At 42.8% G+C, this 66172-nt stretch overlaps 2 long non-coding RNA genes and 1 pseudogene across 3 annotated transcripts; all 3 read right to left on the bottom strand.

Annotated features, from left to right (window-relative positions):
* Window positions 1-10484: 10484 nt before the first annotated feature.
* LOC143925353 (uncharacterized) lies at window positions 10485-19319 on the bottom strand. Its single transcript, XR_013261952.1, has 3 exons — window positions 19209-19319; window positions 12141-12387; window positions 10485-11180 (listed from the first exon to the last, which is right to left on the bottom strand). It is a non-coding gene; the product is annotated as an uncharacterized LOC143925353 (long non-coding RNA).
* A 10393-nt stretch (window positions 19320-29712) lies between these two features.
* Window positions 29713-39029, bottom strand: LOC143925352 (uncharacterized). The gene is made up of 3 exons (XR_013261950.1): window positions 38813-39029; window positions 34419-34447; window positions 29713-29762 (listed from the first exon to the last, which is right to left on the bottom strand). It is a non-coding gene; the product is annotated as an uncharacterized LOC143925352 (long non-coding RNA).
* Window positions 39030-44307: 5278 nt separating this feature from the next.
* Window positions 44308-56958, bottom strand: LOC143925606 (kinesin-like protein KIF13A pseudogene; annotated as a pseudogene). The gene is made up of 3 exons (XR_013262042.1): window positions 56509-56958; window positions 50667-52755; window positions 44308-44632 (listed from the first exon to the last, which is right to left on the bottom strand). The product of XR_013262042.1 is annotated as a kinesin-like protein KIF13A pseudogene (transcript).
* Window positions 56959-66172: the final 9214 nt, after the last annotated feature.

Below are 66172 nucleotides of genomic sequence, written 5' to 3'. Positions count from 1 at the left end.
AGTGACACACCGCACCACTGATCGCCGCGATGTGTGCCCCCACTGGTGTGAGTCAGCTGTCTTCCTGCTGGATGTCATATGACGCCCAGTCAGGATAACTGAACCACCGCCTGGCCGTCAGTCTGCTATAGGCCGGGCGAGAAGTTGTTAAAAAAACATAATCTGGCCTTTTTCACTTAAGTTAACGGAGTTTTTAAAGGCAGTTTTTTTTTAATCTTAAGTCATTCTATGCATTAAGATAAAAAACCTATTGTGTGCAGTAGCCCCCCTCAGCCCCCCCAATTACTTACCTGGGCCCCATCTCTCTCCAGCGATGTCCACAAATGTCTTAGCCATCTGAGACTCTACTTCTGATTGGCTGAGACACAGCAGCAGAGCCATTGGCTCCCGCAGATGTCAATAAAAGTCAGTTAGCCAATCAGGGGAGAGAGAGAGCTGGGTGGGGTCGAGGGTCTCTGTGTCTGAATGAACACACTGACCTTTGACTCGGCTTGGGTGCCGCCATAGCACGCTCAACAGGAGGGAGGAGCCAGGAGTACATAAGAGGTACCTTAGAAGAGGAGGATCAGGTCTGCTCCGTGCAAAACCAGTACACAGAGGAGGTAAGTATGACATGTTTGCTATTTAAAAAAAGATTTTACAATCACTTTAACTGAACATTCTCTGCTTCTTTAGTAAACCTGCTTCAATCAGAACAGGCAATAGTGTCCCCTTACTTGTAATCAGAAGCTTTCCCATCATGTGAATGCTGTGACAGCCAAACACAGTGGTCACATGATCGGAATACCCGCCTCTGCCTCCTGGCATTGAGATCCTCACAAAGGGAAGGGATGTGGTGGTGGGAAGGGTTTTACAAAAATAAAAAGGTTAAAAACATTTTGTGCTGCGGCTCTCTGTGGGGGCACGCAAGAAGAGGAGGAGCGAGGAGTGCCACGTGGGGGCCCCAGAAGAGGAGGATTGGGGCCAATCTGAGCAAAACCCTTGCACAGAGGAGGTAAGTATAACATGTTTATTATTAAAAAAAGAAGCTTTACAATTACTTTAAAGCGGAGTTCCATCCTAAAGTGGAACTTCCACTCATCGGACCCCCCCCCCCCCCCCGGTGCCACAATTGGCACCTTTCAGTTGGGAGGGGGGTGCAGATCCCTGTATAATCGGCACCCACTTCCTGGAATAGCTATCCCCAAATGCCTGCCCCCCCCATTGTTACATAGTTAGTAAGGTTGAATACAGACACCAGTCCATCCAGTTCAACCTGAGTGAGTGTCTACAATTGTCCCTATCCCTGTACATTGCACACTCGCATCGGTCCCTACCCTCAAGGAGCCCACAACTAAGGTCCCCATTCATATACTAGGGCCAATTTTGGACAGCAGCCAATTAACCTACCTGCATGTCTTTGGAGCGTGGGAGGAAACCAGAGTACCCGGAGGAAACCCACGCAGGCACAGGGAGAACATGCAAACTCCAGGCAGGTAGTGTCGTGGTAGGGATTCGAACTAGCGACCCTTTTTACTGCTAGGTGAGAGTGCTAACCACTACACCACTGTGCTGCCCTTGTGTTCTGGGAAGCACACAGTTCCCACAACACAACGGGGTCCAGTGAAGACGCACAGCACGACTCGCACATGCGCCATCGGGAACCGGGTGCTCCGTAATGCTTCACTTCCTGATTCCCTCACAGAGGATGGCGGCGGGGGCAGCCGAGAGACGAGTGATTGCTCGTCATCTGCTGCCGACATCGCGGGCACCCTGGACAGGTGAGTGTCCATTTATTAAATGTCAGCAGCTGCAGTATTTATAGCTGCTGACTTTTAATATTTTTTTTTTAAGGTGGCACTCCTCTTTAAGTGAGTGGCAACTAACCAATGTATCACAGACTTGGGCTGCAGAAACCAGCCCCCACTAAACCTGTTAAAGGACTTTGGTTCAGATTGTTTTTAAATTACATTACAAAGTATAGAAACTATAGAATATGGTGTGTTTACAAAGTGTTTGTTCAGACACACATTTGCAAAAGAATGAAATGCAGCTTATTTGCTTTTTTTTTAACAGACACATAATGAAATAATTTGCCTTTCAGATATTGTATTGGAGCACGAGAGCTCAAGAGGCTTCCATTTCCATTCATTTGTATAGCCAATGTTAACTGAAACCCTTGAACTTTTGCATATCCCTAAATAAATCATTAGGACACTAACATGTAGGATTGTGAGGTTGATTATGTGTGCGAGTGCACAGTGTAAACGTTGTACAGTACTGTGAAAAAGTCTTAAACATTTGAGAGAAAAAAAAGGAAAAGTTTGTGTTAATCCTTTAATGACCAGGAGTAATCAGATAATAATAATAATAATAATAATACGAAGAAGAAGAAGAATTTGCATAATTACAACTCATAATTTATTCGTTTTTTTATTAATGTAATTGTATCTGAAAATTACAGTTGTAGCACTAACCCCCGAAGGAGCTGTTGATTATTTTTGGGCTTACCGTTACCCTCCGTTCTCCTTGTTGCACGTCTAGGGGATGTCCCGTGGTAGATGGCTCAGTAACTTGAGACTGACAATAGATCCACTTGAAAACTCAGACAATTGAACAGTCTTTCAACTTGGGATCAGAGGGTTGGAAAAGGAAGTTCAGGTACTCTTAATGTCAAAGTCCAAAAACGTTAAAGAACTTGCTTACTTTGACTGCATCCAGAGAATAGCCATTCGCAGCTGGATGATCACTCAGGTTCGACAGTCCCTCTCTCACAAGGCCTAGCAGCCAACAAGGTGCTTACTCAGGAACAAAGTCTTTATCACAGACGTTGTTGCAGAACACGTAGGGTAACTAAGCTTTAGAATACTTGTAGGATACCTGGATCTTTCAGCCAGCTTGGCAATATCCACAAGACCGGATTCTCTCGGTTACTTCAGCCCTTCCAGGCTCTTGTTAAGAAAACCAACCCGTACATGGTGTTCTTCTAAAGAGTCCTCCCCTGGAATGCTTGAAGTACACTGGGTCTCTCCCCAACCACCTCAGAATCCTCCTTTAGTTTCCTTGCCTTGGGCTAGCCAGCTCCAAGACATTAAAGTTGGGTGGATCCGCACCCCAGGCCATAGCCTTCCTGGGGGCTGGTCAGGAGGACCAGGACCATGTAATCAGCACATCATACTGGACCGGAACCCTGAACCAAGTGACATCTGCATCTTAAATACCCTCTCCCAGAAGGCACATCAAGAGGCCACTCCCATTGACCTGGCTCAGAAAGAGAGTAACTTAAGCACCTAACCATAGTTCCACGCCTACCACAAGAGACAGTGCCCCCTGTGGCCAGACTGAACATCTCACAGTCCAGTCAGACTGATGCAGAGGTCCAATTTAGACAAATCTACCCAAACCAAACTGCAGTTTAGGCAAAGTTTAACTTTAGAAAAATGCATAGTGCATGCTCTTCAGGAGCTGCCGCTACGCAGTATTGAACAGATGCATACAATCACCCTCAGCCTGAAGTGCCATCTGCAGATGGAAGGGTTATTTTGTTAATAAAGCCTATAGACTGCATGTAGCCACTCTGACTGGTTCTGCCAACCCCTGGTATTGTTAAAATATCTCTATTTAGCATAATATGTTGCTCTGTTTTAAAAAGAATACTTTCATTAGTTTTTTCTTCCGATTTTTACAGAAATTGTACAGAAATTTTGGAAGAGCATTTGGGAGTGCTCATCATCACCATAGAGTGACTATATACCATATTTATCGGCGTATTTCACACACTTTTTCCCCCCTAAAATCAGGGGAAAATCATAGGTGCGTGCTATACGCTGATCCCCTGCCAATTGCGAGCTCTTCTGCCTTTTATGCCGGTCTCGGCAGCTTTCGGCTATTTTCGGGCGTTCTCTGCGGCTTTTCGGAAGCCGCTGAGAACGGCCGGAAGCTGCAGAGAACAGTCGGAAATAGCCGAGAATGACCGAGTGCGGGCGAAAATAGCCGAGAACGGCCGAGAGCTACCGAGCGCCGCCGAGATACACAGGACATCCGCTCTGTATCTTGGCGGTGCCAATAAACTGAAGCCGATACACTTACAGATGCCGTGCTGGTAACAGTCAGGCTCACTCCTCCTCACAGCCTCTCCATGTGATCGTACACATCACCTGGGGCTGATGTCACTGACGCCTCCTCCCAACGCGTTGTATCGCAGGTCACGTGACTTTTTAAAGGGAACTCTTCTTCCCTACGTTGTGCTTTGATATACCCTGGGCTGATCCCAGGCTCCACCCTTGGTACTCATGTAAAGATGGTATGACCTCCTACAAATTTGTGGGTTAAAAAAAATAACCGTAAAGACCAGCCGCCGCAGTTGTACTGCGGCAGGTTGGCTCTACTGGGTTAATCGCTGTCATGGTACACCAGTCACTTTAAGACCATAAGAGAATGCTCACACACGGCGCAATGCCAGAGCTGATGCATGTGGCCAGCGGCCCTGATGTCCGCCGTCCACCTTAGATCGCTCCTGAGAGAGACAGAATGGGGATCTGGCAATGTAAACAGACAGATCCCCATTCTGTCAGGGGAGGATAGACAGATCGTCTGTTCCTAGTGATTAGGAAGAATGATCTGTCTCCTCCCCCAGTCACTATACTGCCCCATCCCACCAGTCAAAAACACCTCCCTAGGGAACACTTAACCCGTTGATCACCCCGAGGTGTGAACCCCTTCCCTGCCAGGGACATTTATACAGTAATCAGTGGCTATTTTTATCACTGGTCGATATATGAATGTCGCTGGTCCCAAAAAAAGTCTCAAAAGTGTCCAATCTGTCCGCCACCATGTTGCAGTCCCACTAAAAATTCCTGATGGCTGCCATTATTAGTAAAAAAAAAAAAACAAATAATAAAATGCCATAAATCTATCCCCTATTTTGTAGGCGCTATAACTTTTGCGCAAACCAATCAATATACATTTATTTAGAAGAATACATATCAGCCTAAACTGAGGAAAATTTTTTTTTTGGGGGGGGGGGGGGGGGGGGGTGGATATTTATTATAGCAAAACATAAAAATATTGTTTTGTTTTTTTCCAAATTAGCAGTCTATTTTTGTTTATAGCGAAAAAAAAATGTAGAGGTGATCAAATACCACCAAAAGAAGCTCTATTTGTGAGGAAAAAAGGACACAAACTTTGTTTGGGTACAGTCCTGCGCGACCGCGCAGTTGTCAGTTAAAGCGACGCAGTGCCGTATTGCAAAAAATGGTCTGGTTGTTAAGGGGGCAAATCCTTCCGGTCCTTAAGTGAGTAGGTGATTAAAGTAGCCTTAAACTGATTACCTCTGGGATTATCTGAGTTAATGCAAGTTACTTTTTAATGAATAGCAGAGAGACTTATAAGCAAATCACATCTGGTTCACATCTGAGGAATGAGCCCACCCATCACCTTACATCACCTTACAATTAATGTTCTATCTTTGGCAGACAGATGGATTCCCTCAGCTTACAAGGTAAGTCAGGAATGATCAGACTATGAAACTGTACACTATATATAATAGTTCTGAATATATTACATTCTTTAGATCTTTTCAATTACTTATAATATTTCCGACATGAATAACAGACGTGTTTTTTTTTTTATTTTTTTTATTTTTTTACACAACAGGTTTCTGTGTGTTTTATAGGTTTCATTTATTTTCCATCAATTTATTTGGAAAAACAATATTGTGTTTTATTAGAGGAATCTACCATAGTGACACAAGAAAGGAGTAACCTGGCCAGCTGTATGTATATTTATAAATTGCATGCTGATGTCTAAAGCTGGACATACGTCAGTAGAATTTTGTTTAAAAAAAATTGCTTTCAAAATGTTTATTTGATTTTCGAACAGTTACCGGGGGGGGTCAAATCAATGATTAGTTTCACCATATTGATAGTGGAAAATCAAAATAGAAGGATGGGATTTTTTTTTACTTAGAGAATGATTTTCGTTTTGGAAAAATCCCACTTATTATAATATGTACTTGTATCCCAAAATGGAAGTTGGAATTTGAAAATATGAAGCATGGCAATTGAACTTTTTTTTTTTTTTTTTTAGAACTGTGACAATGTACTACTAGGGGGGTGATCAGTGATTTTTTTTACACTGTAATTGCCTATTACAGTGATGATAAAAGCAGACAGCCATCTGTATTTAGTAAGAGGCATGGTACTTTTTTGAAGTTGTAATGTTGTCACTTTTTTGGAAACTGAATAAACAAAATAAAAATAATCCCTTTTAACAAGTTACTGTATTTATCAGCGTATAACACACACCTTTTTCCCCTTAAAATCAGGTGAAAATTGCGGGTGCGTATTATATGTCGATCCCCCGCCGTTGTGAGCCTATGGGCGGCTTTCAGCCGCCTTCGGCTTTTCTCTGTGGCTTTCGGCTGCCTTCGGCTCTTCTCTGTGGCTTTCGGCCGCCTTTGGCTGTTCTCGGCAGCTTTTGCCCGCCTTCGGCTGTTCTCGATGGGTGAAAGCTGACGAGAATTGCCCAAGGCGGCCGAAAGCTGCCGAGAATGGCCGAAGGCGGCTGAAAGCTGCCAAGAACTACCAAGCGCCACCGAGATACACAGGACATCCGGCTCTGTATCTCGGCAGCACCATTTTCAAAAAGGAAAAGCTGCAAAAAAAAACTGACAAGGCTGCAATGATGGACAAGGCTGCATGACAAGGCTGAAAATGACACTGACAAGGGTGCAATGATGGAAAAGGCTGCAGATGGACACTGATAAGGCTGCATTGATGGGCATTTAAATGTAAGTTTTTTTTTCCTTAAGCTTCCCTCCTAAAAGTTTTTTTCCTTAAAATTCCCTCCTAAACTTGGGGTGCGTGTTATACGCCGATAAATACGGTATTTCTCACACATAGCACAGGCATACTTACAATTACAAGGATCATGTTTGGGCTTTTAAGGAATATAAATTATGAACTTTTTTGCCTGACCTTTTATTATTTTTCTTGAGTCCCTGAAGTGGCAGGATGAGAAAAACACCCACAACATCATATTATTTTTAAAAACAAACACCCCAAGGTAATTTCAGAAAAGAATAATACTTTTTTTGACTTTTGACTTTTTTTTGTATTATTATTATTATTATTATTATTATTATTAGTACATATTCCCCAGGGCAGTGTCCACTCCCATGCTATTTTGATACACCCTTGCCTAGACAATCAGCATTTTTAATTTGATATATTTCGCTCCCATTGATTTCAGTGAAGTTCAGGTTCGGCATCCAAACGTCTTTGAAGTCTGTCGAACCCCTGTCAAGCTGAACCCAGGGCAGTTCAGCTCATTACTAATCACCATATGTATACCATAGAAGTGAATTAAGTTGCCAAAGTGGTAGCACTCACCAGAGTCTGTGAGGCCGCAAAGGATCAAACAGCCAACATTTACACTGATAGCAAGTATGCTCTCGAAGTAGTCCATGATTATGGACCTATAAGGAAGAACAGAAGATTCACAACGTCTGCAAGAGAACCAATTCAAAACTGGAAATATGTTCAAGAAATTTTTGAAGCAGTCACCCTCTCAAAGGAAGTAGCAACCCTGAAGGTCAAGGCGCATACTGGAGGACAATCCATGGAAGAAAAAAAAAAGAAACCAGTTGGCTGATCCTACTGCCAGGAAGACTGCTGAAACACCAATGGAAGCAATCATGACCCTAATCACTGATTTTGAAAAGGAATAAGAAGCCCATAACAGATTGAAGAAAAAGAAGAGAACAAATACACAAAGTAAAATAACTGATTAAGAAATTGCAAGAATCTGCACCTGATGATTGCAATAAAATCATGTAAAGGAACGGAGCAAAGAAGGATCAAGATGGACTTTTGTGCTGGGAAAATGGAATATGTGTCCAGCTTTAAACGGAGAAGATGATCCTGCAACTAGCCCATGGCCCGAGTCATGTAGGCCCTAAGGCAATGGAGAGGAACATACGCAAGGCTGGATGGTTTATTCGATACTCCAGAACAGCCTTTCTCAACCTTTTCAACACAGAGGAACCCTGGAAATAGTTCTCCGGTCTCGAGGAACCCCGGCTAAAAATTAGTAATCTACAACTCATGATACATTAGTGTGATGGTCAGTGGGAAGAACGGTCCTTAAACTTGTGGTCATTGGGAAGAATTACCCCCTTACAGATAGCTAAAAAGATCAATGGTGTGAGTGGGAACTTATCTGAGAGGCAGAAATTGCCCAGTGCTGAAGGAACCCCTACAACCTCTGGAGGAACCCTGGTTGAGAATCACTGCTCCAGAAATTCATTTCAAGACTCTGTTGAGGGATGCATAATCTGTACTAAACATACTAAACATCCAATTGCCAATATCAGGCCAATATCAATATGTTTTGTTGTGCGTAGACATATTTTCAAGCTGAATAGAAGCCTGACCGGTGGTTAAAGCAAATGCCAGGACAACAGCAAAGAAGCTCCTTTCTGAAGTAATATGCTCCTTTGGAGTCCTTGAAACCAAAGAGAGTGGCAGAGAAACACATTTCACTGGACAGATAATACAAATGATATGCAAGGATTTGGAAATTGAGCAGACCTTCCATGCCCCTATCATCCTCAGAGTTCAGGGAAGGTAGACACATATAGCGGAATCATTAAAGGCAGGCTAGCTAAATGAATGCAGGAAAAGAGAAGATAGGTCAGTGAAGAAACAATGGCCAGAACCTGTTGCCTCTGGTTCATTACGGCATCAGGACTAGCCCTACTTATAGGTCAGAGAACTTGAGCCCTTATGAGATTTTGTTTGGGGGCCCCCCTAAGACAGAGTTGAATTTTCCACATCAGACTGCTGTAATGTATAATGATTTTGTTTTGTTATCTGTCTAATACAAGCAACTAACTGTGATGCACAAGTTTGTTTTTGATTCAATTCCAGATCCAGATCAGGTAACCGGAACACATGATTTACAGCCAGGTGATTGGGTCCTAGTAAAAGAACATGTGAAAGTATCTTTGGGACCAAAGTTTGAAGGACCCTACCAAGTGTTCCTGACAACTGCTACAGCTGTAAAATGATGTGGATATATGTCAGCCATTGCAAGAAAGTACAGCTAATTTCAAAAGATTAATAAACTACTGTTATGTCTTTGCTTGATCTTAGCAGTCAATGCTATAGAGGAAAAATCACCTGTACAAATCACACATGCTAACAGACATGAGGAATAATTTGAGTAATTGCTAAATTACAATTCACATAGGCCAGACAGTTAAAAAAAAGGCATATACCTAGTACCTATTTACTTTCATTTTGAGTTTAAAGGATCACTAAAGGCAAACATGTTTTAAAAAAAAACAACAAACATGTTATACTTACCTCCACTGTGCAGCTCGTTTTGCACAGAGTGACCCCGAACCTGCTCTTCTGGGGTCTCGGCTCTCTCCCGCAAGGACTCCACAACTCCATGCGAGCTCCCTCGCATAGTGTGGAGTGCTTGCGGGCTCGCTCCCATGATACAGCAAGGGGCCGTAGCCACTCGCTGTATCACTCGGCCCTGCCCCCATGGCGCGCAGCGTCATTGGATGTGATTGACATCAGCACGAGCCAATGGCTGCGCTGCTTTCAATCCATCCACTCTAGCCAATCAACGGCCAGGGTGAGTGGCAAAGAGGACATCAGGGGCGAGAGTGGGACCTTTGAGGAGTCAGGTAAGTAAAACAGGGGGCTGGGGGTGCCGCCATTGTCAGATGTTTCTTCACCTTAGTGCATAGAATGCATTCAGGTGAAAAAATGTTTACCTTTACAACCCCTTTAAGTCATACAAAGCTGCCCAAAATACCAGTATGTCTAGAAATACCACAAATGTTCTATTATTGTGAAAATACATTTTATGTTAAATATAACTTAAGGCCTTTGGGAATATCCCCTTGTTTAGTAAGGGAAAGAGGTACACACTGTGACATTGCGATAGGAAATATGACAAACCCAGATTACACTTTGTTTAGAAATGGTAAATTTTCATGTTTTTTTTTGTCCTCATAGGAATCATCGTTATAGGATTGCTTGTTTGTTTTTTTGATTTTTTTCAGGTGTGCTAAATGTGAACTACAAGGCTTACTACAATGACAGTAAGAACTGAGGAAGATGACCCCAAGGAAGAGATAGAGTGTTATCTAATAGTCAGATTAGTAGATTCCTATGATGCCAAGATGGGTGATGTGAATGAGTAAAGATATGTATCACATACACCCTAAGAAGAACTTTACTCCACATAGATGTGAAGTAGTACTGTGGACCCTCTGGTATCATACTAGGTAGGGAAGATATGGTAGTGACCCCTCCATAGTGGTCAAGAGGAGGGAAATGTGTAGAATTATAGGGGCCTGATAATGTTGAGTTTATATAATATATATATATATATATATATATATATATATATATATATATATATATATATATATATATATATATATATATATATATATATATATATATATATATGAGACTATCACTTTAAGAATCTGTAATACACTTTCTTGCTTCTTCTTGGACAGAGTTTTCAGTCTATGATGACCTTCACCGTCAGATAAGAAGCAACAGTTTACTCCCTTTTTGCTCCGAGAAATGGACAGTCTTATCTAGCTGGTCTGATCCAGTACCGTCATGGTGGCGCCCATGTTTTCTTTCGCTTTCTATCAGTCACATGATGTAACCTCCCATTTAACTGTTCCTTTGCTACTAAGAAGATATGAATGCTGATTGGACTAAACTATACAATCACACCTATAACATGCCTAGAACTTATGCATATCCATACGTATATAATGTTAAACTTGATGTTTTTAAGTCAGAGAAACTTCCTTCTTCATTCGGCCCGGTAGTGCTGAATATCAGTGTGTATTGTGTCTCTCCACTTCAGTGTATACAATTAAGCACCTACTTATCTTATCTTAAGATCTGGATCTACTATCAAATCTGAATGTCTTGTTTGTAGACCTCTAAATCGGATTTAACATTGGCGAGGTTCATTTATGTTCAGCAGAGATGACAATAAGGTTCTATACTCTGATGACTTTTCCTGGTGACTGAATAAAAAGAGATTGTGGTACAAAAAATCTTTTATGTCAGGATGACTTTCCAATATCCGGATCTTCTCCTGATCACTGCTGTCCTCCACATCATCCATTACTATGATCACATTATCCTTCCCTGTAGACACACAAAGTATTAATAATAAGAGTTACATTCTTTCTTCTGTATGTACAGATCGTCATCATCATCATCATCATTTATTACAGTCACAGTCTTCTTGAAGATAAAATTGCCAATAATTTACTTCCATTGGTGGCAGTGCTAATGGGGAATCTATTGTATCCCAAGTGTCTATAATCACTGGAGCTCACAATAAAGAGTCATAGGAAGACATAATGAGGTAGTATTGGAATTAATTTGCATACTTATTTCTTTCCTAATTTTCCAGTGATATGGATCTAGTATGTTTCCACTCATTTGCTAGTCCAGGATAACATCAGCTACATATCTATTGTTTTAATATAACATTGTTTATTTTGATAACATAAAATGTTTAGATGTGTGCCCATGCAGGGCATTGGATTTTATATATTGCTGGCGGGATTTACGATCGTGCGTACGGGGCTTTAGACTGGGATGCCATTAAAGTTATTGTGTGTGTAAAGGCGGGCTTCCCAATACTTTTGGCAATATAGTTTATGTTTTTATTTCAATATTTAGTTTAGTTATTGGATCGTGATAAGTGCATTGGATTTTGTATATGAGACATTGCTTTTTAGCTACTGGATATTTCTGGATTACTCATTGGTTAATATCACTTATCACAATCCAATAACTAAACTAAATATTGAAATAAAAACATAAACTATATTGGCAAAAGTATTGGGTAGATAGGTAGCAGATGTTAGCCAGTAGTAGCAAATGAGTGGTTATATCAATAACAATAACAATAGCAATTAAAGGTAACAGGGCCCGTGTTTTTTAGATATTTAGTTAGGGTTAAAATGTTAATGTTGGGGGTGAGGCTTTCTTACCTGATTAGTGGTTGAAATGACATTAGCATGTTAAATCTTATTTGAAATTTCACTGATTGGGTGTACATATATTTAATAAATATATATATTATACAATCTTTACCAAGACGACTTCTGTACTGTTGTATCAGTTGAACATCTTTGGTATCTATTTCATTGATTTGTCCTCTCTTCTTGTTGAAGTACAAAATACCAAAAGTGCACGTCCCGGTGTTGATTGCGTCATTGCTAATATCAGAATGTCTGACATCTGAAACATGAGCCCCGAATTGATCCCAATGGAGCAGTTCTGTTATCCAGGAATAATCACTAATTGCTGATCTGGAGAAGATCCCAAGGGTGTACTTTGACTAAAATAAAGAAATGAACATACAAATATTTCTATGTATGGAAAACATTGTGTAGTCTTGTAATCCATACAAATATTTTCATACAAGAATTTTTTTTTGTTTTAATTTAAAGCGCCCCCTCCCTCGGTGCTTGCATGCAGAAGCAAACGCACACGCAAGTTGCCCCTGAAAACGTAAACAGTGTTTAAACCACACATATGAGGTATCGCAGCAATTGTTATAGTGAGAGGAATAATTCTAGCACAGGACCGTCTCTGTAACTCTAAACTGGTAACTGTTACATTTTTTTAAAGCACCTATGGAGATTTCTAAGTGCTGTAGCTTGTCGCCATTCCACGAGGGTGCCCAATTTTAAAGCGTGACATGTTAGGTATCTATTTACTCAACGTAACATCATCTTTCACATTATACAAAAAATTGTGCTAACTTTACTTTTTTTTTTTTTTTTTTAAATCGTGAATGTGTATTTTTTCCAAAACAATTTCATTTGAATGACCGCTGAGCAAATACAGTGTGACATAAAATATTGCAACAGCCACCATTGTATTTTCAGTAGTTTCAGTTTTGTAGTGTGTCTCTGCTAAAAAAATATATATAATGTTTGGGGGTTCTAATACTAATTTTAACTTGTAAGCGACAAGTTTTACGAAAAAGGCTCATGCTGCGTACACATGATCGGATTTTACGACAACAAATGTTGTATGTGAGCTTGTTGGCAGAAAGTCCAACCTTGTGCATGCTCCATAGAACATTTGTTGTCGGACTTTCCACCAACAAATGTAGGCTAGCAGGTTTTCAAATTTTCCGCCAACAAATTTTTGTTGTCGGACTTTCCCATCCTGTGTACATGATCGGAAACAAAAGTCCATGCATGCTCGGAATCAATGCTTACAAACACAACATTAGCAGAAGGAGCCCAAAGGGTGGGGCTTGACTATTGAACTTCCCTCTTATAGGCTCGCTGTACGTCTAGTACTGTCAGTACGTTCGTAATTGTTGGCCAACATTTGTGTGATCGCGTGCATGCAAGGCATCCTTCATTGACATTTGTTGCTGGAAAGTTTGAGAGCAAGCACAGCGAACATTTGTCCATTGAATAAACAAAAACAATTGTCCCTTTGGAGCATACACACGGTCGGATTGTCCAATAGAACAGGTCTGTTGGACCATTGTTGTCAAAAAGCCAAATTGTGCGTATGGGCCTTAAGTCTCACTATGAGAAAGTATTTAGCACCAATTTACATTTCAAAAGTTTCAGTGTAGCGCTTAAATAAGTTGAACAATAAATAAATACAAAGTTCATAAATGTTATTGTATAGTATAGTCTTCAAAGGAATAAAATTCATCTGTGTCAGTCCAAAGAATGAGAAAAGCAGAACATCACCAGCACCCAACAACACTGACTCTTACCATCAGTGCATTTTTATTATGCACATGGGGCACATTCCTGGACAATCAAAATTCCCCGATTTTCTCCTTATCCTGACTCAGCAATCCAATCCACAATATATTGTCAAATGGAACGTATATAGATCTTAGCTCCCCACATTCCAATAGATATATTCCCAAGTAAAAGTGTAATTGCCATCTGTTAAACTTTATTCAAATATTCTGGAAAATTCAGCAGTGGTCAGGTGACTTGAAGAACCAGTCCCCGTAACACTAATTTGGTTGCCCCTCCGAATAGGAGTCAACTCGCTTAGGTTGCTTAGGGTGACTCTGGCAGGCAGCACGGCAAAGACATCATCCCAAGAGTGGCTCAGTCTCTCCACGATCTGGTCCCAGAACTGCTTACCCACACTGTAACTTCCAATGGCACCTCGTCCTCTCTCCACACTGGCCTCAATAACTCACTGCAGACTTAGGAGATTCCCCAAATGGCTGTGTATTTCTGCCAACTCAGGCTCTGTCTTTCTCTGGCTGACAATCTTGGGCACAGTTGTTATCTCCTCACTGTCTCCCCACTGTAATGCCAGAGCCTTTTTTTTTTCCATGACTATACTGGCAGACAACAAGGTCCGCCTAATCAGATCCTCCCCTCAGACTCTTCTGCAGCAGAAAACCAGGCTCCAGTCTTTGCAATAGCTACACCAACAACAGCTTGACATAACCACCTGATTCCTCTGAATAGGATCTAATGTTAAGGCTCTATCACACCGAATAATCCAATACACATTCAGTTAGATTTAAAAGTGTGAGCCAAATTTTGGAAAGTAATTACTAAATTATACTTTACTAATAAAGATATTCATGCTGGGTTATGGAACCACGCCGGGCATTCACAAAACTGCTTATCTGATCACCTGTAGCAGGGTGAGGACGGGTTAAAGGAGATTGATTGTCAGAACCTTAGATCCTGATAGTGTGATGTCCAAGAAAGAGCATGTCTTGTTGGAAGATTAATGCCGCATACATACGACTGGACTTTCCATCAGAATAAACTCTGACGGTCTTTCCGACGGAGTTCAGATGGAGTTCCGCTGAAATGGACTTGCCTACACACGATCACACCAAAGTCCGTTCGTTTAGAACGTGATGACGTATGACAGGACTAGAAAAGGAAGTTCAATAGCCAGTAGCAAATAGCTGCCCTTGAGTCGTTTTGACCATCGGAATAGCATAGAGACAAACGGTTTTCCCAATAGGAATTGATTCAGTCGGAAAGATTTAAAACATGTTCTATTTCTAGGTCCGTCAGACTTTTTGAAAAAAAAAAGTCCACTGAAGCCCCACACACTATCGGAATATCTGATTAAATGATTCCGCCTGACCTTTTTTGCCGGAAAGTCCGACCGTGTGTATGCGGCATTAGTGATCACGATGGTGATGAGAAAGTGATGATAATTGATGGAGTGTGTGAGTGATGATCTGTGGAATGTGTTTATTCCTCTCTGAACTTTATATTTTTATTTCCAAAAGTCCTTTATTTAAGGACTAGCCTAGAAGTACATAGAGTGATATAGATTCAATGGTTGTTTGGATATGTGGAGAGGTTGAGTCGTGTTCAGAGGTCTCTCAGAGAATCACTCTTGCTTTGTTGGGCCTCACCAAAGTGAATGTCATATCTTTTTTAATCTTTATATAATCATGTTTGTTCTGGATATTACAATATATTCATTCTCATAATACCTTCTTACATGATTATTAGATACGCAAGCTCCTGAAGAAGCGCACTCATGCGCATAATATGTGGAGTCCTTCTCTGAGAGACCTCTGAAAATGACTCAACCTCTCCACTAATCCAAACAAACATTGGATCTATATCACTCTACGTATTGTTACATGTGGTGTGTATATATATATATATATATATATATATATATATATATATATATATTAGAGGTGGTATGAGTGTCCTTGAGGTCACTCAATTATATGTTTCTTAATGTGTTTGTATACAATGGTTTTAACTTTATCCTAATAAAAATTTTCAATTTTTTACCTAATATACACATGTGCCTATAAAGTCCATGTTTCTTCACTAATGCTGCATACACAGGACCAGACTTTTCGACGGACTAAGTCTGACGGTTTTCCCGACAGACTTTCGGCGGAGTTCCGACGGACTTTCCGAATGAACGGACTTGGTCACACACAATCACACCAAAGTTCCGACGGATTCGAACGTGATGACGTACGACCGGACTAGAATAAGGAAGTTCATAGCCAGTAGCCAATAGCTGCCCTAGCGTCAGTTTTTGTCCATCGGACTAGCATACACACAAACTGATTTTTTGACCGGACTCGAGTCCGTCGGAAAGATTTGAAACATGTTTTAAATCTAAAATCCATCAGATTTTTGGACAGCAAAGGTTCGATGGAGCCCACACATGATTGAATTGTCTGCCGGATTCGTTCCGTCGGACCTAGTCAGTCGAAAAGTCCGGTCGTGTGTACGTGGCATCATTCTTTCTATACTTCTATATGTTAACCTAATGTTTGTTTACGTGTTGACTGTAGCTCCCCACCAGATGGCACTGTAAGACTAGGAATTCCTATTTTAGGTATTCTGGTGAATTGGATTTATGCAATTATCTGGGACCATAATATTGTTTTTATCCCTGGGTTAAATCTATATACAGTTTATCAGTCCATAATAGAAAGTGTTCCTGGTATGGATCATTATGTTAACCACTTGACCTCCTGTCTAGATTTTACACCCATCATCGCTAGGGCATTTTTTTTTTTGCTTCTTGGCACATCACTAATTTAACTGCCAATCACTCACTGTACCCAAATAATATTTATATTATTATTTTTTTTCACACAAATAGAGCCTTCTTTTGGTGGCATTTGATCACTACTGAGTTTTTTACTTTTTTTATATAAACAAAAAAAAACAAACAATATTTTTTACTTTCTGTAATAAAACAAACAGTATCCATATAAGAAAAAAGCGAAAAAATCGAATAAATTTAGGTCAAAATGTCTTCATGTCTTTTGCATGTGGTAGTTTATCTAGCCTATGTTGTTAGGAATTTTAAAATGCATTTTGTCTGTTCATTTTATATTGTTGTATCAATAAACAATTATATTTAAAGATTGTGTATATTGTTTTGCCTAAAAAGTCCATTTAGAATTCACTTCCCCTAATATATCTCCAATTAAGGACGTGGCGCTGGTGATAATTGTTTTGCATCCACAGCACCACCTTGTGGCAATGCTTCCCTTTGAAATGTACACATAAACTTAAGAACAAAAGATGATTTTTTTTTATTTTTTTATTTTAAAAGATAACCAGCAACAGGGACAATAATTTGATTGTAGAGGAGTATATAATGTACAACAAGGTATATAGAGTGCAGCATAAGAAAAGCAGATCTCAGCATGCAGAACAAAACAATGTCTTACAGACCCCAGATCCCTCCAAAAAATAATAATAATACCTGACACGTGACTATTGCTGTCACAAGGGATATTTACATTCTGTGTAAAACCAATAAAAGTGATTAAAAAAAGTAATAGGACAGTACACAAATGAAAAAAATGAAAAAATAATAAGATTTTTTTTTAAAAGAATGTAAAGTGCCCCATCCCTTTTGTAAGCAAACGCATATGTAAGTCGCCCCCGTAACGTAACATAAACAGTGTTTAAACCACACATGTGAGGTATCGCCGCAATTGTTATGCCCTGAACACACGGTCGGACATTCCAAAGAAAAAATCCATCTGATTTTTTTATGACGGATGTTGGCCCAAACTTCTCTTGCATACACACGGTCGCACAAAGTTGTCAGAAAATCCGATCGTTCAGAACGAGGTGACGTGCAACACGTACATCAGAACTATAAAGAGGCCAGTAGCCAATAGCTTTCGTCTCGTAATTTATTCTTAGCATGCGTGGCACTTTGTCCTTCGGAATTGTCTACACACGCTCGGAATTTAAACAATCTGATTCTGATCCAGCTCTCAAACTTTGTGTGTCGGAGATTCCGAGGGAAAAAGTCCAATGGAGCCCACACACGATCAGATTTTCCGACAACACGATACGATCGCACATTTTCCGTTGGAAAGTCCAACCGTGTGTACAGGGCATTAGAGTGAGAGCAATAATTCTGGCACTAGACCGCCTCTAAACTGGTAACCATTAAAAAAATTTACAGCGACGTCTATGGAGATTTCTAGGTACCGTAGCTTGTCGTCCATTCAACGAAGGTGCCCAATTTTAAAGCGTGAGGCATGTTAGGTATCTGTTTACTCGGTGTAACATCATCTTTCACATTTTTTTAAAAAATTGGGCTATCTTTACTGTTTTAAAAAAAAATATATATATATTTATGAAAGTGTATTTTTTCCTCAAAAATGTTGTTTGAAAGACCGCTGCACAAATACAGTGTGACATAAAATATTGCAACAACCACCATTGTATACAATTCACCATTGTATATATATAATGTTTGGGGGGTTCTAAGTAATCTTTTAGCAAAAAATGCTGATTTTAACTTGTAAGCAACAAGTGTCAGAAAAAGGCTTGTGCTGCATACACATGGTAGGAATTTCCAACAACAAATGTTCGATGGGAGCCTGTTGTCGGAAATTCCAACCGCATGTAGGCTCCATCGGACATTTGTTGTCAGAATTTCCGACAAACAAAATTTGAGATCTGGATCTCATATTTCCCAACAACGGAATTCCAATCATGTGTACACATTTCCGGCGCACACAATTCCACGCATGCTCGGAATCAAGCAGAAGAGCCGCACTGGCTATTGAACTTTTTTTCTCGGCTCGTCGTACGTGTTGTAGGGTCACCGCATTCTTGACTTTCGGAATTTCTGACAAGATTCGTGTGACTGTGTGTACGCAAGACAGGTTTGAGCCAACATCCGTCAGAAAAAAAAAACATGGATTTTGTTGTCGGAAAATCCTATCATGTATACAGGACATTCATCTTCAAGTGGTTAGGGCATGGAGTGGAAGCATCATTCAGTACACTGTGACTGATGGCACCATAAGTCTCACTAGGAGAAAGTTAGCACCAATGTACATTTAAAATAACATAAGTGCAACAATTTAGATTTATGGAGCATTCTGAATATTTCCATACAGCTATCTACATATCTCTCTCTCTACATCACATGTGAACACAGTGGACAATGGGCAGTGTTGGTTGTCTTGATGAGATTAGTTTGAGGTGTTTCTGAGATCATTCAGAATTCATTGGCCAGTACACACCCTGCAGTTGACATGCTTCAGGTCATGCGTGCATATAGGGCTATATAGAGGCAAACAAATTAATCCCAGACCTAACAATTAAATTATAGGAAAATTGGAGCAGATAAGGCGGAATGAGGTATAGATAGGAAGTAGACTTTACTTACCCGGTATGCAAAATTCCCAGTGGCCTGATGAAGAAATAAAGGTGAATTGGTGATCAGGATTATAGTATAACCAAAGGCAAAACTAAATAAAGTATTTTCATTATATAACTATGTGGTTGCTGTGTGAGACTGGAACGATCCCACAATGGAAAAAATATGAGTAAATGTGAGAATTAGTGGTCCAAAAGTGAGAGAGAAAAACATTTCCTTAGTGTAGGGAAACAGACAGAGTAACCAACACAAATGAACCACACACAGTCTTATGGAGCACTAATATAACTTGTAGGGATGGCCGAACGGTTCACCCGGCGGTCGTTTCGCGGCGAATTTCAGCTGTTCGCCATCCGCACGATCGGCAGACTATTGCCGCCGTTCGCCCGGCGTACTTCCGTGTTTACAGTGTAAAAGAACTTTGACCTATGATGACACATCCATCATGGGGTGCAGGACAGCCAATTGAGACATTACAGCACATGGACACTTGGACATTCCCCCTAACTTATAAATACACCCGATCCGGCGGCCATTTTACATTCTTTCTTCTGTCACTATAGGGAGAGGTTGCTGTGTGGAGCAGGGAGAGACTGACCCAAATCGCTAGCTATTTGGTACACAAAAGTTCTTTTCAGGACCGGTATAGGTGTTAGGTGTAGTTCAGGATATAGGTTTGAGGCACTGCTGTGCTACTGATTGTTGCAGCAGCCTGTCTTTTGTCAGTAAAGAGAGAGGGACAGGACGCTGTGTGCAGCAGGGACAGTCAGTTTAATCACTAGCTGTTACTATTAGGTCCACAAAAGTCCTTTTCAGGACTGGTATGGTAAAGTAGTACAGGATAGAGTTTTGAGTGCTATTCAAGTTATTGTTCCAGCAGCCTATGTTTGTCAGTTTAAATAGGGACAGGCAGGAAGTTGTGTGTGAGGCAGTGAGGGACAGTCAGTTTAATCAGTAGCTGTTACTATTAGGTCCACAAAGGTTCTTTTCAGGACTGGTATGGTAATAGGCTTGTACACATATAATATTCTTTCTTCCAAATATAGAAAGAATATTATACTTGACTGCTGCAGTAGTCCTTTATCAGTATAGGGACTGAGGTACAGTCTGCTAATCATTCACAACCTACTTGTTCCACAAAGGTCCTTATAAGGACTGGTAAGGTATAGGGTACTACAGTACATAGGATTGAATGAGGTACAGTCTGCTATTCCTTAAGGACTGGTATAGGTCCACAATATATAGGGTTGAGGTGCACTACTGCTGACTGCTGCCCTTCTGCTGCAGCAGTCCTTCATCGGTATAGGGACTGAGAGTTTTGTCACAGGGTCATTTAAAAAATGACAGGCAGAGGAAGAGGCAGGCCCTTCCGCAGGGGTGGTAGGGGTAGGGCAGGAGCAACAGGCTTGAGCCAAAGTGGGAAGTTGCAGAAGGTGCGTTCAATTACTTTAAAGGACGCACCAGACTTGGTTGAGTGGCTCACTCAGCCTTACTCTTCTGCACCCTCCTCATCCTCTCGATCTGCACCCTCTTCTTCACTCTCTGCTATGTGCACCCCCAAAGACACTACTACCACCAACAACACCACCACCACCACATACCTTCCGCTTGAGTCACAGGAATTATTTTCCGATCCATATCAAGACATTTCTGATGCGCAGCCACTCTTGGCATTGGATCAGGAAGAGGAGGTAGCAACAACCGCCACTCAGCAGTCTGACGACAGTACCCAGATCAGCCCAAGGAGGAGGTTGGTCCCCCGTGTTGCTGCCTACTCCGAGATCTCTATTTATAGCAGGGGGGAAGGTGACGTCGATGATGACGTGTCTAGTGATGTCACGTGGGTGCCCGCAAGAGAGGAAGAGGAGGGGAGTTCAGAGGGAGATATGGACCAGCAGATAGGGAGGAGAAGCAGGAATAACTTACATTGCACAGGAGGAACAAAACAGACTTCTAATGTATAAGGAGCGAGTCATCGACCATGTACGGTCACATCTGGCGCTCCCAGGACAACGGCACATGGCTCCGCAGTGTGGGCTTTTTTTAACGTGTCCGCTGCTGACAATGGTGTTGCCATCTGCAATCTTTGCAGTCAACGCATTAGTCACGGTAAGCCCAACACTCACCTAGGGATGACCGCCTTAAGAAGGCACATGAGCAGCCATCACCGAGCCCAGTGGGAGCAACGGAACACACAAAGCCACACTGCATGCTCTCACCGTCCAGCCTCATCTTCTACTTCTCCTTCTCCTCTCTCCTCACAATTGTCTTCCACTCCACCTTCCATCACGCCAAGTTCACGTTTTTCTGCAAAAAGGCAGGCTTCCGTGGGCCTAATGTTCGAGAGTAAAAAAATGATGACGCCGGATAACCCTCTTGCCCAACGGTTGACGGCTCGCTTGTCAGAACTCATAGCCCGCCAACTACTGCCATATAAACTGGTGGACTTGGAGGCCATTCGAAAATTTGTGGCCATTGGAACACCACAATGGAAGGTCCCAGGAAGGAAGTATTTCTCAGAGAAGGGCATACCAGAGCTATATGGCCATGTTCAGCGGCAAGTGAATGTATCTCTGGCACACAGTGTCGGTGCCAAGATACATCTGACCACAGACACGTGGTCTAGCAAACATGGGCAGGGAAGGTATATCAATTTTAATGCCCACTGGGTGAACCTTCTGACGGCCGTCAAGCATGTAACCCGTGGCACCCGTGTAGATTTGGTTTTACCGCCACGGATTGCATGCAGGCCTGGCTCTTCTTCTCCTCCTCTTCCTCCATCCTCCTCCTACTCCTACTCCATCCTCCTCCCTCTCCTCCTCGGCTGACTCCTCCTTTTCAGCTGCTAGCGTCTCTTCTGTTGCGCCGCCCAAGCTCCCCAGAAGCTATTCGACATGTCAGGTGAGACGTTGCCATGCCGTTCTGCGTCTGTTGTGCCTGGAAGCCAAGAGCCACACTGGCCCGGCACTCCTTTCAGCTTTGCGTTCACAGGCAGATCAGTGGCTAACACTGCTCAATTTGACAGTTGGTAAAGTGGTGTGTGACAACGGTGCCAATCTGCTTAGCGCATTGAAACAGGGCAAAATGACGCACGTGCCATGCATAGCACATGTCTTAAACTTGGTAGTGCAGCGATTCATTGTCAAATACCCTGGGGCCCGGGACATCTTGTGGCAGGCAAGGAAAATCTCGGCCCATTTCAGAAGATCTTACACGGCCATGGCTCGCCTTGCTGACATTCAGCGGCGACACAATCTGCCGGTCAGACGTCTTATTTGCGATTGCCCGATGCGATGGAACTCAACCTTCTATATGCTTGATAGGCTGCTCCAGCAGAAACGTGCAGTTAACGTCTACCTGTATGAACTCTGCGGCAGAACAGGTTCTGGGGAGCTGGGTTTTTATTCACCGCGCCAGTGGCTGCTCATGCGCAACGCATGCAGACTTCTGCGCCTATTTGAGGAGATCACCAAACTGGTCAGTTGCAGCCATGGCGCCATCAGTGACATGGTACCTTATGCCTTCTTTATGGAGCGTGCATTGTGTCGTGTCATTGATCAAGCTGTGGAGGAGCAGGAGCGGGAAGATGAGGAAGTCGCAATGCTGGATGAATTCCCAGGGGGGAGCAACTCTATCTGAGACAAGTCAACAACAGGAGTCTGAACAGGAGTCAGAGGAGGATGGTGCCTGGGCGGATGAGGAGGAGCAAGAAAAGCATGCTTTAAACCTTTCTGGGATCCCTGTTGTTGTGCGTGGATGGGGAGAGGAGAATGAAGAGGACAACATTATCCTGGATGATGAGCAGGAGCCAGGCCACCACACCGCTTCCAGTTTAGGGCAAATGGGGTCCTTCATGCTCCAGTGTTTTAATAGGGACCCCCGTATAAAAAGCATAAGGGTCAAGGACCAGTACTGGGTCGCAACGTACTTAGACCCCCGGTACAAACACAAAATGGCGGAAATGTTACCGCCCTCACAGAGGGCTGTCAGAATGCAGCACTTCCAGGCCTTGCTTCGAGAAATGCTGCATTCTGCTTTTGCGTGCACTGGCAGAGGAGCAATTCCCACTCCCCGAGAAGGAGTTGTGGGTACCAATCCAACAGCGCCTGCAAGAAGAGGCCGGTTTGAAGATGTGTTGGTGACTTCGAATATGAGGTCATTCTTTCAGCCGACCCATCGACAGGTGTCATCCGGATCAAGCATCAGGGAACGCCTAGACCGTCAGGTGTCCGACTACATCGGGTTAACGGCCGATGTGGATGCTCTGAGGAGTGATGAACCTCTGGACTACTGGGTGGGCAGGCTTGACCTCTGGCCAGAGCTTGCCCAATTTGAAATCAAACTGTTGGCTTGCCCCTCGTCCAGTGTCCTGTCCGAAAGGACGTTCAGTGCAGCAGGGGGGATCGTGACCGATAAGCGTACTTGCCTAGCTCACGACAGTGTTAACTACCTCACATTTCTAAAAATTAATGAGGCATGGATCTCGGGGGACCATGTGACCAGTAGACCATGTATATGTCTAGAAACATTTTTTTTAATCGAGCACAGAGACCTTCTTTCTTCATTTATATGCCCGTACCCTCCTGTTTGAAGAGGTTGAGCGGTGTCATATTTCTACTGGGGCTGCTTATTATGAGGGGCTCCCACCATCCCTGTGCTGTGCTGACTTCCTCCTGGGGCTGTACCTCTGCTGTGTATATTATGAGGGGCTCCCACCATCCCGGTGCTATGCTCATTATGAGGGGCTCCTACCATCCCTGTGCTGTGCTGACTTCCTCCTGGGGCTGTACCTCTGCTGTGCATATTATGAGGGGCTCCCACCATCCCTGTGCTTTGCTCATTATGAGGGGCTCCCACCATCCCTGTGCCATGCTGACTTCCTCCTGGGGCTGCTTACGGTGCAGGTGTCAGTGCTGTATATCACGGTGCTGGTGTCAGTGCTGTATATCACGGTGCTGGGGTCAGTACTGTATATCACGGTGCTGGTGTCAGTGCTTTATGTCACGCTGCTGATGTCAGTGCTCTCCATCACGGTGCTGGTGTCAGATCACTCTATCACGGTGCAGGTATCATTGCTGTATGTCACGCTGCTGATGTCAGTGCTCTCTATCAAGGTGCTGCTGTCAGATGACTCTATCACGGTGCAGGTGTCATTGCTGTATGTCACGCTGCTGGTGATCATCTCCTGCACCCTCTTCTTTGCCTACCCTGACCTTCCCTCTCCTCCATTGCCTTCATGCGCTCCACAGTCCTGAATTTTCACAACAATTTCACATATAAGAAAAGAATGCTTGTAGTTGTCAATCCCAGATTCACCTCATACATGTGTTATGTCATTGGCCATGTGGTGGGACTATGTTTGCACAGCTAGTAATTATTTTGTGGCTGCAAATTTGACCTGTAGGTTTGCAAAGTTCACCTCCCATTGAAGTCAATGGGGCCCGCGGCGCGAGCGTTACGGTTCACGAACTATCGGCCGCGTTCACAGTCCGCGTTCGCGAAACGTCCCGTCGGAAGTTCGTCCATCACTAATAACTTGTATTAATTGTAAACAGCATAGTAGAAACACAACAAGCAATACTTTGACGCAGATATAAGGCAATCCAGAAATAAAGCTATTACTGTGTTATGTGTCTCACGATTTGTGTTGCTAGAGGACGGCTTCTGCTGTAGGGGTGGTGGTATACTGATTATCAAATTGCACTACTTGTGTGAAGGAGACATCACACTCCATTTCCAGACACCTGATGGTATCCCAAACAGAAGAGACCTCCCTGACGCCAGCAGGAGTGACAAGAGTGAGCTATTGACTGAGAGAGCACAATTATCTGGCAAAAAGGATATGCAGAGACATGGCTTAAGTCAATAAGTTCATGGGAGGAGCTAAGGGTTCAAGGTTCAAGACAAACAAGGCTTAAAGCAGGATCTTTCAAGGATTTGTCCCAGGAGCTTTTCAGTATATGTATCACAGCAAGAGAAGACATCATCGGCCACAGCAAGAAAAGACATCATCGGCCACAGCAGTAGTTGCTGGATCAGACTCAGGTTCTGACAGCACTCATTCAGCCTGTAAGTGGCAGTGAACTGTTGTTAGGGGAATGGATATTCTCTTCTGGGTTCCAGTGGCAATCTTGGCAAAGACAATTTTCCAATTGAACACTTAAATTCCATGAGATCTCAGGCGGTCATCTTGAACGGAGACTTGATAAACAGGTATCCGTTGGTTAGGGCGAGTAAAAAGTGTAGGGTAGGCTTTTTGGTGAGTTGGAATAGAACAATGAGATCTCCTTCTGTTTGGGATACCATCAGGTGTCTGGTAAAGGTGTGTGATGTCTCCTTCACACATTTAACACTCTCCTCTTTTGAATTGGCTACTACTGAAGAGGTTACAAAACTTTTCTCAGATGCCCATCTAACCAATTGTCCCTTGATTCCTGTTTCCTCACAACTACTGCGGTCACCCTCTTCTTCTATCCTATGCTCCCTCAATCACATCTTCAATCTCTAACCTCTCTAGTGGCACCTTCCCCTCCCTTCTAAAACATGCGCAGATAACTCTCATACTTAAAAAGCCCTCACTGGACCCCACCAACCTGAGCAACTTAAGACCCATCTCATTGCTCCCATTCACCTCTAAACTTCTAGAATGCTTAGTCTACAATCGTCGTAGTTCCTACCTCAGTGAAAATAACCTTTTTGACTCCTTACAGTCTGGCTTTCGCTCACAGCACTCCATGGGAAACTGCCTTACTAAAACTCACTAACGATTTACTAACTGCTAAAACCAACAGCCAGTACTCCATACTCCTACTACTTGACATCTCTATGGCCTTCGATACTGTTGACCACCCACTCCTTCTCAATAAACGCTATTCTCTTGGCCTCCAAGATTCTGCTCTATCCTGGTTCTCTGCCTATCTATCACAGCGCTCTTTCAGTGTCACCTACAACTCTGTCTCCTCCTCTCCATTGCCCTTTTTTGTGGGGATCCCCCAAGGCTCTGTTCTTGGACCCCTTCTCTTCTCTATCTACACCTCCTCCCTTGGTCACTTGATAACCGCCTATGGCTTCCAGTACCACTTATACGCTGATGACACCCAAATCTACCTGTGTACACCTCACATCACTCCTTCAGTCTCCTCTCGCATTACTAACTTACTAACTGACATATCAGCATGGATGTCGTGCCACTTGCTTAAACTAAATCTCTCTAAAATTGAGCTATTAATATTCTCCCCTGCACATGCCCCCCACCATGACTTTTCCATCAAAATCAACAATACAACTATCAGTCCCTCCCCTTAATGCCAGGGTACTAGGTGTAATCCTAGACCCTGACTTGTCATTTCAGCCTCAAATCCAATCGTTGTCAAAAGTTTGTAGAATTCACCTCCGTAAAAATCTCTAAAATGTGCCCCTTTTTAACAAATGAAACCACCAAACCAAGCTCCTCATTCACTCCCTCGTTATCTCTCACCTTGACTATTGCAACTACCTTCTCATTGGCCTGCATCTACATAGGGTTCTCCCCTCTTCAGTCTACCATGAATGCTGCTGCCAGATTTATCCACCTTACCAACCGCTCAGTATCTGCCAACCCTCTCCTCCAATCCCTACACTGTCTCCCAATCACCCAGAAAATTAAATTCAAAATACTAACCACAACATGCAAAGCCATTCACAACTCTGCCTTGAGCTACATCACCAATCTTGTCTCCAAATATCACCCAAATCGTCCCCTCCGCTCTTCTCATGACCTCCTACTCTCAAGCTCCCTCGTCTCCTCCTCCCATGCTCGTCTCCAGGATTTCTCCAGAGCCTCTCCCATCCTCTGGAACTCACTGCCTCAACCTGTCCGGCTATTCCCTTCTCTTGCTACCTTCAGGCAATCCCTGAAAACTCATCTCTTGAGGGAAGCCTATCACATCTTCAACGAATCTTTTACCAGTTCCATCAGCTCCTTCCCCACAGTTACAACCTTTTGTACCACCTGCCCCACCCTTTTAGATTGTAAGCTCTTCTGAGCAGGGCCCTCTTAATCCTCTTATATTTTATTGTATTATAACTTTATTGTCTCCCTTCATGTTATAAAGCTCTGCGTAAACTGTTATTAAATCTCTCAGTCACTCTGCTCTCTCCTCTGATGGGTTTTACTTCCTCTTCAGTCCCCTGCAAAGTAAAAGCATAATGGGCTAGTATGCAAACTAGATATGTGCGCCATCAATAAATTTGTTTTGTTCCGTTTCGTACTAGTTGTTAATTTATATTTCGTAATTCGTGTTCGAAATTCAATTTTGATTCATACGAAATACAAATTTTCGTATTTTCTTATTTTGTCCAATTCAGTCTCCCACTCCCATATTAAAAAAGATAATTTTTCCCAACCCTCACTCAGCAGCATAAGAAAACCTCTGATTAGTCAACAAAATACCAGTCACGTTTCCATTGTAACAGAATTTGGATCCAAAATTCATAAACAAAATTTTGTATTTCATACAAAATTCGGAAGCATAGCAATTCGTATTTCGGATCCTCCCTCAAATATTGAAATTCGTACGAATTTGTGATTCGTACAAAACTAATTGCACATGTCTAATGCAAACCAAGCCCGCGATGTCTGCGATTGGCTCGCTGGTGAAAGAACTCATCTTCGCTCCTCTTCCTTTCGTTGGCTCTGTGACTCTGGCTTTGTGACTGGCCGGAGTCGCGTGACCAACGGTCACGGCGCGGGCCCTATAGAAACGGTACGATTGTGCCCTTTCTAAAGTGTGCATGCACGATGAAGTTGGTGCAAGCGTATATAGTAAATATTTCCTAAACCGTGCAAGTTTAGGAGACATTTCCAGTGCCTACAGGTAAGACTTATTATAGGCTTACCTGTAGGGAAATGTGGTCTGTAAGGATTTACAACCACTTTAACTCTCTGATCCCATTTGGATGAAGTCCTCTATCTGCTGTAGCAGAGTGTCTCTCTGAGGGAGCTTGGAAAAGTTCTGTTCAATGTTTACATCTCTGATCCTTGTTCCAGTTCAGGTTTTATTCCTCTTCCTGGGAGCAATTTATACTCACCTGAGACATTCAGGCAGAGCTCTCATACCTGGGGAACAGACAAGTCCTGTCTGAGAGAGCTGCAAGGTTGGTGAAAAGCAAACAAGCTGTGTGTGTGGAGGCTTTGAAACGTTAGGCTTGCTCAGCATGATAGTAAGGAATGGTAGTTTGTGTAGTTAGTGCCAGGACACATCTAGGATTTTCTTTAGTAGCTTTTGCCCTGTTTATTTTCTGGAACATTGTACACCACATGTAAATAGACTTGTATATAGCACCAAACACACCACTGTTTGATTCCATTCCATTGAACTGGTATCTGTGCCAGAAAGCGTGCTCACCCCAGGGGAGTTTTTGTACCTGTTACCTATCCCCAACTCACACCGCCTAGAATGCACACTATACTATCGCCAAGACTTAAATGTTTGGTCTCAGGCTGGTGCATTGTTACAACTGCAGACTGATATCCATCCACAGGAGCTTGCCTGATCTCGGCCAGCAATGCTGGCTTTTCATTGGTGTTACCAACTTGTTATCAGTTGGGCTCAGTTCTCTGACATGTGAATATTTATAAAAGAAGAAAAAATAAAATTTCACTACAAGCAGCCAGCACCTCAATTGATATAAATTGATCAAAATTGCGTTTATAGAAATAGTGCAGTGCTAAAAAATGAGAACAAACCATGTATATGTGCATTCCTATGAAGTATCACTACAAAATTGTGAAACCATAGGAAGTAAATATGCATGTACACATACATGGTTTGTTCTAATTTTTTAGCACTGCACTATTTCTATGTGAATATCTATATCTACATCTTTAAAATGTCAATGTGGAAGCAGAGACCTTAACGGTGACTCATTCTAAAGATGTCTACATAACCATTGTGCACATGTCAGGACCTCCACTACTATCAAGCAGGTGTGTTAGAGGACATGGTAAGGACTGAATGCACACATTCCAGGGTGGTAATTACATATTTAAGATGTAGGACCTGTATATGTCAGAGACCGGGAGATTATATGTTCGACACAGAAGAATATTTGGTCCCAACCTAGGAGTATACTTTGAACTTGTGGTGCATTCCTCTATAGGTCCTCAACCTTACTCAGCATTGCAGATATGATAAGTGCTTTATGATAGCTGATACATATTGATATGAACTTTGTGAAAATCCTGGCATTGTGCAGCTATGCAATTATCTTCACTTTTGTTGAGATGCACATATATTTACAGTATATGCATGTTTTTTTATTCTTCCCACAGACGTACCTTTTATGTAAAGTTATAATCATGTATCTGATGTACTGGTCATGATGATGCACACCACGAATTGCCCCACCTTTACTCCACCACCTGTCCCACCCCCATTCCCATGTCCGCTGATTTACAAACGTTCCCAGGTTTGCCATTATTTATAAATGTCTATACAGAACTGTATCCATTTATTTATGTTAATATTAAATTGGATGAAGAAGAGAGGTAGTACTTACCCAGAATCGATACATTATAGAAACCTAATTTAAAAAAAAAACAGATGTAAATTGGTGAGAAGGCACACTGCTGATATAAAAGAAAAGCTACCAACTAAGAACATGTAACGTATACTAGTATACGTTTCCTTTTAAGTGTAAATATTGGCACATTAAAAATAAAGACGTACATGATGATGCAGTCTATTGAGATTGGAACGTGGTGGGGTCGCATTGGGTTTTGACTCATTTGGTTCAAGGCAGACATTGTGGCAAAGCTGTTATTCTTTTGCATGGGACTCCCCAAAGTTCCCACTTCCCTCAGGGTGGAACAGCAAAACATCCCTCCCTTAGGAACTCTAGGCAAAGTCCAGCTTGACCTAACCAGCGCAATTATTGAGTCCACACTCTAGACCGGTCTTAGTCCCTCTGTCCCTGCACACAGACATAATCAGTTTGCACCAGAATTTGCAAACAGGCAAAAAATGTGGATGAACACACAAACACCGTTAAAGTCTATGAGACACGAACATGAAAAATCAAAAGTGCTAATTTTAAAGGCTTATATGCAAGTTACTGTCATAAAAAGTGTTTGGGGACCCGGGTCCTGCCTCAGGGGACTTTGTATCAATGTAAAAAAAGTTTCAAAAACAGACCTTTTTTTGGGAGCAGTGATTTTAATAATGCTTAAAATTAAACAATAAAAATACAATATTCCTTTAAATATTGTGCCTGGGGGGTGTCTATAGTATGCCTGTAAAGGGGCACATTTTTGCCATGTTTAGAACAGTACCACAGCAAAATTACATTTCTAAAGAAAAAAAGTCATTTAAAACTGATTGCGGCTGTAATGAATTGTCGGGTCTCGGCAATATAGATAAAACTCATTGAAAAAAAATGGCATGGGTTTGCCCCCCCCAGTCCATTACCAGGCCCTTTGGGTCTGGTATCAATATTAAGGGGAACCCCGAAGCGAAAATTTAAATGCTTTGGGGGGCTACTCCAAAGCACCCTCCCCATGTTGAGGGGAAATTTATTTTGTGGTCTCTATAATTGGTTTTTATAGTAGATATAAGTAAACTTGTACCTTCATCCAGAATTTCACTCTTCACTCTGTCTCTCACAATCGATCACCTCTCACTGGTTCACTATTTTATGGCTCTGAAGGTCCATACGATATTTACCTTTTGCTTATATTTTATCTTCTTAGACTTGGGTCCATTATGTTTTGTAGCTCCCCCGAGTCGCCATGGGAGGCCCCCTCTTTGGTGGTTATACCCTGCAATCGGGTCATGTTGGGACGAGGGTAAGCAGTCCTGCCCCCTTTTTTTCCCCCTTCATGGATTTATTATTTGTCTAAACATTATGATATAATTTTCCCTTCGTTTTATGGTTATATTGTTTTTTTATTTATTGATCCACAGATACTTTCCTGATGAAGCGGCTATGATCCGCGAAACTAGTTGAGCTGTATTCTGTGATGAACTGTCCCTATGAATTATTGTTATGTGTAAATTCTTGTATTATTAAATCATTTTTAACTGTATACTTGTTATTGATTCTTCATCTAATTATGTTACTGTACCGTGATAGTCCACATTGCCCACATGTCCTTTATGGTGACCTGGTTGGGGAGCAGGTTTCCATCTTTTTATTCCTCCCCATGTTGAGGGCATGTGGCCTGGTACAGTTCAGGATGGGGGCGTTATCTTGTTCCCCCTCTTTTCCTGAGGCCTGTCAGGTTGTATGCTCAGATAAGGGTCTGGTATGGGTTTTGGGGGGACCCCATATGCCATTTTTTTTTGGTGCAGGGTTCCCCTTAATTTCCATACCAGAACTAAAGGGTCTGGTATGAATTTGGGGGGGACCCCCACGCAATTTCTTTTTAAAATTTTTGATTCAGGGTTCCCCTTAATATTCATACCAGACCAAAAGGGCCTGGTAATGGAATGGGGGGGGGCCCATGCTGTTTTTTTTTAAAATGAGATTTATCTTTATTGCCGAGACCCGAAAATTCATTACAGCTGCGATCAGTTTTAAATGACTTTTTTCCTTTGGACATTTCATTTTGCTGTGGTACTGTTCTAAACACAGGAAAACTGCGCCACTTTACAGGCATACTATAGGCACCCCCCAGGCACGATATTTAAAGGAATATTTTGTTTTTATTGATTCACTTTAAGCACTATTAAAATCAGTGCTCCCAAAAAAGGAGGTTTTAAAAAAGTTTTTTATGACAATAACTTATATATAAGCCTTTAAAATGAGCACTTTTGGTTTTTCATGTTAGTTAGTGTCCATTAGACTTTAATGGTGTTCCGTGGCTTTGCCGCTAACACCCCATATTGTTCGTTATTCGCTGAACGTCCGAACAACCAAAGTTTAGCCCGAACTTATGCTCAGGCCGAACCGTTCGCCCATCCTTAATCAAGAGAACTCCCTTCCCTGAAAGGATGACAGTCCAGGTTGGAATTCCATATTAACACGAGCTCACTCTTATTAGGGAGTACTTCAACCCCCCCCTCCCCTGAAGGACAGCACATACCCCAGCTCTGCATTCACTCACATGCTGTCTCCTCTGCTGGATCACACAAAAGGAATAAAAACACCAACTGCTACGCTACCCTTCCAAAAGCCTAGTGCCATGGTTATGCAGTAATATTCCTCTGTTTGCTTGCCTCTCTTCATGTGTTCAGACTAAGAGGCCAGCCACTTCCACTTGGTGGTTTTTATAACCTCTCTTCTAAGCATGGTTCCACCCCAGGCCCTATCAGGGAACCCTATATTAACCTGTGCACTGCTAGCCAACAGTGCTGATCAACCATTGTGTATTCATTGTGTATCCGGCTTCCTTGTTGCTGCTTGCCGTGTGCTCTATGTTTGTCTCTGTTACCGACCTTGGCGTGTTCTGTACGATTCTTGTCTGCTTGTGACCTTGACCTTTTGGCATGTTTATTTTTTTATTATTTATTTAAGGTACTTATATAGCGCTGTCTATTTACGCAGCGCTTTACATATACATTGTACATTCACATCAGTCCCTACCCTCAAGGAGCTTACAATCTAAGGTCCCTAACTCACATTTATACATACTAGGGACAATTTAGACAGGATCCAATTAACCTACCAACATGTCTTTGGAGTGTGGGAGGAAACCAGAGTACCCGGAGGAAACCCACGCAGGCACAGGGAGAACATGCAAACTCCAGGCAGAGTAGTGTCGTGGTTGGGATTCGAACCAGTGACCCTTCTTACTGCTAGGTGAAAGCGCTATCCCCTACACCACTGTGCATGTCCCTGATCATCCCTGTCTGCCTGTGACCCTGAACCTTTGGCTTGTACTCTATTGTTCCTGTCTGCTAGTTGCCCTGACCTCTGCCTTATCCCTTTACTAGCCTTGGTCCAGCCTGCTGCTTTCTTCTCCTGTAGTCTACCGTGAGCGTGAGCTGTGAGACCCTAGGGCCAGACTGCAGCGAAGTCCATCCTCACCACCGGAGGCTCTGGTGAACACCTGCTGGCTCTTAGACTCCGTGCCCTGGGGAATCTATGCTCTAGCTCCCACTGGGATCTGTGTTAATGATCCAGTAGACCTGCATCCCGAATCTCCCTGGGTACAATCTGCAGCAGTCAGTCCTAAGGTCCACTAACTTAGCGGTGCATTTCCGACTCCTACGGAGTGCATCTGTCACCTGGCCTCAGGTGACCTGACACCTAGTTGCTCCTCCCACCAATTCTTATATGTCCTGGGTTACTTAGAGTAAGTAGCAGGAATAGTTGTCTAACAACCAAAGTGTGGGGACATGTAATGGCATCTGAGGGAATTGCAACATAAATCACACTATAGTATCATTAACACAGCAATTTATTTTTTATGAGTCCCCCTGTAACATAGGTTTTTTTTTTTTTTTTTTATCTGTTTATCAGCTTGTAGTTCTCAGTGAACTACCAGGGGGCACTGTTGAGTGCTGTGGGAGTTCACTGAGTCTTTCTGTCAGCGTGTAACTGCCAGCTTGCACGAAGTACAAGCAGACACTGACACTGACAGTGTGCAGGAGTGCACCTGCTAATCAAGGGTGCAATGCTTCGTAGGCTCATGATCAAAAAAAAATATATAAATGCACATTTTTTACCTGCATTTCTTTTCTTTTTTTTTTTTTTACAAAGTTATCTTATCTTTAACAGTTACTGCACAAGTTTTGCAACTATTTTGGAAATAAACACATGAATAAAAGACGAGTATTGTAAGTCCCACAGCAGTATTATATGGTCTGTCCAAAGTTCTGTAATGGTCATCTTGGTCGGTAAAACAAAATGGAAAGCTAATGGATCTACAGGTAGTGTGAACGATGTTATGGTGGAATCACACCACTGGGGACAATTTTCCATTATGGGGTAGCACAATGGCTAATGGCACTTCTGCCTAGCAGCACTAGGGTTATTGGTTTGAATCCCAACCACGGCACTACCTACCTGGAGTTTGTATGTTCTCCCTGTGCCTGTGTGGGTTTCCTACAACACTCCAAAGATGTTCGGGTTAATTGGCTCCTGTCTAAATTGGCCCTTGTATATGTATGAATGTTAGTTAGGGACCTTAGATTGTAAGCTCCTTGAGGGCAGGGACTGATGTGAATGTGCAATATACAGTACACAGTATTGATGGTGCTATACCTGTGATAAATAAAATAAGTATCTACTTCTTACCTTCTTTAAATTCAGTTTAAAGTATTCCTCTGTAAAGAAAAAAAGACAAATATGAGACATTGTGGAAGGGTAATGAGAGAAACACATGTTCAAAAGCAGAGGCCAGAAATGGCCGACTCTATACTTCTCCGACATGTTTCCTTTAGGTGATTAATGGAAATGTCAGGATAATACCCCATCCATTGGTACATTCTCCACATAATAAAACCAAACCGAATACTGTTTTAGTTGTAATACTCATAAAAAAAAAATATATATATATTTATAGGGGTATAATATGGGAATAACAACTGTGATGAAGTGCTTCCCACCTCTATCTGGGCGGCACACAAGGTTGTTTTGAGAGGACATATTATTAACACTGCTGCGGCTAGGAAAAAAGCCAAACTAAAACACATTAAATGTCTCACTAAAGAATTACACGATTTATACAACAAAATTGGCCACTCACCCTCTCCTGAACTAACAGGCCTCATTCAAAGTAAATGTCAAGCTTTAAATACTAGACTTGTGCACAACGGAAAATTTCCTTTAGTTTCGGTTCGTTGTCATTCGTAAAATACATAATTTCGTTCTGTTATATTCGTTATGTTACATTAATACGTTTTCGGATAATTCGTTATTATTCGTAGCGTGTCGAATTCATTCGTTCGTATTCGTTGAAATTCGCTATTTATGTATGTATAGACATTCGTGATAATGATTCGTAGTTTGGAAAGTCGTTTATTTATTGAATATTTTAACACACACAATGACAACGTCTCTTCTCCTCGGCTCAAATACAATACAACACCCTTCTTACTCAGTTCTCAGGAATGCACTTTGCCAGTAATCCAACCCCCGGCACAAAATTAATTAGCTGATTGGACTATGAGATTTACTTTGAGCTGACCTTTTGTTTCATTAGATCTTTAAAGAATTGCCAAATTCATTTGAATCCATTCGAATTCATTTGTTATATTCCTTATGTATTTGTTGTTGTTCCGACATTCGGATGCATCGATTCGTAGTTTGGAAAGTCGGTTGTTTATTGAATCTTTTAACACACACACAATTACAACGTCTCTTCTCCTCGGCTCAAATACAATACAACACCCTTCTAACTCAGTTCTCAGGAATGCACTTTGCCAGTAATCGAACCTCAGACACAAAATTAATTAGCTGATTGGACTATAAGATTTACTTTGAGCTGACCTTTTGTTTCATTAGATCTTTAAAGAATTACCAAATTCATTTGAATTCATTCGTTATATTTATTTCGTATTCGTTGTTATTCGTTATTTTTTTATTCGGACATTCGGATGCATTCGAATGTCCGAAAGATGCAAAATTTGGCCGAATTTAGATTCGTTACGAAACTAATTGCACAAGCCTATTAAATACTCTATTATCAGAAGAGACAGAAAAATCATTGAGATTTTCAAAAGCAAAATTCTTTTTACATAGCAATTCTGCCTCAGCAATGTTTGCCAGGAAACTAAACCACAATTCCAACCCCCCACATGTCTATAAATTAAGGAATCAAAATGGTAATATGGTGACTCACCCCCAAGATGTCTTACAAATATTTACATCATTCTACAAAGATCTCCTCTCAGGCACTCAAACACTCCCTCAACCTTCAACGTTTGAATGGTTGAACAATCTTCAACTTCCCACACTTAATGAACAACAAATAGCTTCTTTAAATGAACCCTGTACCGACACTGAAATCACAAACATAATAAAAACCTTAAAAACTTCAACAGCTCCAGGACCTGATGGTTTTTCTACAGCATATTATAAAAAAATTGCCCCTTTATTAGCCCCTGGCCTCACTAAAATGTTTAAACATGTCTTACTTGGCGGTCAATTCCCCGGAGAAATGTTGTTGGCCAACCTCTCTCTTATACCAAGACCTCAAAAAGATCATTTCCTACCACAAAATTACTATCCCATTCCACTTCTTAATAATGACTTAAAACTTTTTGGGAGACTTTTGGCAAACAGACTTGCCTCAGTTGTTACATCACTGATTCATACAGACCAAACAGGCTTTATCCCTGGCAGACAATTAATGGACAACATTAGACTTGTTACAAATATTGTCCAAGATGCCAATCTTTATTCCCATTCAGTATGCCTTTTAAGCCTAGATATTCACCTTTGATAGCGTTAATTGGTCTTATCTAAACCACCTCCTCCCCAAATATGGCATATCTGATAAATGTATTCACGGTTTTAACACAATATACCATTCTCCTCAAACCAGAATTAAAATTCCAGGCAATAACTCAGATTTTTTTCCTTTGAGTAGAGGAACTAGACAGGGCTGCCCTCTTTCCCCTCTCCTTTTTGCACTTGCAATAGAACCGCTCGCACAGGCCATTAGACAAAACCAAAATATAAAAGGTTACCACAAAGGCCCTGATCAGTTCAAACTTAGCCTATATGCAGATGATACTCTGTTATTCCTAACTGACCCTCTAATTTCAATTCCAAATCTCCTTGCTGAACTATGCTCCTTCCATAAACTATCAGGATTATTTATCAATGCCAGTAAATGCTCTGCTTTACCCATAAATTATTCCACAAACACTCTCTCCCTCTTGCAAAAAAACTTCAACTTTATTTGGTCTTCCAGCTCATTTAAATACCTGGAAATACATACCTCTCATAAACTATTATACAAAGCCAATTACCCACTCCTCTTCTCACATATTAGCTCTCTAATCAAAATCTGGTCCTCATATCATATATCTTTCTTGGGTAGGATCTGTGCATTCAAGATGACTATTCTTCCCAAGCTCCTATATTATTTCAGAGCTCTCCCTATCAATATTCTGAAATCTAGAATAGACTCACTCCAACGGGAAATTAACAAGTTTATATGGGATAACAAAAAACCCAGGTGCAGCTATACTCTTATGCATAATTCTCAAAACAAAGGAGGATTTGGTCTTCCTCGCCTTTGGCATTACTTTTTAGCAGCCAGACTGACACACTTTGCACAATGGCATTCCTCAAACACTCAAATCCCATGGCTCAGGTCTGAATCCTCCTCCATATCCCCTCTTTACCTAAAAAGCATACTTTGGACCAACTCACAATCTATCACACTCTTATTAGGAAAAACTTGATAGTAGCTCACTCTATTCAACTGTGGAATAAAATAAAAAATCAGTATAATCTTATTTCTGATCCCCCCTTTAGCCTCTTATCTAGGGGACCCCATTTTCCCTCCCGCTTACCTGGAAAACACACTCTTCCATAACTGGATTCAAAAAAACTTTAACTACACTTAAATCAGTAATAATAAAATCAAATTTTGTCTCTTTTACTACATTACAACCTCAACATAATCTCCCATCTTCTGAGCTTCCTCAATACCTTTTGATTAAAGGTTTTTTCGCCAAACACTTTTCTTTGTCTATTACTCCTTCCTGTACCCCTTTTGAACAAATTTGCATGAATTCCCCTAGAGACAGAGGACTAATCTCATTAATGTAAAAACTCTTTAAATTGCTTACATCTTCTAGAAAAGCCAACCATTTTACTTTGATGGTAGACTGACTTGGACCTCTGTCTCTCTCTCTGAGGAATCCTGGTATAAGATGATAATTTACGCAAAAGTAACCGAGCTGCAGTTTTGAGAGAATCCCGATTGAAACTGGTTACTAGATGGTATAAGACCCCTGACAAAATACATTCTTTCTATCTCTCAGTTTCCCCAGCTTGCTTTAGAGGTTGCTCGGATGAAGGCAACTACCTTCATATTCTGTAGTAACCAAAATGGAATCTTGAACCAAAATGAAAATCTCTCTTTCACCACTAACATGCATATTATATGCTGATAATCCGGACATTCCCCCACCATGTAACAGATTACTCCATTCGCTAATCAGCTCTATTCAATGGATGATCGCCTTTAACTGGAAAATACATAACTTACCTTGCTCCCAGGTATTGTCCAGAATGGAATCCCTTAAATTATCCGAGAGAATCCACCAAAAGCTTTCAGACACAATGTCTTCCTTCCATAAAAAAATGGAACTACTGGTCCATACCATAATCCGAACACTCTGAGGTTATGTTCCTTATCCTGCAGCCTCCCGTGTACGCTCTGTCATTTGTATGTAGGCCCCGGCTATGTACTCATTTTATGTTAACAACTCATTATAAACAAACTGAGATATTATATCTTTCACTCTTCTAGCTACTTATATCTACATTGTACCATATTACTTTATAATTGTTAATTATATATGCCTTGTCCTGTGATGTGATACATCTCTTGGATATATATGTGTGTATTGCTTTGTATTTTTCACCTGTAATATTACTGTTTTTGAAATAAAACTTTTGTAAACAAAAAAAAATAATATGGGAATAAAATAGTGGAATGTCTCCATTACCTGAAGCCTTCTGTAGGATCTGGTAGCTGTGTCGGAGTTTATTGGCCATTCTTCTTTCCGCTGATAGAGGGTTTATTTTATGTTTCGTCAGTAATCTCATTTCTGCTTTGCTGAGAGTCAGGAGTTCCCAGTCTCGGCAATCCCCCACAATCCACCATCCTGTAATCTTCCTCTCTGAATTTATATTCTCCACATCACTTATAACAACTTTTATTTTTTCTGAGCCTACAGTAGACAAGACTATCGATTACACAACATGTGTAAAAACATACAATACAATGTTTAGATCTACAGTAAATAGATGATAAAGCTGATGTTAAAGTGTGTGGGTGGCTCTACATTCCATTCACAAATGTTTTGCAGCATCTTTCCCTCTTCCTGCCTGCAATCTGTTTATTACAAAGTTATTGTAATGCTCCATGCTGTGGACATATTATTAAATATTATTAAATGTCCTCCATTTTGAGATCCAGCAGATGAAACATTGTGAAGCTGTTGGCATTGTGTAGCTGTTGTGAAGCTGTTGGCTGTTGGCATCAACCCTGGCAGTCAGGTTGCCACAGCCAATGGGGAGAAAATCAGTGTTTCCCAAACTTGTGACCACTAGGTCAGCTATCCTTTTGTTCAATGGATAACACACATAATTCTGCCAGTTAGAACTTTGTTGACATTGTGGGACCTCAACTTGATACTTTCTGTTTTGCACAATTCTCCTTTTGGACCCATTCAGAATATTCCTTTAATCCCCCCTACTTAGAAGGTTATTATTCTGGTCAAAATTACTTTAGCTCACAGGGTTTCAGAATTGACTGCTCTTTCCTATAAGTCAAAGCGAAAAAAACAAAAACCTTTTGATGGACTTTTAAGGGACACCTAATTAAAGTAAAAGTATTTGGAAGTATTACAGTAAAGGATTGCATTATTTATTAAATGCATTGAGTAAAAATAAACATATGAAAAAGGAATTTTTTACACTTCTATGGCATTATCACCATCTACTAGCATAACAGATATGATCCTCTTGCACCCAACGTGTTTCGGAGTACAGATCTCTTTCTTCAAGGGTGTATATTGAAGAGGAAGAGGAAAATGTATATATATTATGGTGGATTGGCATTCCATTATATTGCAATTAAAAACAAAGAAAACAGCAAGAGGAGCGTGTTTGCTGACTTTCTGCTTCAAAATCTCGATCGTCAAAGGAAATCTTAAAACTGCATAATGTGTCTATCCCAAAGGGCCAACTCCCAAACCTCTCTAGGCCCCACAGAAGAGGAATGGCCAGAGGAACTCACTGGAGTCAATGCGGAAAGATCCTGGGATGTTGCAGGTGAGAAGGAACCAAAGCGGGAGAAAGGCTCTGTTATAGGAGAGCTGATCTCAACTTTAAACAGAATATCAGAGTAGACACTGCATGTCCTGACATCCAGCAAACAAAGCCATTTTCAGTGCTGCAAGTTGATGTTATGGCCCCAGGCATACTTTTTTGCCTAAGGTGGTTTCTTTGTTTCATCTTGGGTCATGGGAGGGAAACAATTGTAACCAGAAAGCATTAGGCTTATTAGGGGCTCTAGGCATCCCAGTTGGTGGTTGAGTAATAACCCAAACCATCAGCGGGGAGTGGTCAGACATTCCATGAGGATAGTACTCAATTTTGGACAGCAGGTGATTCATGGATGGAGTGCCAACACATACATCTATTCTCAAAAGGGGTGGGTGGGTCTTATAAAAACATGAATATTGTTTAGTCAGAGGGTATCCACTTCCTCCAAAAAACAAAACAAAGTGGTGCCCCAAAGACTCGCCCTGGGTGTTATAGGGGATGTCAATCCAAAGATGGGTTAATATAGCCATTAAAATCTCCCATGATCAAGATGGGAACATCAGCCTTGTCAGCCAGGTACAACAGTGCATGGAGAGTTCCATGAGGCCCACTATGTGGACGTTATTTTGCCGAAGATGGTTTTCTATATGTAATAGAGGGAGTTTGGGACTTTAAAATGAAGCACTAGGATAATGGAGGTAGGTTTTAACCACATTGAAAAAAATATATATAATTTTTTATTGGTTGTTCGGTAACAGATCATAAAAAATAATAAAGATCAAATTCATAAAGTATATAGGCGTAAGTACAGTAGAAGCATGATATATAGTGTTCACATATAGCAGCACATAGTAGTAATAAATAAAATAATTGGGTAATATGGCATGGTAGTGCCTATGACAGCAAAACCGACATCAGCAAGTACATCCACATAATACATATGCATCCACTAGATGTAAAACAAAAATAAATTTAGTATATAGTTAAAAAAGTAAATTCATAACAAATTCATAAAGTATATAGGCGTAAGTACAGTAGAAGCATGATATATAGTATTCACATATAGCAGCACATAGTAGTAGTAAATAAAATAATTGGGTAATATGGCATTGTACTTGACCCTGCCTATGCTCATGGTTACTACCTTTTGTCTTAAGCCACTATACTAGCTTTTATAAATATTACCATTACTATCATTAAAGTTTACCTTATATATTTATTTATTTTTTCTCCATGCTGGTTGTGCAATCAGTATCAGCTGTGGATAGTTAAAGGGGCCTTTATTTTCAGAGCCGCCCTGACCGGTGTCTGCAGACCTTATTGGCAGGACGCCGGCTGGACGGATCTCTCATCCTAATATCTTGTCTGCTGGTGTTTTAGGAGCGATTTTTAGGTGAAAAATCTTTTTTCTCCTACTACTCACACCTTTTCTTTTCTTGCTGACTGGTAATTCTGTCACTCTCCTTGTCTATCATGGTCTATGTACACCCTTCATCAATTTTCTTCACTTTTTGTTAAACTGCACACTCACACTTTCTTTTACACTATTACATTTCTTTAATTTTTGCACACTATTCACTGTTTACATTCATCTGCATATACTTACTACATAGTATATACTTGGCTTATGGCCAGCACTCTCTCTGTACTCTTTGAGGGTCACTATCAATTTTCAATTACTTTTGCATCACATTATTTTCATTAATCATACATACTATTAACATTTTGTTTTTAGATATGTTGTTTTCAACAATTGCCACACACTCCATATCTTATACTCTTCAACACTGCTGTATCTTTTTGGTTTCGCCTGATATCGCATCCATGTCTATGCCGCCTCAGTTCCCGGGGAGGGATCTTGCCCATGGCCCACCCTACGCCCACTGCCGCACACTGCACTTTCCATCCGGATTGGTGAGTCTGCCCTGGCTAACCATTTACACGCATTAAATCCCCATTAATTTATTTTTATTTATATGGTTAGTATATTATATTATTCTTTATTCTATTCCATAGGAATTTTTTGGTCGCATCAGCTCCTGATGAGTGGGGAGACACCCACGAAACGCGTCGAGCTTTTGAAATGATGTCCCAGTTATACTTTATATGGAACTATATTTATTTTATTATGAATTTACTTTTTTAACTATATACTAAATGTATTTTTGTTTTACATCTAGTGGATGCATATCTATTATGTGGATGTACTTGCTGATGTCGGTTTTGCTGTCATAGGCACTACCATGCCATATTACCCAATTATTTTTTTTATTTATTACTACTATGTGCTGCTATATGTGAACACTATATATCATGCTTCTACTGTACTTACGCCTATATACTTTATGAATTTGATCTTTATTATTTTTTATGATCTGTTACCGAACAACCAATAAAAAATTATATATATTTTTTTCAATGTGGTTAAAACCTACCTCCATTATCCTAGTGCTTCATTTTAAAGTCCCAAACTCCCTTTATTACGTACCGATTACCGGGATGGAGGCACATACTTGTGCTTCATTTAAAGTCCCAAAATTCCCCTCCTTTTTTGCATGGTTTTCTATATGATCCGCTTTAGAAGTATTAGCCATCACCATCTGCGAAGTGGAGCGGAGGTCTCCAGTCAAGGCTGGAAGACGGTTCTCAATATCACCGATGTTACCCTCAGTCGCCGTGGTTCACTCTCTAAATTTCTGTAGATCCTGACGGATCAGGGGAAACCTCCTCCCGCAAACCATAAAAATGTTCTTTGCAGGGGCGTAACTATAGGGGGTGCAGCAGTCGCGACCGCAACCGGGCCCTGTGATGCAGGGGGCCCATGCAGCCCCCTCTACATATGGCCGGCAGCAGCATAGGCAGCTAGGGGTACCAGTGCACCATGCACACGGGTGGCTGGAGGTGGAGGGTGACTAGCAGAGCTCCATGCTCGACTATCGCACTGGCTGCTCTTTAGTTGTGCATTCCCCGCATGACCTGTGTCCTCGGCCGGCTCCTCAGAGTACCCCTCTCCTGCTCCATGCATTGCCGCTCAGTCCAATGTCTGTTCTCCCCAGCCAGAGTCCCGCCCCCCCCGCTGAGTCCGGCCCACACTGCACTGCATACTTCTCCCCGGTAAACAAACTTTAAGCACACAGATGCAGTGCAGCCCTATGAGAGCCGGCTCCCCGGAGGACACAGCAGGCTTGTCTGCCAGCCCCCCTCCTCCCCCATCATACACAGATGATGAAAGGTCTTTCTGGGAGATATGCTGATCGCCCATCCAGCACACTGGATGGAGCCCAGGCCATCATGGATGAGTGCGCGGCCTACAGCTTGGTCATGGTGAGTGAGAGGAACCCATCCCCCACACACCATTACATACCCCCCTCCATCTCCCCCTGGTGACAGGGACCCCTTCTCACGTGGGGACAGGGACCCCCACCTCCCCTGGGGACAGGGACCCCTTCTCACCTGGGGGCAGTAACTTCATCTGCCCTGGAGAAAAGTACCTCATCTCTTCTAGGGACGGGGGCCCCATCCTGCCTAGGGACAGTGCCCCAATAGGGCACCTAAAAATAAAAAAAACAATAAAAAAAAACTACTGATACCAGTGGTGGAACTACAGGGCTCACAAAGGTCATACCTGTGACCACGCCCTGGAGTTCCACCGCCAGACTCGGAGGGAAGGGCCCTGGCTGGGGTTCAGGGGGGCCCTTTATGGTTTCTTGCATCGGGGCCCTGAAGGTTCTAGTTACGCCACTGGTTCTTTGAGATTATTCACTGAAGCAGCACATTTATTGATCACTTTTAATATTTCACTAAGAGTAGGCTGCTCTGCATCCCCCTCATCCAAGTCCTCCTCCACTGGCTCTGAGTCAGGAGCTGCTGCAGACGGTCCAGGCTGTGTACACTGATCTTGCTCTGTCTGGGGAAGAGGGAAGGGAAAGAGCACTCTCCAGCGTGGAGGAAAGAGGAAAGAGGAAAAGCTAAAACTGTTCTAAGATTGTGTTTAGATCATTTGGAGTAACAAAAGAATAAACATATGGTGGCTAAGTCCACATTGGCAGATTTCATTATTATACAATCAGACTTCCCATCTCATTTTCAAAAGACATAATGAATGGGAAGAGTCATGTCTGCTCCAGACATGGGCCAACTAACTGCAAAGTAGTTTTGAAACATTCTTTCTTTATGTCTTTATATTGTATGTATAGCCAAAACTTTTGTATGACTTACCATGTTTTTCTCTGCTGTAATCAAGGAATTTCTTCAGACAAGACATATCCGGCAGAGGGGTTTCCGGAAAGTGTGAGTGATACAGGAAAATGGTGGAGGATCTCTCAACATAAGATTTCCATTTATCTTCTGCAAGATGAAAAATGCAGCCGCACATAGTCCAATATTCAAAGACTGAAAGATCTGACAAAAGCTTTATTAGCTGTGTTACATCTGTTTTGGGGTTCCAGGTGAAGACAGACAGGCACTCTGTGCACTCCTTCCTAATTGTTGTATCACTGAAAGAACACAGAGCAGATGCAATAAGAAGTTTTTTTTTTTTTTGTTAATATAAATATAAAAGTGATATAAAGAAATGATGTATACAGATTCTGGGTGACATTCAGGACTGGCAGCTTTCTGTAACCTTCATGATGTCTGTTAAAGAGAGTGAAGATGACCAGTACTGCATGTACCATAGAATGCTAAAATACTTCTAAGGACTGATACATTGAAATATATTATTTTCTTTGTGCTTGGGTTTAGACTCACCTTAGAATCATTTGGAGGGAGAAAAGAAAAATCATATGGTACAGTAGCCATACTATCCTCTCTGTCTCCTAATCCTGTGTCTGGTGTGATTTATTTAAAAAAGCAGGTTATACCTCATTTCAAAGTGCCGATCGATGCTCACGTGACCAGCTCTCTCCTTTCCTCATCTGACAGCTGCAGTGGGTGGAACCAAGATTCCCCTGCTGACATCAGCCAGGATTGGAGGAGGAGAGGGCCAGCTGGTCATGTGATCGCCAAGTGCTGCTCTGAAATAAGGTATAATTGGCTCCTTTTTTATAAATCACACACACAGGGACACACAGGATTAGGAGACAGAGAGGTTAGTATGGTAATTTAAATGTTATTCCAGCAGCAGGAAGGGGGGGAGGTGCTGGTACGAGCTGGCAGGCAGGGAGGGAAGGTGGGAGGAGGACACAGGAGACACAGGGAGAGCAGAGAGCAGGGCTGCGGATGACGGAAGCACGTAAACTGACCACAGTGTCAGGGCTCAGCAGCCATGATACACCATGGTCAGTTTACAGATGGGAGGGTAGAAACTTGCAGGATCAGCCAGGTATTTTAGGTGTTGCAGAGGGCCAAATTACACAGCACAAGCACTGTTTTAAAGGGACAGGATCCATTTTTTTTTTTTTAGGTTAACAAACACTTCACTTATTTTTTCAACTTTCCATCTATTAAATCTCCTACCCTTGCTGTTGTTTTAACTTTGGATAGTAAAACTTTTTTTTTTTTTGCCAGTAAATACCTTTCTACAGCCCACTTTCTGATTCTTGTCTGGTCATTAGCCTAGGCTTATGCTATCATGCACAGCTCTCTCTCTCACTCTCGTGAGAATTTGCCAGGAAGGGAGGGGGGTGAGTCATAAGAGGGCCATTGAGAGCTGCAGAGCTGGAGGTGAACCTCTGTGTGTCTGTCTAAATCCAGGAAGTGAACAGGCAGCAGCTTCAGCTGCCCACAGTTAAAATGGATGCAGCCAGACTCAGTGGAGGGAGATTCCTCAAGCATATTTGGCAAATACAGAATCACGGTATATATAACATGGTATGCAAAGTGGTTGGAGGGAAGCTTCAGAATGGCATAGATGTTTTCATTACAAATTATGTGAGCAGACTGAAGTTCCTCTTTAATATCAGCATCACTACTAGTGATAGGGAGATTTAATGACTGTCAGGGCTGGCTTAGCCCTTCTTTCTCTGGGCTGGCTGCTCAACTGTCAGCTAATTGCCAGCTCTCATTTCTCTCCACAGTTACCAGCTGTTCCTGATCATGCTCGTGTGACCTGCCTACTTAAAGCTGTCCAGCTCACTTCACCTCTATCTTCGCCTTGGTCACATCACAAGAAACCATCTCCTGCGGTTCTGTTTAAAGACTGACTTGCTGACATCCCTTCTGGCTCCTTATCCTGTTTTCTGTTGCTCTACTTGGATCCCTGACTTCTGGCCTGGCTGATTACCCGATCTGGTTACTGGACTCTGGCCTGGCTGACTACTCGATCCGGTTACTGGACTCTGGCTATGCTTTGACTACGCTTACTCTATTTACCTTTTTATTTTTATTTAATAAACAAGTGTGATTTAATTGTACTTCTGTGTCGGTCTGATTCATGGTTTCTGACAATGACATGCAATAAAATGACATGCAATAAGTTAGTGATCAGAATTCTAGGTGAGCAGTGAATCTGGCAAAGGTGGATTAACTCTTTCCAAGGTAACAGATCTTCCTATATGTGACCAGAGTAAAACTGGTCCAATGATGTAATACATGTGAACATAACTAGAGATAATCCTAGAGAAAGAGAACCAATCCTATCTGCAATTAAAATGAGAACCTCTGAGCAACAAAGATGCTTATTATTTAAGGTAAACGGTTGGGACTTGCTGAAAAATATCTGGAGCTTGGGATAGTTCATGCATAAAATATTTATTTGTCTTCCAAATTTCTAAAGCACTAACATGTCATGTGGCAGTGTATAACGTATATAGATCCATTCTCATTAGGAGGGCTCACAACCTATTGTTCTTCCAGAATGTATACAGTAGAGCGAGATTGGGGAGAATCTAGAAAACCTTTCTCAAATGTACCTACCAACTAAATTTAGACAGAACCCAAGGAAGATGCAAACATAGGCCAACTAAATTTTGTCTGTCACTGGAAACAATTAATGAGTTGTTAGCAATCAACAATAACAGGAAGATCTTCAATCTTGTTGTTATGGAGGGATCTGCCATGAATGGTCATACTCATATACAGTGGTGTGAAAAAGTGTTTGCCCCCATTCCTCATTTCCTGTTCCTTTGCATGTTTGTCACACTTAAGTGTTTCGGAACATCAAACCAATTTAAACAATAGTCAAGGACAACACAAGTAAACACAAAATGCAATTTTTAAATGAAGGTGTTTATTATTAAAGGTGAAAAAAAATCCAAACCATCATGGCCCTGTGTGAAAAAGTGATTGCCCCCCTTGTTAAAACATACTATAACTGTGGTTGTCCACACCTGAGTTCAATTTCTCTAGCCACACCCAGGCCTGATTATTGCCACACCTGTTCACAATCAAGGCATCACTTAAATAGGAGCTGCTTGACACAGTAAGGTCCACCAGAAGATCCTTAAAAGCTACACATCATGCCGAGACCCAAAGAAATTCAGGAACAATTGAGAAAGAAAGTAATTGAGATCTATCAGGCTGGAAAGGGTTATAAAGCCATTTCCAAAGCTTTGGGAATCCAGCGAACCACAGTGAGAGCCATTATCCACAAATAGCGAAGACATGGAACAGTGGTGAACCTTCCCAGGAGTGGCCGGCCGCCCAAAATTACCCCAAGAGCGCAGATGGGTTTACTTCCTCTTTTTTTCCCTGCAAAGGTAAAGCATAATGGACTACTATGCATCGCATAGTAGCTCATTATGTGTCACTTACCTGACACAGGAGCCAGCGAAGTCGCCGCTGTCCCCTGTAGTCCGCCGCATCCATCTTGCTGGTGGCGTCTCGCAGCTCCGACGAATGACAGCGGCGAAGCCGCGATGATGTCACTCCCGCGCATGCGCACGGGAGTCGCGTCTCGCAGCTCCGCCGCTGCCATTCGGCTAAGCCGCGATGACGTCACTCCCGCGCATGCGCACGGGAGTCGACAAATTAGGCAGATCCATTCTTGGACTTGCCGCATTTAGTGCGCCTGCGCGCCGCTGTCTACGGCGCATGCGCCGTAGACAGCGGTGCCCATTTTCGGGCAAATATCTCCTAAACCATATAGGTTTAGGAGATATTGCTTGGACCTACAGGTAAGCCTTAATCTAGGCTTACCTGTAGGTCAAAGTGGTTTGAAAGGGTTTACTTCCTCTTTAAGGTCAGCGTTCATGCCTCCACCATCAGGAAAAGACTGGGCAAAAATGGCCTGCATGGCAGAGTTCCAAGGAGAAAACCACTGCTGAGCAAAAAGAACATCAAAGCTCGTCTCAATTTCTCCACAACACATCTTGATGATCCCTAAGACTTTTGGGACAACATTCTGTGGACCGATGAGACAAAAGTGGAACTCTTTGGAAGGTGTGTGTCCAAGTATATCTGGCGTAGAAGGAACACTGCATTTCATAAAAAGAACATTATACCAACAGTAAAATATGGTGGTGGTAGTGTGATGGTCTGGGGCTGTTTTGCTGCTTCAGGACCTGGAAGACTTGCCGTGATAAAAGGAACTATGAATTCTGCTGTCTACCAAGAGATCCTGAAGGAGAATGTCCGACCATCTGTTCGTGTACTCAAGCTGAAACGAACTTGGGTTCTGCAGCAAGACAATGATCCTAAACACACCAGCAAGTCCACCACCGAATGGCTGAAGAAAAACAAAATGAAGACTTTGGAGTGGCCTAGCCAAAGTCCTGACCTGAATCCTATTGAGATGTTGTGGTATGACCTTAAAAAGGCCGTTCATGCTCGGAAACCCTCTAATGTAACTGAATTAGGACAATTCTGAAAAGATGAGTGGGCCAAAATTCCTCCAGGACGCTGTAAAAGCCTCATTGCACGTTATCGCAAACGCTTGATTGCAGTTGTTGCTGCTAAGGGTGGCCCAACCAGTTATTAGGTTTAGGGGGCAATCACCTTTTCACACAGGGCCATGATGGTTTGGATTTTTTTTCACCTTTAATAATAAACACCTTCATTTACAAATTGCATTTTGTGTGTACTTGTGTTGTCCTTGACTATTGTTTAAATTGGTTTGATGTTCCGAAACACTTAAGTGTGACAAACATGCAAAGGAACAGGAAATGAGGAAGGGGGCAAACACTTTTTCACACCACTGTATATTACACATGTTATAAGATTTATTACATTGTATCTCATGTTGATGGTCAATTAGTCATAATTTTGCCACACAAGTTCATTCTCTGATTTGATTCTATTAAAAAATAACAACACTATCATTGATCGAAGAACATTGCTTTGGTGATCAGTGTCACTGTAGACATTACATTGGTGTTCAGTGTGTATGCCCTTGTTAAATTAATTATGAGTGCTATGAACTAGACATGGGCACCGTCAATAAATTTGTGTCGTTCTGTTCCATTACGGTTCGTATTAAAATTAATTCGTACTTCGTATCCGAAATTCAATTTCAATTCGTATGAAATATGAATTGTCATTAGGTTCGTTAACTTGTACGAACGTTCTTTACGATTAATTTAAAGGCAAAAATATACCTCAATAAGACAGTCGATGCTGATCGAAGTTTGGTTTTTATCCGAAATACGAAATTCCGTTAGATGAGGGGCTCCCACCATCCCTGTGCTGTGCTGACTTCCTCCTGGGGATTCATAAGCAAAAGTTCGTATTTCGTACGAAATTAGGACGCATGGCAATTCGTATTTCGGATCCTCCCAAATGTACGAATTTAGGGAAATTCTTACGAATTTGAGATTCGTACGAAACGAATCGCACATGTCTACTATGAACCCCATTGTCTTGATGGTCAGTGTTAGTGTCACTATTACGTTAGTGATCAGTGTGAATACTCCCATTACATTGATGATTAGTGTGAATATTCCTGTTTCATTGGAGGTCAATGCCAAAGCCTCTATTACATTGGTTATAAGTGTTACAACAGGTTAGTTACTAGAGTCCAGCTCAGAATTAGAGTACATTGTAGTGGGTGTAATGCAGAGAGTCAGAATATCTTAGCCAGTGAGAATAGAGGCTGCAGCTACTGAAAGACTCCAACTCTAATATGATTCTCTTACTGGCTGTGCCGGCATTATGCTTCCACCTTTTGGTGCTTAGACTATGGTATATGACGGAAGCATTCAATCGGAGTGTGGGACGTTCCATTACAAGGTCTTCCTACAGAAGTAAGTTATAATGAAAAATAAAGTTAAAACCTTGGCTTTGTCAGAGATAGCCAAGCTCTCATTGTCCCCAGAGAAACCATATTGGCTGCTATGATGATAGTTTTGGCACTCATTTGCATTTTGCAATCCATAACTTTGTGTATTCAACTTTTTTCATGTTTTGCGTGGCACCCATGCTTCAAAAAAATCTTAAATTTAAACTATTAGAACACTGGAGTTTAGGAAACTTTTGCAACATGCGTGCCCAGCTGCAAAGACCTGACCGAGTTACAGCATAGTTTTGTAACAATTAACACCGGTATTTACAGGAAAACCAAGATAAAAGGAATTTCTGATATATTGTATGCCTTTATGTGTCATATATCACCTGCAATTTACTATTACATGTGTCATGAAATAAATAATAAAATACCTTGGTAAAGTAGAATGCTCTTCCAGATCCATAGTTTTCTGTAAGCAATTATTGTTCTTTAAAATTTCAGAAGTTTGAGAACTGGCCTCACCATACTGCGGTGAACATGGAACCTTGTAGTCTTGTACTTCTGTGCCATCACCTATCTCCAAGTATTCTGATTTGGTGGCATTAACTTTCATTTCAATAGGTTGACTGGTTGACTCATTAGAGATTGGGGTGAACATATCAGATATTTGCTTTTTTTCAGTAGAATTGAGATCATCATCAGAGGCTGGATTGGTTGGTGCAGAACTTTCAGTTTCCTTGTAATATGCTGATTTAGTCTTGGATTTCTCATTCTCAATCATGTTACTATTCCTGCCTTCTCTTTCAGATAATATGGATGACCTGCCATTTTCTGTATTCAGTTCATCATATGTTTGAACCTCAGCTTCGGATGAAACATTTGTCTTCATATGTTCTGGCTTTGGTCTGCTAGGTTGGTGTAAATCAAATACATTTGTTCCTATATGTATTTTATCTTCATGCCACAGCTGGGTCTTTGTCTTAGATAAGCAGCCATTGACATAGGTTTTTGAGTTGTTGACTGGAGTTAGAAAAACCTCTCCTTCTTCTGTCTTCCTGATCACACAGTGTTCACATTCAGCCTCAGGACCAGAGATCTGGATGTCTTGAGAAGGTCCAGAGCCAATCTTGGTGATATCATTTATAGTATGGATAATTAATGTATCACGTTGGATAAGATAGCATTCATTACTAAATGTGACATTCTGTTTTTTAAGAATGATGCCCATGTTCTCTAAATTCTTCTGCCATTCCTTTGTGGCAACCTCGGTCCTTTTCAGCTTTTCTTCCCACGAGGTTTTCAGATCACTGAGAAGATTTTCTTTTTCCTCCAACTGTGATTTGAGTTTTATTACTTCTGCCTTCACGTGTTCTGTTGTTGTAAGCTGCTCTCTGAGTCTTGTTATTTCCTCCTGTAGCTCCTCTATGTCTTTGGATTTCACATCCTTATTCACCACGGCTTGGTTGACTATTTGTTTGGCGCTGTCTGCATATCTTAGGGTAGAAAGCGTTTCCTGATAATTATCTGCTGCAGGACTGACTGTGGCCAACATAATCGTCTTGCTGTTTCCTCCAAGATTGTTCTTTAGCAGAAATGTGAGCACAGAATCTCTATATTTCACATGTTGACTCTTCCCTTTATTTTCTGAAATTTCAGCCAATGAATTTATGACTAGACCGAGAGTTAAGAGGGATTTGTTGATATTACAACATTCCTTAAGCTGACTGCCTTGAGCTCCAGATTTGTAGGACCTCTCACTCCCCGCCAGATCTACCAGGCTGACCTTACTCACCAACTCTCTGGAGGCTCCAGAATTGGGTTCATTACATATTTGTGTAACAGTCAGTGTTAGTATGGAATGGGATCGACTGCTCTGTTCATTCATCTTGGTTTCTGCAATGGCCCTCTGTTTGTTACCTTGGTCCAGCATCAATTTAATCTCTCCATAGCTGCGAACAGCATGACAAGATAACTTCTCAATATATGGACCGAGTAATCGGTCTTCTCTAACTCTTAGTTTCGTTTGCTTTTCTTCTGACCCTAAAAGATCTCTCACCTCTTCATTATATATCTCAAAATAGGAGGCCTCAATCCTGGTGGTTTCAAAGTCATTGGACTCTTTATTAAATAAAGCAGAGCAGATTCTTGGCACAATACCGGGTTGGTCTTCTGTCCCCATCATTGAAAATGTTTTTCCTGATCCTGTTTGGCCATAAGCAAAGATACACACATTGTAACCATGCCATATGTTCTCAAGAACTCCGTCTCCAAGATGTTCAAAAACATCCTCCTGCCCAGTATCATGTCTATCCTCTGTCCAGAAACAGTTGTCAAATGTGAAGATATGAGGTTCTTTTCTGGCTTTTTCCTTGCAAGAAATGGGTGGCAAAAGGGTAATCTGGTTTCCACTGACCCGAACAACACACTCTGAGTTTAGTCCTTCCTCCCTCTGATTCAGAGGACGGACCCTCACAGCCACTTTCACTTTGCTGTTATTCATGTTCCCAGTTTCTAGATAACCTGTGGGGAGAAAATATAAGAAAGGATAAAAACAGACTTTGAGATCTGAATATCCATATAAAACTGACCTGCTGACACACATGCAAAAAACAAACAAAAATCTGTGTCAATAGGATACGCTTGACATCCTTAGGATTATACAAGCTGATGTTCCTTTCAGTTAATACTAGCCCAGTTCTGGCATTCCTCTCTTACATGTAAAACTCATCATATTTTTCTGCTAGAAAATTACTCAGAACCCCCAAAAATTATATATGTATGTATATATATATATATATATATATATATATATATATATATATATACCTTATATACTCGAGTATAGGCCGACCCGAATATAAGCTGAGGCCCCTAATTTACCACAAAAAAAATGGGAAAACTTATTGACTCGTGTATAAGCCGAGGGTGAGACATGCCTGTCCATCCCTGTGTGTCCATCCATCCCTGTGTGTCCGTCCATCCCTGTGTGTCCGTCCATCCCTGTGTGTCCGTCCATCCCTGTGTGTCAAGCCCTGTGTGTCCGTCCATTACTGTGTGTCCGTCCATCCCTGTGTGTCCGTCCATCCCTGTGTGTCCGTCCATCCCTGTGTGTGCAGCCTTGTGTGTCCAGCCTACCTGTGTCCTGAGCCTGTGTCCCGAGCCTGCGTCCCGAGCCTGTGTGCTTCTGCACATACGGCGGCCATGCCAGGATCGCCGCTCTTCTCGTCTGACAGTTCAAAAGCCGCTCCTCCGTCTGTGATAGGCGGAACACTCAATTTCCCAGCAGTCTGTGTTCCGCCTATCACGGACATCCTCTCATCCTCGTCCGTAGTACGAGGATGAGCGGATGTCCGTGATTGGCGGACCACTGACTGCTGGGAAATTGAGTGTTCCGCCTATCACAGACGGAGGCGCGGCTTTTGAATAGTTGAATGGCCGCCGTCTGTCTGCTTGACACGCTGATCGGGTAGACAGACGGCGGTGACTCGAGTATAAGCCGAGGGGGGCACTTTCAGCCTCAAAAAAGAGGCTGAAAATCTCGGCTTATACTCGAGTATATAGGGTATATATATATTAGCAGAGACCCTAAGGAATACAATGGTGGTCATTGCAGATTTCTATGTCACACGGTATGTGTGCAGGCAATTTTTGGGGGGAAAAAAACACTTGAATTTAAAAAAAAAAAACACTAAAGTTAGCCCAATTTTATAGTAATATGTGATGTGTGATGTTACACCGAGTAGATAGATAGCTAAAATGTCATGCTTTAAAACTGCACAAACTTGTGGAATGGCGCCAAAGTTTGGTACTTAAAAATCTCCACAGGTGACACTTTAAAAATGTTTACAGGTTACCAGTTTAGAGCTACAGAGGAGATCTTGTGCTAGAATTATTGTTCTCGCTCTAACATTGTCACGATGGAGCTCTATAATAATACAGGGAAAAGTGCTGATGTCATTTTGATCCCTACATCATTGAGCGCTTCTTAGCTCTAAAGAAAAGGAGAAAAAGACACCGTGTGCAATGTGACTAAGGTTGCTACATTTTTTTTTGGGGGGGGGGGGAGTCTGGCGTCAGCCCAGGTGGCAACTCTACATATGACAGAACCGAAGGTATCTGAAAATAGGTACCGTATATACTCGAGTATAAGCCGAGATTTTCAGCCTCTTTTTTGAGGCTGAAAGTGCCCCCCTCGGCTTATACTCGAGTCACCGCTGTCTGACTGCCCGAACAGCGTGTCGAGCAGACAGACAGCGGCCATTCTACCTTTCAAAAGCCGCGCCTCCGGCTCCGCCTCCGCCTGTGATAGGCGGAACACTCAATTTCCCAGCAGTCAGTGTTCCGCCTATCACGGACATCGGCTCATCCTCGTACTACGGACGAGGATGAGACGATGTCTGTGATAGGCGGAACACAGACTGCTGGGAAATTGAGTGTTCCGCCTATCACAGGCGGAGGCGGGAGGCGCGGCTTTTGAACAGGGGAATGGCCGCCAGGGCGCCGACGAAGAGCGGCGATCCTGGCATGGGACGACACGGAGGCTCGGGACGGGACGACACGGAGGCTCGGGACGGGACGACACGGAGGCTCGGGACGGGACGACACGGAGGCTCGGGACGGGACCGGACGGAGGCTTGGGACACAGGTAGGCTGGACACACAAGGCTGCACGGACACACACACACACACACACACACACACACACACACACACACACACACACACACGGACACACACACACACACACACACACAGGGAGGGATGGATGGATGGACACACACACACACACACACAGGGATGGATGGATGGATGGACACACACACACACAGGGATGGATGGATGGATGGACACACACACACACACACACACACACACACAGGGATGGATGGATGGATGGACGTACACACACACACACACAGGGATGGATGGATGGATGGACACACACACACACAGGGATGGATGGATGGATGGACACACACACACACACACACACACACACACACACACACACACACAGGGATGGATGGATGGATGGACGCACACACACACACACAGGGATGGATGGATGGACACACACACAGGGATGGACGGACACACAGGGATGGACGGACACACAGGGATGGACGGACACACACAGGGATGGACAGGCATATCTCACCCTCGGCTTATACACGAGTCAATAGGTTTCCCAGTTTTTTGGGGGTAAATTGGGGGCCTCGGCTTATACTCGGGTCGGCCTATACTCGAGTATATACGGTAAGTATAATCAGGGGCGGACTGACCATTCAGGCACTCGGGCACTGCCCGAGGGCCCCATGCCACTAAGGGGCCCCATCAGGGTTGCCAGCCTCAATAAAACCAGGGACAGTATGTAAAAATCAGTGTTTTTTAAAAATCCCAAGATTATAGCTGCCCCCGCCTCTCCAGTACCTTTTCAGTGTGTGTATGTGTATTCTGTGTGTGTATACTGTGTGTGTATATTGTGTGTCTGTGTGTGTATACTGTGTGTGTATATTGTGTGTCTGTGTGTGTATACTGTATGTATGTGTATATACTGTGTGGCCCCATAATCTCCTATTGCCTGGGGGCCCCATAATCTCCTATTGCCCAGGGCCCCATAATCTTCTCCTATTGCCGGGGGCCCCATAACCTTCTCCTATTGCCCAGGGGCCCCATAATCTCCTATTGCCTGGGGGCCCCATAATCTCCTATTGCCCGGGGGGCCCTATAACCTTCTCCTATTGCCCAGGGGCCCCATAATCTCCTATTGCCTGGGGGCCCCATAATCTTCTCCTATTGCCCAGGGGCCCCATAATCTCCTATTGCCCGGGGGCCCCATGAGTTGTCAGTCCACCCCTGTAAGTATTTAATACTTATAGGCCTCTTAGGGTGCAGGTTTATTGGGGTGAGGATGGGTTATAGCCTCTTTATTTCTACCTGTGTTCTCATTGAAAGATATCCCTTTGCTTGCTTTCTGTACTGGAAAAAGGGGAGGGGAGGGCGGGGGGGGGGGGGGGGTTGGCACAAAAGCAGGCACAAATAAAAAAGGAAGAGGGATAGAAGAGAAATGCATCCCCCTTCCTTTAGAGGCTCCATGAGCAGGGTCCTCCTATTCCTTATGTTCTGAACTGTATTGTAATTGTATTGTCCCCATTTATATTATAAAGTGCTGTGCGAAGTATAAATCCTGTATAGTAATATACAATATATGTTCCATGGTTCAGAGATACAGTAAAATTTTGAGACCTTATTTAACAGAAAATAATGAACTTACCATTAAGGAATTTTAAATTCCCCCGTCACTCCGGTGTCATCAGTTCCTTTGTTTTGGTTGTCACCCTTAGGCACTCCCTGTATGATGAGGACATGCAGGTATAACAGAGCAGATTGGGATGTTTGTATTCCGCAATTTTTCCACTTCTGAGTTGTCTACAGTAAAAGTGTTATTTATATCTTTATTCTCGAAATCCTGGACGATGGCATCTGATTCTGCTCTACCTGGGTTGTTTTCTCTCCTGTTGGTAGCAAATTCACTTTCGTTATGACTAGAGATGAGTTAATCATTAGAAATCTTCTGTACTAGGCGTGGTCCTGGTATTCCCCTGTACTTTGTTTCCTTAGGTTTAGCTATCAGGCGGGTTTAAGTTTGCTGTTCTGTTGACGGTCCACTTTTTTTATTTAATATACTGTATGCAGTTGGTTTTTCACAGAGCAGCCCAGATCCTCCTCTTCTCGGCGTCCCTCTTCGCGATCTTCTGGCCCCTCCATCCTGTTGAGTGCCAAGCAGCTTGCTATGGGGGCACCTGGGCTGAGTAGCAGCTCCCTGTGTCGATTCCAACACAGAGCCCTGGTTTGGCCCTGCCCCCTCTCTCTCCTGATTGGCTAACTGACTTTGAGTTGAATTTGTGTCTCAACCAATCAGAAGGAGAGTCCCGGATGGCCGAGGCACTCGTGGACATTGCAGGAGAGAGATGGGGCTCAGGTAAGGAGCTGAAGGGGCTGATGCACACCAATTTATTTTTATCTTAAAGCGGAGGTCCACCCTAAAGTGGACCTTCCGCTCATTGGAACCCTCCACCCCTCCGGCGCCACAATTGGCACCTTTCAGGGGGTGGGGGTGCAGGTACCTGTACAGTACAGGTATCTGCACTCACTTCCGGCGTAGATTCTGCAGAAGGTACGCCCCTTGCGCAGTAGGGAACCGGGAAATGAAGCTGAAAGGCTCCACTTCCTGATTCCCATAACCCAATGATCGGCTTCGGGTGCCGAAACATCGCGGGCGCGCTGGGCGGGTAAGTGTCATTATTTTAAAAGTCAGCAGCTGCAGTATTTGTAGCTGCTGGCTTTAAAAAAAAAAAAAAACGGCGGACTCCCGGCGGACTCCCGGCGGACTCCCGCTTTAACCACTTTAGCCCTGGAAGGATTTGCCCCCTTCCTGACCGGCCCATTTTTTGCAATTCGGCACTGCATTTAACTGACAATTGCGCGGTCGTGAGACTTTGTACCCAAACAAAATTTACGTCATTTTTTTTTCTTCTGGTGCACTATGAACAAAAGAAAAGTGACAATTTTGAAAAAAACACAATATTTTTAATTTTTTGCTATAATAAATATCCCAATTTAAAAAACAAATTTCTTCCTCAGTTTAGGCCGATGGGTATTCTTCTACATATATATATATATTTTTAAATCACAATAAACGTATATTGATTGTTTTGCGCAAAAGTTATAACGTCTACAAAATAGGGGATAGATTCATGGCATTTTAATTGTTTTACTAGTAATGGTGGCGATCAGCGATTTTTATCGGGGCTGCAACATTGCGGCGGACAAATTGGACACTTTTTTTGGGATCATTGATATTCATACAGCCATCAGTGCTAAAAATATCCACTGATTATTGTATAAATATCACTGGCAGGGAATGAGGTTAACACTAGGGGGCGATCAAGGGGTTAAATGCATTCTCTAGATGTGTTTCTAACTGTGGGGGGACGGGACGGACTAGAGGAGGAGCCAGATCGTTGTTCCTACTCAGTAGGAACAGACGATCTGTTTCTCCTCCCCTAACAGAACAGGGATTTGTGTGTTTACACACACAAATCCTCATTTTGGCTCTCATCCCTGCGATCGCGGGTGGGTGATGGCAGTGATCGTGCCGCTGTATATGTACAGGAGTCGGTCGGGAACAGTTTAATTCACAGAATGCATTCTGTGCATTAAGATAAAAAAAACCTTCTGACTTTGCAACCCCTTTAACTAGTTGCTGACCGCCGGCTGTCAAATGACGGTCAGGCGGCGCAGCTATTGTGGCGGGTGGCCGTCATATGACGGTCTCCCGTTTAAACAGGGAATGCGCGCGATCGTTCGCGCGCATCCCTGTTTCTTCGGTGGCGGCATGTCACGGAGACACTGCTCGCCACAGAAGGGGGTGAACAGCCATTGGTTATGGCTGTTTACCACGTGATTGGCCTTGATGAAGTCACGGCCGATCACAGATGGTCACAGCCCGACTGTGCACGGCGCATGCGTGCGATCGGGAGCTCGCTGCGCGTGCACGTCAGTGGCAGCATGTTCCCCGGGAACATTGCTCGTCACCGACGCTGGTAAACAGCCATTGGCCGGCTGTTTACCCAAGTGGTCGGCTGTGATCCTTTCACAGCCGATCACTAAAATGTAAACAAACCGCAGTAACGAGATGTTACCGGGTTCTCCTTCTCACACACCGATCGTGTGTGAGGAGGAGATTGCGGTAACATCTCGTTACTGCCTACAGTACACATCAAGCACACTGATTGCCCCCCCCCCCTAAAAAAGAGGACCTGTCACCACCCCTCATAGTACCTGTCAATCACAGTCCATCAGAGTACCTGTCACAGTCTATCAGAGTATTTGAGTACCTGTCACAGCCCATCAAAGTACCCGAGTACCTGTCACAGTTCATCTGAGTACCCGAGTACCTGTCCCAGCCCATCTGAGTGCCCGAGTACCTGTCCCAGTTCATCTGAGTACCGAGTACCTGTCCCAGCCCATCAGAGTACCCGAGTACATGCCACGGCCCATCAGAGTACCCGAGTACCTGTCACGGCCCATCAGAGTACCCGAGTACCTGTCACTGGCCCATCAGAGTACCCGAGTACCTGTCCCAGCCCATCAGAGTACCCGAGTACCTGTCACGGCCCATCAGAGTATCCGAGTACCTGTCACGGCCCATCAGAGTACCCGAGTACCTGTCATGGCCCATCAGAGTACCCGAGTACCTGTCACGGTCCATCAGGGTACCCGAGTACCTGTCACAGTCCATGAGGGTACCCGAGTACCTGGCACCATCCATTAGAGTACTGAGTACCTGTCACAGTCCATCAGGATTCCCTGAGTACCTATCACAGTCCATCATGGTACCCAAGTATCTGTCACGGTCCATCAGAGTACCTGAGTACCTGTCACAGCCCATCAAAGTACCCGAGTACCTGTCACGGTACATCCGAGTACCCGAGTAGCTGTCACAGCCCATCAAAGTACCCGAGTACCTGTCACGGTTCATCCGAGTACCCGAGTACCTGTCACAGCCCATCTGAGTACCCGAGTACCTGTCACAGCCCATCTGAGTATCTGAGTACCTGTCACAGCCCATCTGAGTACCCGAGTACCAGTCCCAGTCCATCTGAGTACCCGAGTACCTGTCCCAGTCCATCAGAGTACCCGAGTACCTGTCACATTTCATCTGAGTACCTGAGTACCTGTCACAGTTCATCTGAGTACCTGTCACAGTTCATCTTAGTACCCGAGTACCTGTCACAGTCCATATGAGTACCTGTCACCGCCCTTCAGAGTTCCCAAATACCAGTCACCAGGCCATCAGTGTACCCGAGTACCTGTCACCAGGCCATTAGCGTACCCGAGTACCTGTCACCAGGCCATCAGAGTACCCGAGTACCTGTCACCAGGCCATCAGAGTACCCGAGTACCTATTTGCAGCCCATGTCTCATAGAATATACATTGGGGTGTTTGCTTTCCAAAATGGGGTCACTTTGTGGGTAATTTCACTGTCCTGGTGGTCCAGGACCTTCAAAAGTGTAATAGGTAGGAATGAAATGAGATGTGTCATTTATGCTCCTAGAATGCCTGAACGTACTACTTCAATGTTTGGCCCATCTATGTGGCCAGGCTGTGTAAAAGTCCTACACATGTGGTATCGCCATACTCGGGAAGAGTAGCAGAATGTATTTTAGGGTGTAATTTTTGCTATATACATGCTATGTGTTAGAAATATCTTATAAATTGACAATTTTGTGTAAAAAAAGCGTTTTAATTTTTTTCCACATATTCCAAAAACTTCTGGAAAAAAATTAACCATTTAAAAGACTCATTATGCCTCACAGATTATACGTTGGGGTGTTTGCTTTCCAAAATGGGGTCATTTTATGGGAAATTCCATTGTTCTGGTACTCCAGGGCCTTCAAAAGTGTAATAGGTGGTTGAGAAATGAGATGCGTCATTTTTGCTCGTAGAACGTCTGAAGGTACTACATCAATGTTGGTGCTCTGTATGTGGCCAGGCTGTGTAAAAGTCTCACACATGTGGTATCGCCGTACTCGGGAAGAATAGCAGAATGTATTTTGGGGTGTCATTTGTTGTATACATATGCTGTGTGTGAGAAATAACCTGATAATATGACAATTTTGTAAAAAAAAAATATAATAAAAAAAAAATATTAATTTTGCAAAGAATTGTGGGAAAAATGACAACTTAAAAAAAACTCACCATGCTACTTACTTAATACCTTGGAATGTCTACTTTGTAAAAAGGGGTCATTTGGGGGGTATTTGTACTTTTCTGACTTGTTAGTGTCTCAAGAAATGAGGTACACCTGATGTACTGAAGGCCTGATCAGAAGTGATCAATTTTCAGTGATTGGCACCATAGTTTGTAGACTCTATAACTTTTACAAAGACCAAATAATATACACTAATGTGGGTTATTTTTACCAAAGATATGTAGCAGTATAAATTTTGGCCAAAATTCATGAAGAAAAATTACTAATTAGCAAAAATGTATGACAGAAACAAAGAAAAAGGCATTTTTTTCACAAAATTTACGTTTTATTTTATTTATAGCACAAAAAATAAAAAACCCACTAGTGATTAAATACCACTAAAACAAATCTCTATCTGTGTGGAAAAAAGAACGCAAGTTTCATATGGATACAGTGTTGGATGACTAAGTAATTGTCATTCAAACTGTGAGAGCGCTGAGAGCTGAAAATTGGTCTGGATAGGAAGGGGGTGTAAGTGCACTGTATTGAGGTGGTTAATAGAAAAAAAAAATGTTTGATGTCTTCCTGAAATCCAGAAGAGTGTTTTCCCCAGATATAATATATTTTTTTTATATTTCATAGATCTTTATTGGATTTTTACATCAACAAGGCAGGAAAAAACAAAGGAAAAAGAAAAGTAAGAACATAGCGTTTACAAGTATAGTAATGTACAGAAGAAGAAAACAAACCACAATATAACTTAAGCCTCATACTCACGATCAGACTTCAAACCAGTGGCGGAATTATAGGGGTCGCTGCGATCGCCAAGGCGACCGGGCCCCATGCTGCAGGGGGGCCTTGAGGGCCCCCCTGTATAATTGAAGGAGCGGGCGGCTGTGACCGAGCTTCCCGATCTTCAGCCGAAGTGTAATCGGCACTGTGCGGGGAGCTCAGAGTCATCACACTGCTTGTAACTAAAGTGAAAGCAGTGTGTGCTCTTTGTCTCCCCCTACAGTGCAGTACCCGGCAGGAAGAGGTAAGATAAAGCACTAGCGTTTTTGAACAGACTTTATGTGTGTGTGCATTTGTGTGTGTGTATGTATGTGTGTGTGTGTATTTGTGTGTGTGTGTGTGTATGTGTGTGCATGTGTATGTGCATGTGTGCGTGCATGTGTGTGTATGTGTATGTGCATGTGTGTAGATGGCGAGCGGGCAGGGGGGGCACACTGGCGGCATTCAAGGACACACTAGCAGCATTTGATGGCACACTGGCAGCGTTTAATGGCACAGCTGTAGCATTTGAGGGCACAGTGGCAGCGTTTGGCACAGTGGTTGCAATTGATGGCAAAGTGATAGCGTTCGATGGCACAGTGGCAGTGTTTGAGGGCACAGTGGCAGCGTTAAATGGGCACAGTGGCTGCAGTTGATGGCACAGTGGCAGTGTTTGATGGCACAGTGACAGCTTTTGATGGCACAGTGGCTGCAATTGATGGCACAGTGGCAGCGTTAAATGGGCACAGTGGCAGTCTTTAATGGGCACGGTGGCAGTGTTAAATTGGCACGGTGGCAGCGTTTGATGGCACGGTGGCAGCGTTTGACGGCGCGGTGGCAGCGTTTGACGGCGCGGTGGCAGCGTTTGATGGCACAGTGACAGCATTTGATGGCACAGTGGCAGCGTTTGATGGCACAATGACAACGTTTGATGGCACAGAGGCAGCGTTTGATGGCACAGTGGCAGCGTTTGTTGGGCACAGTAGCAGCGTTTGGGCACAGTGGCTGCATTTGAGGGTACAGTGGCAGCGTTTGACGGCACAGTGGCTGCATTTGATGATTTGGTTTATAAAAAATTTTGTGCCCCCCAAAAATTTTGAGCACCAGCCACCGCTGTTTAGATGTATGTATGCACATTTTATGTATCTGCGTTTAATCCTGCCCCCCCTTCCCATATTAGAGCTGGGCGATTTTCAAAAAAAAAAAAATGTTGTCATTTTAAAAAAAAAACTCAATTCACAAATCGAATCCAGTTTTTTTTTATGGACACCGCGCCAGTCCTGAGGAGCTGCGGGCAGGAGTTTTTAGGTGAGGCCGTGGCTTCGTCCTAGTCCGCAGGTCCGGCCTCACCTAAAAACTCCTGCACGCAGTTCCTCAGGACCGGTGCGGTGTCAGCACTGATCCTGGTGAAAAAATAAATATCTGAAAAAAAACTATTTGCTGAAAATTTTAATCGATTTGACCTCTCAACTCAATTCAAGATTCAAATCGATTTTTTTCCCCAGCCCTACTCCATATGTGTACAATCTTGCTTGTTCAAAGTAGCAGCAAAAAAAATGCTATTACTCTGAAAAGCGATCTGTGCTCAGATCGCTTTTCAGAGGCATTTGATAGCTGGTAAAGGGGCAATATGTTGCCTCCTGACCACCTGTTTTAATCCCTTAATGTGATTGTAAAGGTTTTGCTTTTTTTTAATAACAAACATGTTATACTTACCCTCACTGTGCAGCTCGTTTGGCACAGAGTGGCCCCGAACCTTGTATTCTGAGGTCCCTCGGTGGCTCTCGTGGCCCCTCCTCTTATCAGACAACCCCCTAGGAGAAGCGCTCTCCCGGGGGGGGGGGGGTTACCTTGCAGGCGCCCCTGACGCTCGCCTCATTGGATTTTATTAACAGCAGTGGGAGCCAATGGTTGAGCTGCTATCAGTCTATCCAATCAGGAGCCGAGAACCCCGGGCAAAGGAAGAGCGCATCCCCACCTGGTGAAGTTCCAGGGCTCAGGTAAGTAAAAAGGTGGGGGCTGGGGTTCCGGTGACTGCCAGGTGTTTTTTCACCTTAATGCATAGGATGGATTAAGGTGAAAAAACACGAGGGTTTACAACCCCTTAAATGCATCATCACTATGCTGCAACTGCATGCAATGCACACAGTTGCAGGGTGGTTGCAATGCAGCCCCATTCACCTAGGGATGTACTTAAAGGGTGCCCTGACTGGAAAAAGCTTGAGAAACACTGACATAGAGGAACCCATCTCTCCATTTTCCTCTTGCAGCTGCTGAACGCCTGTGGGAGGGAGAGGTGGAGAAGCGGCGGCAAATGGAGAAATTGGTTCCTTTACATGTAGCCACCCACTTGCAACCAGGTCCTGTTGTTCCGCCACCAAACTCGGAGTAAAGGGCCCTGTCAGGGGGGCCCTTCATGGTTTCTTGCATCGGGGCCCTGAAGGTTCTAGTTACGCCACTGCTTCAAACCGACTATTCCGTGGATTTCTGTCCAAAGGTCATTGGCCATGAACTTGGTATCCATACACACAGCAGGACTTTTTAGGCAACAAACATGAACGTAGTGCCGCTTCAACGTACTGACGACACTTCAAGAGAGGAAATTCAAGTAGAAGTTTGGTGAGTGTTGGTTCACGCTTTTCATTTCACACTCTTCATTTTGCGCATTTCATTTCACGCTTTTCAGTTTGTTTGTGAATGGCCGTTTCGTCAACCAGCCATGTTGCGGAATCGCAAAAGAGATAACTTGTTATTTATTTTTGGCCTTGGAGTTATTGCTTTGACATTATTTTTTTGGTTGAATAATAATGATTTGATTTGGTATATTTTCTATATTTTTGGATGCATAGAATGCACTTTTTAAATTTACTTCTATTGACAGATAGCATGTCTAATTTTATTTGTTTTCTTTTTTTAATGCACAATAAAAAAAATTGTGGAGAATAATACTTGACTATTTGTTTTAATTCAAATTACAGTTTGGGAGTAGGCAGTTACATTTTAAAAAATACAATGTAACATTGACAAGGGACACCAACATAGTTGTACCTTTGATCTTAAAAAGTATGGGATAATGGTGTTGTGGTAACTCACATGGGCTGGGACAGGTACTCGGGTACTCAGATGGGCTGGGACAGGTATCCGGGTACTCAGATGGGCTGACAGGTACTCAGATGGGCTGGGACAGGTATCCGGGTACTCAGATGGGCTGACAGGTACTCAGGTACTTAGATGGGCTGGGACAGGTATCCGGGTACTCAGATGGGCTGACAGGTACTCAGATGGGCTGGGACAGGTATCCGGGTACTCAGATGGGCTGACAGGTACTCAGGTACTTAGATGGGCTGGGACAGGTAATCGGGTACTCAGATGGGCTGACAGGTGCTCAGGTACTTGGATGGGCTGTGATGGGTGATGACAGGTACTTTGATGGGTGGTGACAGGTCCTCTTTATTGGGGGGTTAATCAGTGTGGCTGGTGTACACTGAGCGGTAACGATATGTTACCGCAATCTCCTCCTCACACACGATCAGCGGTTTGTTTACATTCTGTGACCGGCTGTGATTAGACACAGCTGATCACGTGATAAAGAACCAATTTCATTGGCCCTTTACTGTGATTGGGGTTGGGCTGTGTCAGGGTGACAAGCCGCATCCCTGATCGGCGTTCTGCACGCGCCCTAGGTGCGTGCACGAGCCCTATAACGGCACAGTGACCGGCTGTGATTGGACACGGCTGGTTACATGTATCGGGGGGGGGTCGATGGGGAGGAAAATCCCACAGATCGGGGATGGGCTGTGTCTGAGGGACACAGCTCATCCATGATCGTCACACTGCGGGCCCCTGGGGTGCGCAATACCGAGGCTGTCATATGGCGTCCACCCAGGATGGGAGATCCCATCTGTGGACGTCATATGACTATGGCCGGTATTGAAGTGGTTAAACTCCCACCTTAAACCTTCAAAAAATAAATTTAAATAAATAACGTCAGACTGCATTTGTCCATATATCCCCCATTTATTGCATCGTCATCTTCAAAATGATGGACGATAAAGATGTAAAGTTGGATAAGTCAGAATCAGTGTTTTCTCTGGAAAAAAAATAGAAACACATTTGTTTCACTTTCTTTTTTTTTATAAAGTTTCAAAGATTATGGCATGGGAATATCATAAAATGTATTTGTTTCTATTGCTCTCTGATACACAATAGAACCATTACTATGGCCCAATTTTCTCGTCACATTTGTTCATTATTTTTTAAATCTCCGAGCATGCGTTTTTGCAATCGGACTTGCCGACGTAGGATTTTTGTTGCCTGGAAAGTTTGTCTGTTTGTACAGCGAACATTTGTCCGATGAAAACCGGAAAAAGTTTGTCCGATGGAGCGTACACACGGTCGGGTTTTTCCCAA

The sequence above is a fragment of the Lithobates pipiens genome, unplaced genomic scaffold (assembly GCF_037356315.1).
Source record: "Lithobates pipiens isolate NorthernLeopardFrog02 unplaced genomic scaffold, aLitPip1_a1.2 Scaffold_22, whole genome shotgun sequence".
Classification (NCBI taxonomy): Eukaryota; Metazoa; Chordata; class Amphibia; order Anura; family Ranidae; genus Lithobates; species Lithobates pipiens.
Note: the sequence above shows the minus strand (reverse complement) of the source record. Positions and strands in the feature narration are given on the sequence as shown.